Raw genomic sequence first — 72,089 nt, 5'->3', positions numbered from 1 at the left:
TAGGTTATACGATTGTACAATAATGATATTGTGAAAACTTATTTATAATGGATCTTTGCAATTACTAGTAATAATTTAACGCTAAACATGTGATAGAATTTAATATAATCTGTTCATTCACTTGTTTAGAGATATTTTCTGAATTTGAGAGAAATTGAAACAACATCTTTGTAAATTAAGGTTTTTGTTAAGAGTGTTGAAGAAGACAGGTTTTATTTAAAAAAAAAGTATGTCTTCATTTTTACCAATTGCGTATCATTTCTTTGTAGATATGAATATAATTGGAATATGAAAATGATACTCAAATATTGTGGGCTTAAAAAAAATTATGATAACAATAATAGCATAGTATATTTATTTGTCACTAGCTGTTCCCGCGACTTCGTCCGCGTGGAATTTAACATTATTTTTCTAAAATAAAAGTAGCCAAATTTGTTCCTTATTATACAGCTACGTGCTAAAAAAAGTACCGTCACAATCAGTCCAGCTAATTCAGGGATTAGCCGGAACAAACAGATATACAGACAAAAATTGTAAACAATGTTATTTTGGTGCATGTACCGTATTTATATACATATGCATGTAGTAAAAAACGGTTATTTCAATATTACAAACAGACACTACAATTTTATTTATATCTGTTTTAAGGACTGTTTTTGAACCTGTTATATATATTAGTGAAAAATATTGCCTGAAAAGATGCTTTTAATAATTATTGCTTTCATTCTTTGATCTCTATTGCCTATCGACGTATGTGTCTAGCGGTTTTACACGCCTTACTTCCAATAGTCCCTGGGTCGATTCTCGAACAATACACACATTTGTATGTTACATTGTGATTGTTTGTATTCATATGAGACTTTTCTAAGTATATTATCTTCTTAGATATAAATTTCTCGTGTCACAATGTTAGTTACCATACTCCTCCGAAACGGTATTACCGATTTTTATGAAATTTTATATGCATATTCAGTAGGTCTGAGAATCGGCTACTATCTATTTTTCATACCCCTAAGTGGTAAGGGATATCCACCCCTAAATATATATTTTTTATTTTTTAATATTATCATTATTTAGGATTGAAAGATACATACAACCCTAAGTTTTCACCCTTCTGGAATCATCCCTATTTTTTAACAGCGATTTTAATTTATATGGCAATACAACGTTTGGCGGGACAGCTAGTGTATGTATAAGATATTTTTTTAATGTTTCTATCACTCGTGGTACTGCTTAGTTTGGATCTAGATGGCGCTACGTGAATTGGTCATTATTGTTTAAGCCATACCATTCTGTTCTATATGTAAATAATAGGTAATAATTGTAAATATATGAAATATTAATATTTTATAGGAATTGTATATAATATATTAATTTTTATTATGATTCATTCACGCTATAGGAAGGATAATGCATATATGAGGTTTCTTAGTTTGAAATAATATAAATTACTGTCCAACTAGATCTTTCCTGCCTGGTAATACGGACTATATTAGTAGCTAACAATTGAAATAAATATGAATAACATATGTACGTCTATTTGTAAAAATGACGTCATCTTGTAATGTAACATTGTATTGAAGGTGTCGGTGGTCTGTCAGAGGTTCCCAAACTTTTTGTGTCGTAGACCCCTCGCCATATTTTTCGGTTTCGGTAGACCTCCATTCTTACCTGGTATTGTTTCTTTTTGTCAATTTCTAACTGTAGTAAAGTTTAGTGCTAAAAACATAAAGTAAAAACAAGATGACCCAGCGGTCATCGACGACAGCTCGTAGACCCCTTGCAGTTTGTTATAGACCTCTGGGGGTCGATATAGACTCACTGGTCTAGCGGTTTAGCACTCCGCTTTACTCGCACCGTGCAAACATTTTATATATAGTGATCTATCAACGCACAGCCCAAACCACTGGACGGATCGGGCTGTGTGAATTGTCCTGAGATATTAATATATATGTTTTTATAATAACATTTTTTTGATTATTGACTCAAGTCATCGACGGTATAACGTGCGCCACTTGACCTTTGTATCTTACGCGATTGTATTTTTAGCTAGTAAATGAATCCTAATAGAAATGTAAAGTCAATTTGTTTGTTAGGATGTACCGTCTTAGACAGCCATTTCAAAAAGCCAACTTTGTATATTCAACTTTTGACTTATACAATGTGACTGAAGTGAGATTAATGTCCTATCTAGGAAAACCAATAAATCAAACGACCTTGATAACCATCAACCTTGATAGCGGTTTAGTATCTGATGGTTGCGGGTTCAATGCCTCGCACAGTGCAGACATTCTATTCATGTTCCACAGCTTTTTTTTAACTTGTGGTAAAATCTCCACAAAGACCCTCCCCCCGCCGGAGGAAGGTGGTGTGTCGGATTTTTACCTACTAAAATCAGTGGCTCCTGTTACTAGTCGGCCACTAGGTATACAACCTGGAGGCTCCTGACCATTACCCGAAGTACATTTGGCGCCGAGAGGTTGTCCCTCAGTTCCGCGACCAAGACACTTCTCTGTAAATGCAGAGCTCTTCTACAGAACGTACTGTTGTGGTCGTATCCGCACTGGTGACACTAAGTGGTCGACTCACTTCTTGCAATGTTACACAAGTACCGCCCAAAACAGCTGCCTGGTTAGCATCTGTGTAAGTCTATAGGTCACCCGCCCCGCCTGCCCATCCAATGTTTTAATAATAGATGGATGGGTTCGACGATCCTCAGGCCAGCTTTTCTTTCCACTTTTCCCGGAGGACTCGTCGAAAATGGGATTTCTGTTTCACAATCTTCACTCTTGCCTCCGCGCACTAGTGACAAAAGGTTCGACGTTGGAGTGGTCGGCCTTTCTTTTCACTTTTCCCTGAGGACTCATCGAAGATGGGATTTCAGTTCAGCAGTCATCACTCTTGCCTACATGCGCCAGTGATATTCCGTCAGTAGGAATTCCGTCTCTAGGTCCTAGGATGGGAGCCTGCAAGCTTGTCGCCTCTGCTAATATGGTTGAATATCCTCGAATACATACATACAGCCATCGCTCGCTGCAGATAAAGACCACACCAATACAAACAATCATACTCATGAATACTAATGTTTGCACCGTGCAGAGAATCAAAACCGCAACCATAGTAAAGCGGTGTGCTAAACCGTTAAACTACCGAGGTCGTTACATATTACATGTTTCAAGTTTCAGAACAGTCTTTAGCTTTTTCGGTTCTAGTTTCGTTGTCGTTTGATGATCAATAATGTTCACTGACACCATCTTCAATTAATCAATTAACCCTGCAGTTGGTTATAGTCAAGTGGGCGTCAAAGACTCCAGACTTAATTGTACCATTCTACTGCATTACCACATCGCACGATTTCAATCTACTGCAATAACTAAAGAAATTAGAAAATCTACTTTAATGTATCAAATCTTAAGTCTATTTTACGGGAAAGTTTTTGAGGGCATGCAGTTTAGTCTTATACATAGTCACAATCACCATAGTGACTATTGGTGACACGCTTAGAGCTATTTAGCCATCAGTATTCCCAACAAAATAACTAAAGAAATTAGAAAACCTACTTTGATGTATTACATTTTAAGTCTATTTTCCGGAAAAGTTTTTGAGGGCATGCAGTTTAGTTTTATACGTAGTCACAATCATCATGGTGACACGCTTAGAGCTATTTAGCCATCAGTATTCCCAACAAAATATCTAAAGAAATTAGAAAATCTACTTTAATGTAAATATTTTAAGTCTATTTTCCGGAAAAGTTTTTGAGGGTATGCAGTTTAGTTTTATACATAGTCACAATCACCATAGTGACTATTGGTGACACGCTTAGAGCTATTTAGCCATCAGTATTCCCAACAAAATATCTAAAGAAATTAGAAAATCTACTTTAATGTATTACATTTTAAGTCTATTTTCCGGAAAAGTTTTTGAGGGTATGCAGTTTAGTCTTATACATAGTCACAATCACCATAGTGACTATTGGTGACACGCTTAGAGCTATTTAGCCATCAGTATTCCCAACAAAATATCTAAAGAAATTAGAAAATCTACTTTAATGTATTACATTTTAAGTCTATTTTCCGGAAAAGTTTTTGAGGGTATGCAGTTTAGTCTTATACATAGTCACAATCACCATAGTGACTATTGGTGACACGCTTAGAGCTATTTAGCCATCAGTATTCCCAACAAAATATCTAAAGAAATTAGAAAATCTACTTTAATGTATTACATTTTAAGTCTATTTTCCGGAAAAGTTTTTGAGGGCATGGAGTTTAATCTTATACGAAGTCACATCATCATGGTGACCATTGGTGACACTTAAACCTGTCTATTTAATTATCGCCAAAAAAGTTTGGGGAAGTTCACTAGTTGGGTCTCTTATCTACACCAATTTTTGAGTCTATGTTTTTACGTCGTGGTTTCCACAGCATTGTTCTAGAAATTATAAAGTACACATTTCGAACTGTCTATATAGTCATCAGTATTGCCAACAAAGTTTGGGGAAGTTCAGTTGGGTTTCTTACCTCCACCAATTTTTGAGTCTATATTTTTATATAGTGGTTTCCACAGCATTTTCTAGAAATTATAGTTTCTTTTTTATTATTTATTTTAGTTTAGTCACACGCTGGAACTTAATGGTCTCGGACAGTGCGGTTTCAGAGGAGCTTCTTCCCGCGTACCCTTACAATGTGGAACGAACTACCTGCCGAGGTTTCTCGAGAGACTACAGCATGGGGTTTTTCAAAAAGGGTATATTAAGGTTTCTTAAGGGTCAGCGACGCGCAAGTGACACCCATGGTGTTTCAGGCGTCCATAGGCTACGGTAACCGTTTACCATCAGATGGGCTGTATGTTTGTTTGCTACCTACGTGGTATATAAAAAAAAAACTAATTTTTGTGATACTTATCTTTAGTTAATTAAGAAAACTGTAGACTAACGTAAACACTGATTTAAGTATGTAATGTAAACATAAGTACCAACGCGATATGAGCTGACTTCTTAAACATGTACCTATGCATTTATTATTCGGGGATAAAAGTAAAAATCGATAAAGGTGATATGCTATAATCAACTCTATTTAGGAGCTTTTAGAGTCAATTTATATTGCGTTGAAAGAAATTATTTTCACACTCGAGTTCATGCGTTGTAGTTTGCAGATGCCCAATTCTTATGATTCAACACACTTCAAATTCCACTAGAAAATATTTTATATGTTTATATAGTATCAAATAAAGTTGCTTCTGATGTCTGTTCGCTTAGTCCTTTTAAACTATGCAACGGATTTTAATGCAGTTTTTAGAAATAGATAGAGTGATTCAAGAGGCAGGTTTATATGTATAATACATGTACACACGTGCGAAGCTAGACGCATAGCTGGTATTGAATAACGATAAAATGAGGAAATTATGTTCAATTTTATTGGTTGTTTCCTTCTAGCTGTGACTGCAGTTTCGCTCGCATGAAATTTATAGCCCATATGTTATTCTGATGTATAAGCTATATTACTTGTAGTTTCATCAAAATTCATACAGTATTTTTTGAGTAACAAACATCCATCCATACTCAAAAACTTACGCGTTTGTAATATTACTTGCTACTCGCCCCGGCTTCACACAAGTGTACATGTATTTCGTATATTAATCTTCCTCTAGAATCACTATATATTAAAAAAACCGCTTCATAATTCGTGAGTAATTTTAAATATTTAAGCATACATAGGAATGGACAAACAGCGATAGCGACTTTGTTTTATACTATGTAATGATTAGGATTTCTAATTTATGTAAGTTTATTAAAATAAACTTAGCTGTAAACTTAAGTATGTGAGAGGCAATAGAATAGAATCTATCCTACTATATCTCTCTACCAGATCAGACTATCTGATAGTTGTATAAATAAAGGCATAAAACAAATATACGTTCTCTAGAAATGAACTCGAGTCTGAAGAGTTCTTTGTAATTTTAATTTATTATATATATTAAGTGTAAAGTTAACTGTCCGTCCACTTATACGTTTGCTCACGTCGTGTCAAATTTTAGTAGACAGGCAGTAGCATGCTGCCTACAGATGTATTATAACGCAATTCCGTTCAACGGTCCAAGATACGGTGTAAGGCATTGGCGGGCATAGGGGTGGCCTAGAGGCCTTGCGAAACAACCTAGGCAAATTTTAAACAACCAATAAGGGCAATCGCCCAGAGCCTCGTTCTTGTAGAGGCCTCGCGGAACAACCCAAGCCAAATTTGAAACAACCAATAAGGGCAATTGCCCGGAGCCTCGTTCTTGTAGGGGCCTTGCGAAACAACCCAAGCAAATTTTAAACAACCAGTAAGGGCAATCGCCCGGAGTCTTGTTCTTGGAAGGGCTTCGCGAAACAACCCAAGCAAATTTTAAACAACCAATAAGGGCAATTGCCTGGAGCCTTTTTTGTAGAGGCCTCGCGAAACAACCCAAGCAAATTTTAAACAACCAATAAGGGCAATTGCCTGGAGCCTTTTTTGTAGAGGCCTCGCGAAACAACCCAAGCAAAATTTTAAACAACCAATAAGGGCAATTGCCTGGAGCCTTTTTTGTAGAGGCCTCGCGAAACAACCCAAGCAAATTTTAAACAACCAATAAGGGCAATTGCCTGGAGCCTTTTTTTGTAGAGGCCTCGCGAAACAACCCAAGCAAATTTTAAACAACCAATAAGAGCATCCGCCCGGAGCCTCGTTCTTGTAGAGGCCTCGCGAAACAATCCAAGCAAATTTTAAACAACCAATAAGGGCAATCGCCCGGAGCCTCGATCTTGTAGGGGCCTCGCGAAACAATCCAAGCAACTTTTAAACAACCAATAAAGGCAATCACCCGGAGCCTCGTTCTTGTAGGGGCCTCGCGGAACAACCCAAGCAAATTTTGAAACAACCAATAAGGGCAATCGCCCGGAACCTCGTTCTTGTAGGGGCCTCGCGAAACCACCCAAGCAAATTTGAAACAACCAATAAGGGCAATCGTCCGGAGCCTCGTTCTTGTAGGGGCCTCGCGAAACAACCCAAGCAAAATTTAAACAACCAATAAGTGCCTCGCAAAGATCTGCTGCCTTGAGCCTCGCAATGAGTAAGGCCTCCACTACTGTAAGGAATACACACGATACATAAAAGATATTCAGGAATAATACACAAGGAAATATAATAAAAGACATATTAGAGTTCTAGCAGATCCGCGCAACTTCTGCGTTTCATTTCCCCACCATATGCAATATTTTTCATTGCAGCTCCCCTCCTATTGGTCGTAGCGTAATGTTATATACCTTAAAGCCTTCCTCGACAAATGGACTATCCAACAGAAGAATATTTTTTCAATTTGGACCAGTAGTTCCTGAGATTAGCGCGTTCAAACAAACTCTTCAGCTTTATAATATTAGTATAGTATTAGATATATAATTTGACACTTAAAAGCCAAGTTTTAGCCAGCCAATTCGTGTACTATCTATAAATATAGATGCGTGGCAGATAAACATTGTCAAATGTCAGATGAGGGTATATGTTTCTTATGCTGTATTTCATACCACTAGTTTTTCAATTAAATATATTAAAATAGCTATAGCAATGACGTTTCAAATTCATAATAATTTTATTTGTCACTATTCTTCTTGATTATTACATCACAATAGAATTGATTGAAGAATCACATACAATGTTATTATTGTATAATCCATAATTATTATTATGTTTTTAAATTAATGATTATACAGAATTGAATTATAAATAAATTAATTACGACTATGATACATTCAAAACTAATATTACAATAAGAATAGTTTATTTGAGCGAAGGGACAATAAGTACTTTGCTTTTTTAGTTGATTAATAAAATATATCTAGCTGGCGGAGGCCTATACCAAAAGGCATACTGATTTGCGGGACGTTTTGTAAACATTAAAATCTACCCCAACTTTCGGAAAAAAGGGCTATATTATTATTATTATTATTATAAAGAAAATGTATCTACATTTTAGTTTCTTGCCAGTTTTTCTCATTTGGATCTATATACCGAACTGGACGGTAGGGAAAAAAATTATAATGTAAAAACTTGACGTTCATAAGCGGCTAAAATGTCCTACATGAATAAATGATTTTTGAATTTGAATTTATATTGGAAATCGTATACTATAAAAAAAACATTAAAAACAAATCAAACGTGGTCATTATCATTTAGATAGACAGATATTAAATATTCTAGTCTGTAAATTAATAAAATAATTATTTATATTACAATTGTAATTAAATAACTAATTAACCCATTTGTTTATTTTTATATTTATGTATCCATTAATAAATGTATATCAAACTGGATACGGAAAATGGCTCGACTTTAATGTATTTTGTGTATTTATTTGTATCTTTACATAGTATAAAGTCGCTGTCTGTTTGCTTAGATATATCTTTCAAATTGCTTAACGGGTTTTAATGCAGTTCAGCAATAGATAGAGTGATTCAAGAGGAAGGTTTATATGTATAATACATGCGTGTTATAGTATAGAACAAGCCGAGAATTTCAAAGATTTGAGATGAAACGCTGTCGGGACGGGTCGCTGGTTATGAATAATTAAGTTTAAAAAATATTTTCTCTGTATTAATTTAGATAATTCCATATAGTCAGTTCGGGGGCACTTTATCATAGTAAAGTTTCGCTATCGGCCGGATGTTATGGCCTTCACAATATATTCCGGAAGGTAATCAGTAAAAAAACAGCTTTTGTTATAATTCAAATCTATTTACTTACTGGAACATGTGTATATAGTTCTTAAAAAAATATCATTATTACATGCAGTATAGTGCTCAAATGACGTCACAAGAAATATATATATATGTATAATATATTTTTATATATTTATGAAACATAGGTAATAATTGGTGGTAGATAAATATTATAGTTTTTTTTCGGACTACTCTAATGCTGTTGGCCGCAGCTGGCCTTTACAGATTCACCGGACGATAGGGGGCGAGTGCAGATGGCACTCCAAACCCGCGGAAGGACTTATAGAGCGGCTGAAGGCCAACTCCTACATGACGGATACGACTTTAGTCTGAGAGCACCGCTAGGGGTTCGAACGTCCGTTCAGGCCGTCGTAATTTCGATCCCCGTTTGAATTGGACAGGGTATCGATCGGAGGGGAAATATTATGACTGTATAATTGTTTGCCACCATTTTAGTATAAAATAATTAAAAAAACTAAATATAATAATTGACTATATACTGCAGTATGATTATGTGCAGTTTGACCAACGACTAAAATAGTGTTTGACTGAGTTTAAATTAAACGATTTTGTAATTTACTTAGGCCGGATTTCACCAAAGAAACTGATTGCGTTCAGTTCGAACTAAACCCCATTAAAACGTTTAAACGTGTGCAAAGCTTCATTATAAGTTACCCACAGCATCAAATATTATTTTATAAGCGTGTAAAACTGAACGAATGAAAATCTAAACTTTATTTCGGTAAACGCGATCTATATAACGCTGGTGAATTCCATTTAAAGTCAAAGGAGATCAACGTCGTTCTTTTTTTTCGAGTTCACGCTGAACGTGTTTATACTACGATTGGTGAAATCCAGCCTTATTCTATGTATTTAACAACACTGTATAAGGGCTCGTTCAAGTATTACGGAAGCACTATGGGGCGGGGGGGGGGGTGTCTTTGCTTTGCTTATTTTGGATGATATGGGGGGTAGGGGAGTATAGATGATGATTACGTCATAGTTATTTACTTTTTTACACGAATGGCAACTCTCACATTGTCTTTGCTAAAAAACAATACATTAACTATGGGGGGGGGGTCCTTTGCTTTGCTTATTTTGGATGATAGGGGGGGGGGGAGTCTAGATGATGATTACGTCATAGTTATTTACTTTTCTATACTAATGGCAACCCTCACATTGTCTTTGCTAAAAAACAATACATTAATTGAAAAATGTTTACGTAAGCATCGGGGGAGGGGGTAAGGGCTTTGCTTACTTTTGCCGACATGGGGGGGGGGGGGGGGAAATAATTGTAATAAATCTGCTTACGTAATACTTGAACGACCACTTTAATATATATTAGTAAATTTAAGCAATTGTATAATTTAATATTTTAATTTATATATGTTTATTAAGCTCTGTAGATAATGTTTAGAATTTTTTTTTTATGTATCTTCTTTAAATCACTGTGTTATTAATATATTATGTAATTTTTACAAATAATGTTGTCTAATGTTTATTGTTGTTTATAAATAAAACGCTTTAATCGTGTATTAATGTTTTATTTTATTTGAAAGAAAGAAAGAAACAAAAATATTTTATTCAGTGCAATGTATATAATATGTTTTAACTTAACTATACTGGATAGAAGTGATAATCTTAATCTTAATTACATAGTATAAAACAAAGTCGCTGTCGCTGTCTGTCCGTCCCTATGTGTGCTTAAATCGTTAAGACTACGCAACGGATTTTGAAACTATTTTTTTTAATACATAGACTGATTCAAGAGGGAGGTTTATATGTATAATACATGTACACCCGTGCGAAGCCGGGGTGGCTGGTGGTGGTAGTAGAATTTTGTGAGTATGAATGTTTGTCACACTTTCAAGCAAAAACTACTGAACAGATTTTGATTGAAACTTTACAGTAATATAGCTTGTGTATCAGAATAAACAGGCTATATTTTTGATTCAAATTTAACGCGGATAAAACTGCGGGAACTGCTAGTACAAGACATGTTTGGTAGACAAGTCTTGAGAAGCGTCTAGTTCATTTCAGAAATAGAAATAATCTTTATTCAAATAAACTCATTACAAGCACTTTTGAATAGTCATATTTTGATTCTACCACTCATTCGGAATGCAGATTCATCACAAGAAGAATGAGCAAGAAACTTGTGTGTTGCTCTTTTTAATAGATGTTTTTTTATATAAATAATTACAGTGTAACAAGAGGCATGCGATAATCAACATAGAAATCGCTACGCACTCATTATTAGTGTAATCAGATAATATTGTCAGTGCTATGTATTTAATTTTTTTCTACAAAAACATTATTATTGTTTACGAATTCTTCAATTTTATAGTAAGCTTTTTTGCAAAGGAACTGTTTTATTTGACATTTAAATGTTTTTTCTGGCAAATTTATAACAGACTCTGGTAATTTATTGTAAAACCTTTCGCAATTGCCATAAAACGAATTACTAACTTTAGCCAAACGACATTTAGGTAAAATCAGTTTGTTATTGTTACGTAAGCTTTTATTAGTGCAATCACTAACTCTTTTGAAAGTGTCTATATTCTTTCAAAAGAGTTATTATATTTTCATATTGAAGAACATAATTTATGTAAACAAAACGTATGTTTGTCATGATGGGCTAACTGACCTGACCTCATACTCATCTTATCATCCTCCACTGGTGTCCCGTCAGCGTAAACCGTTAACGCAGGCGGGTGCACCATTCCATTATCATACATAAAAAAAATTAAGAACGAATGTCACAAAAGAGACCATTTGTGACTATTGGATAGAGCATTGCCAGTGGCTAATATAAAGACTTGAATTCAACTGCAATAGTTTTATTAACTTATAATAGAACAATTTTAATACATTAATGTAAAATAGAAAGCGCGGGATACAATTGGAAAGTCTAACGCACAGAGATGTTTGACATATAAATGACAAATTACTGACATTGACAGTTAGATGTCAATGTCAGTAAGTTGTCATTTAGTAGTAATAGAGGGCGATTACATTATACTCATAACAACCCGTATCATCAATTTGTCACTCAAATTCATTTTACGAGAGAATAGTTTAGGTCACAATTTTTTATGACCCAAAGAGGGTTGATGTCAGAAGGCAGTCCTACCTAACGTCAACCCTCTTTGGGCATAGGATCCAAATTGTTATACTTGGTATCTCTGGTTACTATTCTTATCATGATCATCCCCGGTAATTCTTAATCTTCCAGGAAGGCTTGTTTGAAATCATGACACCCCTATAACCTCAGAAATCATAGGCTTATACTTATATGTGGTCCCTATTATATAAAAAGGCCATAAAAAATGCAATACACAAATAAGTACTTATTACCAAAATATTAATACAAAATGCAAATTCACTACGTTTCTGTTTGTCATTCGTTGAATTTAATACAATATTATGCAAAAATATAATCGCCTTAATATTAAAAATGAATAAGAGCTATAACCTTACCAATTTTATTAGTGTTTTGTCACTTTCTGTCAAATTAAGAAAACTGCAAGACAATTAGGGACAAAACACTTTAAATTAGACATTTGAATAATGTTATACTTAAAAGGATACTTGTTATAAAAATAATAGTACATTTTATTATTAAAGTATACATTAAACACATTAAGAAAAATACAGGGTTGATAATAAAGAATTAGTAAGTATATATTGTATACTTATATTTTACCACCTCTACAATTAAATACTATCAGGAATTATTCTTAAGCAAAGAAAAAAAATAAAAAGAAAATGTAAACCTCTTTTACATCTTTAACATGATAGTTTTTATAAAGGGTAACAAACTAAAATTCAGTAACTCAGGTTGTTCATCAAAGTGAACCATTTTATTAATTTGGTAAATAAATTTGATAACTTTATTTCCTGAGGATTATTCTCACTTCTCCAATTTGTCCTCTTATTACTTGTCACTAGTATTAGGATCTGTATACCACCTAACAGTCACTACTAGGGGGTGGGGGATTGATGTGGACCGATCACCTCTAGATACTAGATTAAAAAAAGGTTGACTATTTTAATGTGCTTAAATGGTTAAATTTAAGTATATGTAATAGAATTTTTTTTTCTATTCTATTCTAAAAAACCCGCCGGTTTAGTGGGGCGGCACAAGGCTAAGTCGTACCTGATAGATACGCCTTCAATCTAAGGCACTTGTTTGCAATTTACTCATAATAACCTTACACTATATATAAAATATATTAATTGTACATAAGTAGGTATCAGTACCAGTGTCAGATTAAGTCAGCGAGGGAAAACCAAAATTCATTTAAAAGGACATAGTTTTATTTTGGAGTTATTATTCATTCATTCATTCATAATTTAAGAGCTAGCTCTTGTCGGTGGAGCTCTTGCCACTTTCCGCGATCTTCCATCATGCTCTTTAATTCTTGTTATTAGTTAGGAGTTATTATATCCTACTAATATTATAAACGCTAAAGCTTGTAAGTATAGATGGATGAGTGAATGTCTGTTACTCTTTCACGCAGTAACTACTGAATTTTGATGAAACTACAATATAGGTTTTACATCAGAATGACACATAACCTATAAATTTCCCGCGCTTGAAACTGCTCGCACAGCTAGTTGATTGAAATATCATATGTTATCATAAATATGACTTACATAAATAAAAATCCAATCAAATCTAATCAATAAATCTTGATTGGACTTTAGAAAAAACTATACTAATTACATGTGTTAGATTTTATATAACAAAATATTTGTTGTATTATCTTTGGACAGTTGTAAGTACGCGGGGTCTGCAACAGTACCTCTTTTTGCTACTAAGCTATTCCGGGACCGATAGCTATTATATTTAATTTACATCCTGCATTGCTGAATGAACGAACGAACGAACGAATGAATGAATATTTTAAACCCTATAAAATCTATATAAAAATACATGTATGTAATAACATCACCAACGACCGAATGAATGTATTGAACATTTTACCTATAAACGTATATAAAATTTCATATACATAATAACAATATTATAAATATAAACTTCCATACCAATAGTTAAACTATATGAAACGGTAAATATAATTTATCACTATCAGTATAAAAGTCATTGTTTTCGTTTATATGTCTCACGCTGACTTCTAAACCACACAACGTATTTTGACATAAAAATTTTATTCCCTCCAAAATGTCTGTTATACAAAATAATGTTACTGTTAAAATGTGTATTAATACAATATAATGTCTTATTAAAAATACATATATAAAAATTTAAGTGCTGACCTCCGCAGCAATTTAAGATCTTTATACGTTATCGGTGGTTATTCTTATTATTTAAGTATATATTTAACAAACTGGTTAGTATATTTATAAAAGATTTCAACAATACTTTTAAAGTACTTATTTTTTTTAATGGCAACTCAGTAAAGTAGCATAAACAACTAACTAAATTAAAACTAATATACAATTTAAGAAGTCAAGGAAAAAATGACGTACATATAAAAATACTTGTCAATTATTTTTAAAATCACGACCTTTAATTTTAATGTATTATTTCCTAATAATATCTGAATTACATAGGAAATAGCACCTAATAATATATGTAAATTAGGTCTGGATTGCTCTGTGTAATTGTAATAAATTTAAAATTGAACAGATCAATATTAATTCCAAACGGTGAGAGGAAAAAGGTCATAAATCGCATTTATTTTTGCAATAAATAATATAAGGTACTTACTCCACGATCAGTCCCTAATTTAATTACAGGATTGCTATTATGCTTTTTCTTGGGATACAATATTGAATAAAACTATAAATACGAATGGGTCCTCGAGGCGAGGGCGGATCCCGCATTGGCATCAGGAGGGGGTTACATAACGAGTCAAGAATTACACTATTTAAATATTGAAGGTATCATCATCATCATCATCATCGCAGCCCGGAAGACGTCCACTGCTGGACATAGGCCTCCCCCAAAGATTTCCACGACGATCGGTCTTGCGCTGCTCGCATCCAATGCCCTCTTGACCAGATCGTCGCTCCACCTTCCCACGCTGCGTCTTCCGGTTCGTGGTCGCCTTTCGAGGACTTTACTGCCCCATCTGTCCTACGAGCTATGTGCCCTGCCCATTGCCACTTCAGAGTCTATTGAAGGTATGTAGTTACATAAAATCTGTATGGTGACAAAATATATAAATAAAATCATTATGTTCAATTAGTGGTCCACCTAAGTCCTGGGCCTCAGGGGTGGGGGGCCCAGACACCCAGGACCCCTCCCTGGATCCGCCTTTGCCTCGAGGTCCCCTCTAGGAATGTTCCCTTAGTTTCCTTTTGCCTTATTACATCGTTATATTGTCTTTGATTTATACTCTTTGGTTGCTTATAAAGCAAAATTGACTGGCATTCACGCCAATTATAGCAAACGAAAGTGTTGGCGCTAGAAAAAAATATTTAATGTTGTTAATTATCTACATTCGTAGTTTGTTAATAACGCGTATAAATCCTAAATATTATTCGAGTAATATTTCTAATTAATTTGTAATCAGTAACATAACCGATTGGAGAAAGTATATATAACTTATAGGGCCCAATCAAATTTAATAATAAAAAAAATATAAACCAACAATTGAGAAACATAAGGACACAGTTCCGATTTGAATTCTCTGGGAACTGGGGGCTCTTTGTATCCTCGGGGCCCTGGGCTGCAGCCCAAAAAGCCATTAGGTAGATCCGCCCCTGCCTCTATTCTCCGAAATTTGAATTTAAATGAATCTGTATTATTGTAACCATTTCCAACATTTATTTCAAAAGAATATTGAGTTTCTTGTCAGTTCTTCTAAGCTCAAAATCATTCCGAACTGACGGTAGATTAGACATATCATAAGTCTGTAATAGACATGGAGGTCTAAAGATATTTTGAATTGAGTTGAATTATACGAGTATTATAGTGAATTGACTACATATATAACGCGTAATCTATAGTAATAAATATATGGATTTGTCTTCATAAAGTTCGACATGTAAAGGTACAAGGACAGGTTGGGAGGACAAATGAGTACTGTACAGTTTGCAAAGTAAATGCAGTTTATACTGAATTTATTTCGGATATAAAAAAAACTATAAGCCTGTACTTCTGTAGGTATCATTGGTGGAAATTTGACCAAATCTCTCTACATTTTTTTGGACTACTCTAATGCTGTTGACCGCAGCTGGCCTTTACAGCTTCACCGAACAATAGGGGCCGAGTGCAGATTGGCATTCCAAACCCGCGGTCGGACTTATGGAGTGGCTGAAGGTCAACTCCCGCCTTACGGATACGATTTTAGTGACCTCTAGGGGTTCGAACCTCGACTTAGGCCGTAATTTCGATCCCCGTTTGAATTGCACGGGGGATCGATCTGGGGCTTTTACGCTTTATATATGTAATTGGTACACTTAGTAATTTTAAACTTGAGAAATAACTGTAAATATTTAATAATAAATATGTTCCGGCGCGGTTGCATTAATTTGTGGCCCAAATTGCATTTTTGATACTGCAACACTGAAACGTCGGTATTTCAGCGGACCATAGACAATATGTTAACCGTTATACTTTAATATACAAAATCTGTCAACGATCACATACGCATTATCATACGCAACCATTGTAAACCACTATCAATTAAATTAAAAAAACTAGCCAGAAATCTCCGAGTTTAATTACATCATGAAGACCCTCTTCTCAATAAAAAGCGTAAACAAATACTTCTTAATTACAATATTATGCTGTGACGTCAGTGTACATCAATCTGATATCAGTCTACATAGTAAAACTGAACTGTACTATTCAGTCTTAACTTAAATATACTAACAGTTATGAGACGGCTATTGGGGCGGCAGGCCTCTTCTCCAACCCCTGTATTTTAAGTAGCCATCCAAACCATATGCAATGATGGCACACAACCCGAAGAACTGAAAAAAAAAGAAAATAATCATTTACTAGCTTTTACCCGCGGCTTCGCTCGCATTGAATATATTAAATAAGTATCGGAGATCATTACAATAGAAATAAATAAATAATATGTTTATATATGTTTATATTTATGTATATTTGAGTCCTATATATTTATTTTTGTTTATTACGTGCGCCACCTACCCTGTTCTTATTTTTATTTCTCTATCCACCTAAAGGTAGTCTGGAAGAGATTGCTTAGCGATAAGACCGCCTTTTGTATCAGTGTATATTTTCCATTTTAATTGATTTTTTGTTTTTGTTCTGCAATTGGTGCAATGAAGAGTATAAATAAATAAATAAAATAAATCAATATGATGAATATACTTTATAGCATATTTTTTTTTTGTTTTTTATAATTTTTTTAAATAAAAAGTACCCTATGTTCATTCTAATACCTACAAGAACATGTGTACAAAATATCATAATGACCGCTTTAGTAGTTTTTGCGTGAACAAACATCTCTACTTTCATATTTATAATATTAGTAAGGTTGGCTGTTTTCTTTTTTAACGGCTTTGGGTGTCTGGAATTCAAATAGTAGCGAGTTCGATTTCGGATGAATAGAATAGAAAATCATTTATTAAAATAAACTTAATTTAAGCACTTTTGAATGGTCATAACATTTTTTTTTATCTACCGCTCGTATGATATCCATATGTATCCTTTAATATAATTGTTTCTACTATCCTTACTTATTACTTACTAATATTATAAATGCGAAAGTAACTCTGTCTGTCTGTCTGTCTCGCTTTCACGTCAAAACTACTGAACCGATTTAAATTAAATTTGGTACACAGATAGTCATAATATTAATACTAGATTTAAAGACAAACTTGCTGTCCCAAGTATCGTTCAGAAAAAGTTAATAGGTCTTTTATGGGAATAGGTATAAAAATTTACAATAAGATACCAAAGGATATGTTGGAATTACCCTTAAATAAATTCAAAACATCTGTTAAATCATATTTACTGAGCAAGGCCTATTACTCACTAAACGATTACTTGAATGACGAGTGTGCATGGCAATACTTGTTCATGCACTGAATTTTCATTTAATGTTAGACATAGACAGACACCTGTCTATGTCTAACATTAAATTTGTTAATTAATGTATTTTTATATAGGTATATAAAAATACATTGTAAATAAACAGGCTTTAAAAAAAAAAGTAATTCAATTGAGTTTCTTGCCAGTTCTTCTCAATTGGATCTATATACCGAACTAGACGGTAGGGAAAAAATAAAATTATAATGTAAAAATTTGACGTTCATAAGCCGCTAAGTTGTCCTACATGAATAAATGATTTTTGAATTTGAATTTGAATTTGAGTCTAGACCCTGAGAAAGGCCAAAGGCTACTTTTGAATGCGAAAAAAGGGTTGTAAGGGTTGCTGCTACACCGACCACGACAATGTACCTGTCCCGTCTACATTACGCCACTAAGGAGCAGAACATTGTCGATTATATCCGTACCAAGAGTAACCTGACATTGAGGGTAACGCAGCTGGAGTCGAGTCACAACGCGAGTTTCAAAGCGTTTGTGGCCCTGGTCCCCACCGACTTGCTGCCCACCTTCATGAAAGAGGACTACTGGCCGAAATGTGTATCGGCGCTACAGTGGCAGATAGCCGTCTTCAGTGCCGTGATCACACAGACAATATCATTGTATTAGTTTTTAAATATTATATTATATGTATGTTAGTCTATAAGGTATTTATAATATGGGCCTAGTTGCCTCAAATAAATGAATAAATAAATAATTACTAAAATAAGAATATATTTATCACCGTATAATTTTAAGTAGTATAAATAGTTTTAAAATATAATCGTGTTGGCAATTAGCTGTAAGTTTATATTGTGTTAATTAAATAAATAAATAAAATAAATAAATGCCGCACACGGGCCCCCCGGGCCACAGGGCCACTAACGTGCTTAAGCAAAAATTTAAAAATAACTAAAAAGCAATATTTTTTTATTTCACAAATTCATCACATTTTAAAAATAAATATGATAGGTTACTTTAATGATGGCAACTCAGTTGAGAGAAATTCGAAATTTTTTTTTTATAACACAGGGGACAAATTAGCATGCGGCTCACCTGATGGTAAGTGATTACCGCCGCCCATGAGCACACAGTTACACCTTCAGAATTCCCCTAAACTCTTTCTGTAAGTTGGTAGTGCTGTCAATTTGACTGATAGCTATATGTGCGTTTTAATACAACTGTATAGGGCCCCAGTACTGAGCAGTGGGGCCCCACTTTTTGATTTGCTCCAGGTCCCTTGGTCACCTAACTACGCCACTGCTCATGAGTGATATTACGGGTACCTCAGCTTTCAATATAGTGTAGTAGGTACGACACAAACTCTTAGGTAATATTGTCTCTGATTATTCATTTATGTTATTTATATAAATTATGACGCATTAATCAGTATAGCAAATAATACAATAATATTGTATTATAATTATTTAACGGCTAATATTGTGTTTGATATACCTAAGTACAGAATACAACTGCTAGCTATGTACCATGTCAGGTTGACCTCCACGCGGTTCCACCTGGAAACCATCGTGTTACATTCCTGGTGAATTTGTCACGATGGGCTAACTGACCTGACCTTGTGTTCATCTTATCATCCTCCACTGGTGCCCCGCCAGCGTAAACCGTTAGCGCAGGCGGGTGCAACATTCCATTATCAACCCTCAAAAAAAAAATTACGTTTATTTTATACATATATATATACAGATTACTAGCTGTTCCCGCTACTTCGTCCGCGTGGAATTTTAATTTATTTTTCTAAAATTAAAATAGCCTGTTACTACTTATTACATCAGCTACCTGTCAAAAAAATTCCCATCAAAATTAGTCCAGCCATTTCAGAGATTCGTCTGAACAAACAGACAGCCAAAAGGCGGGGCACCAGTGGAGGATGATAAGATGAACATCTTAACATCCTCCTGTTAACTATCGTGTGACGCACCATTAATTAAAAATGGTAAAGTCAATAATCATGTAACCTGAAACGGAACGTCAGAGGCCAAAGCCAAAGTAATCTATGTGACATTGACAAGTGGATGACGGACGATTGAACGGAGGCAGCGGGAGTTTTGGAGCGAAAGTGTTGATATTATTATAAAAACAAATAAGAGATAGATAATTGTGAATATTGTAGGCATTGAGGTGTTTCTCTCCCTGACTAATCGGCATTACGCCTAAGTCGTCAGGATACTAGTGATTTTAAAAGTTCAGAAGCGGTACCAATCCCGCCTACAAATTCGACTGTAAGGTAATTCTGACTAGAAGTTGTGGTAAGTGAATTTACGTTAATAACACGCATACCATTAAACGCAGTTTCTCACTTGTTTTATTGAACTTTTGGATGAATTGCTTTCTACATATTAAATAGATTTAGTAGGTACACATATATGTTTGATGATCCCATTTCAGATAAATGACAATCACAGGCATAGTCCAGGTATATGTCTTGATGGTGGTTATATTCCCAAATTGAGACACTGTCATATGTATATATATTATATTGGTTGATATTTTGATATGTGTTTATTAATGAATTAATAAAGCATATTAATATAGATAGACACAGTATATTGTTGACATAAACTGATACCAGCAACATAACATGTTATATTTCATAATATTAGATATTAAAGACATTTTAGATGCTATCTCTTGATTAGCTGTGAAGCTCTCAGTGAAAATAGTACTTAACTCTGATAGTACAATTATTATATTTATTTCTTGCTGTGTTTTGAATTTTATATATATAGCAATGGCTAACAATTGGTAGTAAACTCCAATGTTAAAAAACCGAATAACTGTAAACTATTATTATTAATAGTTCCTTATTTAATCATTATTTAGTATAAAATCCAATTGAGATCTATTAGGATCCTCAAGGTTATCATAATCATATGATATTGATTATTAATGTGTTGAAAAAGCACCTAGAAATGATATCCAATTCCTCAAAGGTGTCATATTATGCTGGAATTATATATTATATGTATGCTCAGATTGAATGTATTATATGTTTGAGCAATTGGTTCACTTCTTTGATGCTTCTCTTGAAATTCATTAGAATGGCCCTTAGCAGCCATTGTTGATCAATAAAGGTCCTGTGCAGGTACCTGTAGCTATGTATATTTGTCATTTGAGACAATGTTTAGTAAGTGAGTGTTGGAATTTATAAGCACCACATTAATATGTGACATGTTAGAAAGTGATAGATTACAGGTAAGACTATTCTTACATGGTTCAGTTTTGTAATTTATGAAGTTGTCTTTTAACCTAAAGAAAAGCTTTTGGTAACTCCAGAAATGAATGTTATTGGCTCTTGATTGTATTATTGATTGTACAAGAAACCTGTTGAATTTTCTAAACAATACTTGAGCAACAAGCTTGTCTTTAAATTTACTATTAGTGTTATGAATATGAGTAAAAGTTTTTGGAAATAAGTTAATATTTGTGTACATACAGAATGTTTGGATATATATATTGAGTCGCAACAGTGAGAGTATTTGCGTTTTGATGAGTTATAACTCTCCATACAGTAAATTGCACAAAATGTCATGATTTTATAATATGAATATGTACAACATACGACAATTGTTATCACAATAATGAAAATAGACTATTGTAATATATTGCAATGTATTGCTATATTGTCCAATCTTGTGTAGTGCATAAGCTAATGAACTGAAGATTTGCTGCAAGGATCTGAGCTTAAGTTATCCATTGAGTTTTATTATTTAGTGTCATTTGTAGAATGACAGTACTAAGAAACTATAAAGTGGACAGATTCATTGTTAAATCTGTATTGGAATTGAAATGTGAACCAAGGAGGAAATCATTGTTTAAATTCAAATTGTATTATATATTTGTGAAGTACAGATAATAAAAAAAAAACAAGTAGAATATATTATTGAATATTAATATAAATAAATGTATATCAGAAGATAATAACTAATTTAAAGCATTCATGAGTTAATAATGAACTCATCTTGAAGTTAGCACATGGATTGTGTCAAACAGTGTGGTCTAGAATTGTGAAATTTGGATAATAAACTTTATAATTCAGATATTATGGCAGGAAAATGGAAATAAATGAGTGCATAGCACTCTTTTGTTGTATATAGGTATGGACAGATGGGAGAGAATTAAGTGAATACATGTAAACTGTGATATGGTGAAATAGAGAGAAAGGAAAAATTGGATACTATTTTTAAATGGTTTATGTAACTTACCTTCTATGTATTTGTAGACTACAGGATTATAAAATATTTTATGATTTGACTAATGAAGTTTCTGTATATTAATTAGTTATGATTAAATAGTCTCTGTGGGAGGCAATGTTAAGATATTCAAAGTACATAAGCTTTAAAATTATTATAGAGGAAAATTATGAGACACAGACAGACAAGATTGTTAGAAAAGAAAAGAGATATGGATATTCTAGAAAACTTTGCTGATGACCTTGGTAATGTGGTTATTAATAGGCTGCATAATTGTCCATGCATAGAAATTCGTTCCCATTCTATACAACCGTTATATATTTATGAGAATTCCTGATTGTTGGTGTTTTATGCTATGCCTTTATAAGCATGTGGTTTGTTTTATTTAATATAACTTTGTTACCAAAGAGGATGAGACTGAAGTTAGTCGGTTTTATGAAGATAGCACTTCTATACTGTGGCAAGCTTCCAATTATCTTCTGTGAATCTACTGTACTGTAGAGGACAGTGCATGGTGATTTCGGTATAGCTATGACAGGAATATATAAGTAAAAAAAAAAAAAGACGAATAGGAAAAATCCTCAATATCTTGTGAACACAAGTTAATCACTGCAAATGTAACTTAGATTGAAAGTGAGATGTTGGTATCCGTTGGGATGAACAGTGATTCACAAGCACAGTATCAGTATAATTTATAGAAGAAAAAATATATAAATAGTAATGATTCAAAAGAAAATTGTATCATATGTACAGGTATAAATACATATAGTAATGCCTATTTAACATTTAAATAGTATTGTGATTGATTGGATTGTAGGACGCCATATAATGAAATGAAAAATTTATAAGCCATATATATATATATAAGAAAATGGCAGAGACGATAGACAAAAGAAACGTAGGACAGCAGAAAAAAAAGATAAGCAGATGACATAAGAAAAAAAAAAGGAAACAGCAGGAGAAGACTGGATGCAAACTTCCATAGAGAGAGACATGGATAGTCAGTATGGACGAGCTGGTTTATGAATATGGATACTGGCGTAATTTATGAGATTTTTATATGGTTTACTGATGGATAATAAACTACTTTATGAATATATATGTAGAATGAAAAATAAATACTATATTGTAAGTTTTACATGTTATAGAGAATTATTTGTTGAGAAAATGTTTGCGAGCTGAGCCATTGTTCTTTAATTATAATGGTATTATAGTGAATACAAATTTAAGAAGCACAGGTAGTTAAAAGAAAAAGAAAAACAAAAGGACAATTGATTGTTGTTAAATGTATGAGCATTAAAGTTTTGAAAAGTGTACATGGGTATACTAGATTTAAGTTGAAAGGATCCTATTGAACCTATAACTGTTTTAAGAGACCTTTATATCCAATGCAAATAAAATGAGAGATAATATAAGTTGTGGAAGTAAGGCTATATCTGTCAATTTAATCCCAGGAATATATAAGAAAAGTTACTAGAGGATATAAATGAAAGTTAAGATATAAGAAAGTTAAATATTGTTAACAATAGATTACAGTTTACAGTTAAAAATTACTGTTGTAGATGGTTTTGCCAATTTTATTAATTTCTAGTTAACCTTTGTTAAATCTTGAGATATTGTATCTATTAAGATTTTAATTGGTTGAAAAAAAAAAAAAGTATAATCGAAGCGTATAATGCTAAATTAACGAGCATGTAAGAATTGTTGGTATACATGTTGACTCAATTGACTGGAATATGAGATTGGATGTGTTGTATTTAGACCATTGTCACTTTTGACATAACTGTTGAGTTGAAGTAAAATAAGAGTGTTAACTAAGGCTTTTAATAGTAAACTCATCAACATATAAGAATTGATGTTGTCACTTGCATAGCATACGAGAACGGATGTATTAAATAAGTGAGGGTGTTTTAATGTTGAATTGTACAAAATTACAGGTGTAGAGATATTGGAAGTTTATAATAATAACGGTGATGTTGTTTTCAAATATTTGGTTGATATTGATCAGATAAATAAGATTGAATTAAATTTAAAGCGTTGTCTTTGACGACGACGGAAGTTAAAATTTTTATAAGTAATGATCAACGCAATCAAATGCTGGGCATTTGATTCCATAGATTAGTCCGAGCACCTATATGCACTTGTATGTGTGGCTGAACGCCCTTTGGAGAAATCGGATTGACTATTGTACTAACTAAATAGTTTAAATTGAAATTAATCCTTTCAGAATTGATTTTATGTGTCTGTTGTAATTAATGGGAAATTAGAAGAGGTGCTAATTTATAGAACCCAGACACCGTATACAGACACTTTAGAAATATTATGAATAAAGCGCTCGAGGTGTACAAGATAGTTACACTGCAAGATTGTAGTAAGGACGATCACAAGGTAAAATTTGATACACCTCTATGGAAAATAGTCGGTAAATATACGCGGTGAAGAGTTGTACATGAACGAATAGATCTGAAAGATTAAGGAATGCTAGTGATACAATGATGAGTTACAATCCATGACAAGCTGAATTATGAGCAAAATGGCTAATAGAACGGGCGGTTGATATGACAATGAAAAATGATTTGCAATACTTTGATGAAATTATGAGATTAATATAATAATCATATGACTATGAATACGATTTATGGATTTTAAGGTAAATGATGGTGATTTAGATTTGATGATATACTGATGAGATGATTGCGCTGAGGTCGCGGCTGATGGTTCCGTATACGTTAGTTCACGGAGAAAATGGGGATCCGCGTGTGCTCAATGCGACGTACAACGACCGACTCGCTTTTTGTTGATGCTACTCAAGATTTGGTAGATACTAGATATATATCAACCAGATATATAATTCGAATTTGGTACATAATTAAATTGAATTAACTTATGATTAAATGTTATAAAGTCCTTTAAAGCGTTGGAGAAATAGTAAAATGGAACCAGGAAATCCAGTTCTTAAAGATATGTAATAGAATAAAAAGTAATAGTAAATATTGATGGGAGTGCATATAACCCATAGTTGAGTTGCAATGTAGAGCACTTGAGGCTGAAGTAAAAATAGCATAGTACCATAAAGAATATGACTAGTTGGAGGCCGTAACTCCTTGCGTGCGCAAGCGGTGAATGCCTCATTGAGAAAATGACCAGTTGTTAAATATTTGATGTGTTTCAGTTGGAGGCCGTAGTTCCTTGTGGCGGCAAGCAGTGGCTGAGTCTAATGAGAATCTGACCAGTTTGAGGCCGTAGCTCCTTGTGTGGGCAAGCGGTGGCTGAGTCTAATGAGAATTTGACCAGTTTGAGGCCGTAGCTCCTTGTGCGGGCAAGCGGTGGCTGAGTCTAATAAAATCCAGATCTGTTGAGACCGTAGTCATAGTGGGCAAGCGGTGGCATTTTTTTAATGTTTTGTTTTAACAGGTATTTCACTAATTAGCTAGGCAGCCGTGTTTGCAGAGATGCTGACTAGTACCTGGTGTAAAAAATTAAGTGATACAACTTAAGGCGGAAAAATATAACAAAGATTGAATTCATGATGTTGAAATGTAATGTGTAGTTGTCAGTGGCAACTTTCATATTTTAAGTATGTAAAGTATCTCAAACTAAATTTTATATGATTTTAATTTTATTATATTACCCGATGTTAACTGTTATGATAATATCGAATGAGGCCCTTCGATAACGTTGGATGGCCGAAGTGGCTACGAATACCATCGATAAAATATAAAGTGAATAGTAGGCTTACTAAACTCACGTTCGTTTGACGAAAGTTAGTAATTCGTTTTATGGAAATTGCGCAAGGTTTTACAACAAACTCCCAGAGTCTGTATTCAATTTGCCAGAAAAAGAAATCAAATGTGTCATAAAATATTTTCTTTGAAAAAAAAAAAGCTTATTATAAAATTGAAAAATTTATAAATGTCATCATTTATAAATCAGTGTTTTTTTTTAGAAAATATCTAACTTGAAATTCATAGCGCTGTCAATGTTGTCTGATTGAACGGAGATTAAGTGCGTAGCGGTTTTTATGTTGATTGCCGCACGCCTAATCCTTGTTGTTAATTAAATATAAGTAAATCAATATTTATTTACAAGAGCAACACACAGGTTTCTTGTTTGTTCTTCTTGTGATGAATCTGCGTTTCGAATAAGCGATAGATTCAAAAATCTTGACTACTCAAAAGTGCTTATATTAAGTTTGTTTGAATAAAGATTATTTCTATTTCACATTAATCTGGAACAGTGGGTTTTGGTTTATGTTAAACTGGTGTTGTAAAGAAAATTGAGATCAGTATCTACAATCATTTATAGTTCCCTAAATGTACAGGGTTCAAAGGGTGCAATAGATTACTTGACCAGTGAGCTGATGGTATTGTTAAGTAAATCATAACTGAAATTCAATGAATTATGTTACATATATTAAAATAATTCTCTGGTAAATCAAGAGTATCGTCGAAGTAAAATAGTAGTAGTAGTATTGAGGGTATTAGATCCACTTGAATAATATTGACATGTTATTTTCTATTGGTGAGGTGAAGGCAGGCAGCGATTTTGTTCTAATTTTATGTCACGAGAATAATACTTTCTCTTTATATTTTTTTCTCTATATATGTAGGTAATTAAGTTTTACCTTTTGTAATGTGATATGTTAAATTTATCCGTTAAAATATTCATGATGAGAAATGTCAAGTTCTATTTTGGAGGTATAAAAAAAAATGCAATGTTCATCGGATCGGAAACTTACATTGTGATGTTGATATGTTACAGTCTGACTCATAGAAGTCAATCACCGCCAAATAATTGTTTGTTACTCTAAAAGGTTGTTCATGTTTTTGGGTGATTTGGATTATGTAAATTAATATATGTTATGTTATATTTTGTGCATTCTGAATGCATGCCGAAACTTAGCTCTGTTAGTATTGATTTTAGATTGTAAACCTTTGACAGTATACTAAGATAGTCAATGTTATGAAAGTAATGTGTATCTTTAGTTTATTTAGTTAAGTATTTGTTATATGATCCTGTAGACACTATATCTTTTGATAAGCATGACTACGCTCATCAGTTACCTATGTGTCTGGGCCAGACACTATTGCAGGATGGCCGACTGTTAACTATCGTGTGACGCACCATTAATTAAAAATGGTAAAGTCAATAATCATGTAACCTGAAACGGAACGTCAGAGGCCAAAGCCAAAGTAATCTATGTGACATTGACAAGTGGATGACGGACGATTGAACGGAGGCAGCGGGAGTTTTGGAGCGAAAGTGTTGATATTATTATAAAAACAAATAAGAGATAGATAATTGTGAATATTGTAGGCATTGAGGTGTTTCTCTCCCTGACTAATCGGCATTACGCCTAAGTCGTCAGGATACTAGTGATTTTAAAACTCCACTGGTGCCCCGCCAGCGTAAACCGTTAGCGCAGGCGGGTGCAGCATTCCATTATCATCCCTCAAAAAAAAATACAACTATATCATGGGGGCTTGGGAAGTTCACTTAAGAACTATGGCATGTGCGCTGTAGCATGGTGCGGGACAGTTTCATTTACAAATTATGACTTAGTATTTCAGTTGTTTGTTGTTCAACAATGTTATCTGATTGAACAGAGATTAAGTGCGTAGCGGTTTCTATATTGATTGTCGCATGCCTAATCCTTGTTGTGAATTAAATATAAGTAAATCAATATTTATTTAAAAGAGCAACACACAAGTTTCTTGCTTATTCTTCTTGTGATGAGTCTGCATTCCGAATAAGCGGTAGAATCAAAAACTTGACTATTCAAAAGTGCTTATATTAAGTTTATTTGAATAAAGATTATTTCTATTTCTATTTCTATGTTTATTCGTAATTTAAGTTACTTAAGATACTATACCATGGTGCCAGTTTCATTAACGTTTCGTTTCACTCTTAAATTTTGCAGCGGTGGTCGCGGGTCGATCCTCGCACAGTGCAAACATTTGTATTCATGAGTATGATTGTTTGTGTCGGTCTGGGTGTTTTTTATATATATTATGTATGTATTTAGAAAAACAAATATCTAAGTATTTATATCAGTTGTCTAGTACCCATAAAGCTCTACTTACCGTGGGACTAGATAGCGTTGTGTTAATTGTCCAGGGTTTTTCCACACTTACGGGCCGAAACCAACGTGCGTGCGTGCGTGTCTGTGTCTGTGCATGTGCGCGTGCGCTAGCGTGGGTGCGTGCGTATGAGCGCATGTGTGAGTGTGTACTTATTATTATTATTATTAATATCCCAATTTGTTTACCAAGCATGATCAGATAAAAGACTGTCTCAGATCACAAAGAACAAATAAAATACTGATAGCAAAGAGCAATTTAATGCTCTACCAAAATAATGTATCATTTATGCCACATTTTTTTTAATTACTTTAATTAGATTTGAATGAATTTTATTAATTTCATTTATAAAATTATAAGACAACTCACCCCAACTGCATATCCAACGCTTTCACCGATCGCCGTTGCAAATATTGAGAAGCATATGTAGGCTAGTACCACTACACAGCAGTAGAAGAACTCCAGCTTTAGCCACGGCCATCGGTCATACTTCTCCACAAAGTGGAATGTGTACATGAGCAGTAGCAGCAGGGTTACGACGTTCGCAAACCAGTACAGTATGTTGAAGAATATAGCTGATAACCACACCCATGACACCTTTATGCAGATGAACCCGACTAGGTTGCATATCTGAAATTATAATATAATTATTACTGCAGTCTGTTTTACCGATGTTGCCAGGTATTTGTATTTTTTAAATAGGCTTGTGGCACTATAGGAAATTAAGACAAAATTAATAAAGTATAGGTATTAATAAATATATGGTACTTGTATAGAATGGAATAGAATAGAAAATCATTTATTCAAATAAACTTAATTTAAGCACTTTTGAATAGTCATAACAATGTTTTTTTTTTAATCTACCGCTAATTCGGAAAGCTGTAGAAAATAATTTATTCAAATAAACTTAATTTAAGCACTTTTGAATAGACATAACAATTTTTTTTTTAATCTACTGCTCATTCGGAAAGCTGTAGAAAATAATTTATTCAAATAAACTTAATTTAAGCACTTTTTTTTAAGCTACCGCTCATTCGGAAAGTTGTCATCACAAGAACGAGCAAGAAACTTGTGTTGCTCTTTTAAATAATCTATGTAAGTTCACATTATACAATTCGAAATGTGTGAACACAAACTACCAACCAGCACTAATTTATTAGGGTTAAATATAAGTACACAATAAGATTAAATCAGTCCTGGTGATAAGATAGTATAGAGGTATCGAAATAGATTTTCTTATTTTTCACTAAAATAAAGACTAACCGCCTTTTTTTATAAAATAAATATCGGTTTATAGTGTCATATAATCATAAAACAAACACCTATTTAAAGTATTTTGCTGTTTGAAATAAAAAAATTGGTTGGTTGGTAGCTTAATACTGTTAAATTACTCAAGTTAACTCGAGTTATGTTTATTACGAGTTAGCACATCTCTAATAGGGAGGCAAAAAAGTATATAGAAAATTGAACTGTATAAGAGGAAAAATTCAATTCATAAAATGTACTACATTAATAAATGATACTTAAATTTTAATTGAATTTATAATTCATGGGACAAGAATTTCAGGAGTATTATCCCTGAATTTAATTTTGTTATACCCATTACGATTAACACTGTATTTTTTTATTGTTTCCTTCTTTTCTATGGAGTTATGGGAATCATTATTACATAGTATAAAACAAAGTCGCTGTTTGTCCCTATGTATGCTTAGAGCTTTAAAACTACGCAACGGATTTTGAAGCGGTTTTTTTTAATAGATATAGTGATTCCAGAGGATGTAGGTAGGTTGGACTCCATTTTCCGCAATTGGCCTCTCATTCGGGCCGTTGTGCGAATGAGAGGCCAATGATTCCAGAGGAAGGTTTATATATATAATACATGTACACCCGTGCGAAGTCGGGGCGAGTAGCTAGTTAGGAGATAAGGCATATGAGTGAAGTGCCATCTCATTTAATTTTTTTAGATGCTGGCCAAACGACTCCTTTTACAGTTACAGTTTCAGTATACAGGCAACAGCTAACCATATATATCTAATTATATTTTGTACTAGCTGTACTCGCGACGTTGTCCGCATCGAATTTAACTTTCTCTTCTAAAATAAAAGTAGCCTAAGTTACTCCTTATTACATCAGCTACCTGCCAAGAAAAGTCCCTTCAAAATCAGTCCAGCCATTTCAGAGATTAGCCGACACAAACAGACAGACAGATAAAAATTGTAAATAATATTATTTTGGTGTATGTACCGTATTTATATTCATATGCATGTAGTAACTGTTATTTCAATATTACAAACAGACACTCCAATTTTATTTACATGTAGAGATTTTAGTGGTAACACCACAATGTTACACACAGTGGTGCCAAACAAGCTTATGGTCTGCCTGATTACCATCCTGATGATCATCATAGCCAATAAACACCAGAGGTATCAAGTGTGCTTTACCAAAATGCTAAGAAGCTCATATTAAAAACTCACCACTTGAATTAGTTTAAGTACACCAGGTAGTGTTTTGACATAGTTCTTGTCAAACCTCAGCACTTTCACTTCTGGTGGTGGAGGGGCTTGTGGACTCTGTTGGTTGCCGTAGTTGTCAAACATAGTTGTAGCTGGAACAATTGACAGCAATTTTGAAATAATAATAATAATTCTATTGTCATCACATGCATCATCCTCATATAACTTTTAGACTCATCCACACTTGGCTAAGGCCTGCATGTTTGAACATATTACCCCCGTAAAATAGGAGATATATATACAGCTAAGGCCCCCGTAAAATAGGAGATATATATACAATATATATAAATAATAATACGCGCAAAGAGTAAAAACTCAGCAAAAAAAGCTGAGAAAACAGAATATACAAATAATAATAATAATAACGAGAGACTTGGCATGTTCCGTCCTTTGTACTGATCATCAGCTTAAGCTGTGAAAAACAGATAATAATAATATTTCCTACAAAAAGGCACAATTTAATATTGTGACAACAAAATTGAAAAGAATGTTATTTTGATGTATGTATCATATTTATATTCATATGCATGTAGTGAAAAGCAGTTTAATCAATATTACAAACAGACACTCCAATTTTATTTACATGTATAGATAATAGTTAAATATAATAGGAATGGATATGAATTTCTACTAAATAAGAAGCAGGAGTCTGCATACTATTCTCAATGTAGCCAGATTGATATAGTTTCATAATTAGATTTAATTCTTTTGTAATAATGCACGTTTCTCTAGACATGTTTACTATTAAACATATTAACATAATATTATATGCATTTGCAAATTTTGTATATTTATTTTTAATATTACAGGAGCTAAAACAATACAATTACAATCTATTATATTAAAACAAACAGCATTTCTTTTTATTTGCATAGTCCGTATGTTGATCATTGGCGCGCTTCTTTCGTCAACAAAATGCATGCAGTGTGTTAAGTTACAGGCTGAGAAAATTGTCAGAATGGAGAGAAAACTATGTAGAAAATACTTGACCATTCCCGTTCTACAAATTCTTCACCACACCTACCATTACTTACCTAAATATTCAAAGCGGTGCAATCACAGGTAGCACCAATAAATTTATATTAGCCACTTTTCGTGTATAGATAGCACGTTTTTTTTCTTATCAGACTTCTTATTAAATTCTTGATGTTTGTGAATATTTAGGACATTTTTTACGTACATAAAAAACAATTATTTATGAACGAGAACGAGGAATGAGGAAAATTAATTAATTTAATTTCATATTTTTAGACTGCATTGACTTGTCATTAGTTGTTATTGTCAAGGTTGACAAGTTTTGTTTTATTCATCAAATGTCTCTGTACTGACAATGGCTGTATGGCCTAAGTCCTTTGGCTTTTCCTTAAGAATCGGACCAAAAAAATTATACATGTCACTTTCCGATGTGTCATCCAGAGTCTGAGATTCTAAGTTTCTGAACTATTCAAATGCACTGCAACTTTTAAACCAATTTACGACTTTATCATAGCAACTATCGGAGAATTATAAACATTTCAATTATGGACACATACAAGGACTTAACACAAACTTATAATTAATGAAAAGATTTGGCGATATCGCCTTGAAGAATTTTTGAATTTCATGGAAATACTACTGAAGATTAGGCTGTATGGTCTCGTACCTTTGCCTATCCACTTGTGGATAAAATATACCACTACTACTTCTAAGTTTCTGAACATAGTTAATTAGTCTGTGTTGATAACCGAGTTATATTCTTATCGGATTTAAAAATTCTGAAAATTGGATTTGATAAATAGTTATTCCCAGTGACTAAAGTTTTAATATATAATAAGCGTATATTTAATGTAGATTAGTAGTTTTCTGTGTGTTGAACTATTGACTTGATTGCTTCGCCGTGTGCTATCCTGAACGTGTGGAACCGGTTGACTTTTTTTTGTGTTTCCATTCCCACTGTTGTTCATATGTGATGGGAGATAGAGACTGGAGACCGTTTGTCTACGGCGGTTTAGCGTCGATAGTGGCAGAATTTGGTAAGTTTATATATTCCCTTGGGTGCTAGATAACCTCAAATCAACCCCTTTAAAACCCCTACAGCTCCCACTATCAGGGTTCTAAGTTCAATAATAGTCCTATCGTAATTTCAAGATAATAACTTATATTCCCAAATATCGTATATTCCCAAATGTGCCTCAGCAGAGTTTATTAGAAATGAGATAAAATTATTATTTTATATTTGGAAATATTTCCTATATAAATTATGTAATTTATAATGTAAGAGCAAAAGAACGTCAAGATAAACACATAAATAAAAAATTAAGGTATCATCTATTTATCTTGACTTTTGACACAACTAGACAACTGATATAATTACTCAGATATTTTTTTTGTAAATATATATACAACTATCTGACTACGCAAACATTGTTTTGTCATATAAGTTAAAATCGCTATAAAAAATAGGGGTTGATTCTAGAAGAGTATAAAAAAAATTGTCCAAAAATAAAAGATAAATGTTAGGGGTGGACAAACCTCATCACTTAGGGGTATGAAAAATAGATAGTAGCTGATTCTCAGACCTGATAAATATGCATATATAATTTCATAGAAATCAGTCAAGCTGTTTCGGAGGAGTATGTTAACTAATATTGTGACATGAGAATTTTTTTATAAGATATACATTTGACAAAACCTTGAAATATATCCATGGAACAAATCCTGTCCTAGAATTTAGACATATATGAAATTCTGTTTGCCCTATGGTTGACTGCCAGAAAATAACTCTAAAGTTAAGTCCGCAATGAGCAGATGTACCTTTATTTCTTTATTTGTGCATTGAAGTTTAAATAAATAAATATATTTACAACATTCTCCTGATGTATTTATGCCTATGAATTTCACCAGATCACAATATTAATAACTAATATATATATTTATTATGATGACCCCTGATGTTTGACCTTTATTTGTTATTTAATTTATATTTGTTATCTATTTATTGTTATACTTCAAACTAACATCAATAAGTTTATATTCCTATAGTTTATAAATGATGTAAGGAGTCATTCATAAATTATCTAAGACAAATTTTATGTTATTTTGACTTATTTATAAGTCCATTCTAAAACCTGTATGGACATATGGCTTGCAACTTAGGGGAAGTGCGTCAAAGTCAAATATCAACATCATTCAAAGGGCCCAAAATATTATACTAAGAACAGTATCGGGTGTCCCTTGGTACATCAACAACGAAATTCACAAGGAACTTGGTGTACTGACAGTAAAGGAGGAGATCCTCAATTGTAAAGAAAAATATAAAAAGCGACTATGTAACCACCCAAATCAACTGGCTGCTCAATTACTACAAATACTTTACCCCAAGCGACAAATAAGAAGTGACATTGTGTAATGTTTGCAGTATGCTTAAAGAGTAGATCTTCCAGCTGGGGTGGACACTCCATTCTTAGATCCCACACCCAAAAAATCTGCTCATAGTTCTGGGACTGATTGCAGCAAAAAAAATTATGACTTAGCTCGCTGGAAGCAAGGACTAATTGTATAACACACTTGTTCCCATATATGAGATGTACTTATATATATATAAATCTTCCTCTTGAATCACTCTATCTATTGCTAAACAGTACAATGTCAATGTCAATGTCAGTTGGACTCCATTTTCCGCAATTGGCCTCTCATTTGGGCTGTTGTGCGTATAACACACTTGTTCCATTAAATCATATATGATATTACCGAGACAGTAGAAGTGACAAAATTATATATATATATATATATATATATATATATATATATTCATAGTCTTTATTAATTAACTACATACAATTACACAATTTAAACTTAAAAGTATTTACTTTTAAGTTTAAATACATATATAATATTATGTATATGTTAACTTATTAGTCATTTTGCACATTAATATCTTAATCAACTTGACCTTTAGACACAAAGGCCTGCTTTTTTTATACTGTCATGGTGGCAAATAACCATATGGGCCATCTGATGGTAAATTATCATAGCCTATAGACGTTGAAGACACCACGGATCTCAAATTGATTATTTTTTGAAACGAAAATAAAACTAATAATAAGTGTATAGTGGAAGCTTCTCTGAAACCGCACTGTCCGAGACCACTTAGTTTCTAGTGCAGGGTAGGTGAACCTTTATGTATCAACGTGCCATTTTTTTCCAAAAATGTTTAATGGGGTCATTGACGTGCCATCAAATAATTTTGACTTTCTGATATAATAAATACTATCAAAACTCTCTATGAAATAAAGTAAAAAGAGGTACATTTTGGATTGTTTTCATTACACGCATAAATTAAATTATTGTAAAATTAGTGCGACTTCTGCTGCTGCAGGTTAGATGACAAATAATTTATGTCAGGCTTGTACGATGTTACTTTTAGCAAAATGCATGCTGAAAGCCCCACTGGATTCATCTGTCAAACGGTTTCTAACCGAGTTTTTAATGTCATTCATCCCTGAAAATAATGACTCGCAGGCATAGGTAGGTGAAAATATTGTTAAAATAGCATGAGCCAGCTTCTTCAAACAGTTTTATGATCGACGACGTGCCTCAAATATTGTGTCGCGTGCCGTCAATGGCACGCGTGCCATTGGTTCGCCTACCCTGTTCTAGTGTGTGGGGATGAATTCAATCTGAAATGAATACCCTCCTCCAGCATTTTCCATATGTTCTATCTTTTGCCAGAGTACATGGGTACATACCTCATTACGACTGATTTAGTCTTATTGTATATTTATATTTGACCCAAAACAATTAGTGCTGGTTGGTAGTTTGTATTCACACGTTTCGACTTGTAAATGTAAACTTATAAGGATTATTTAAAAGAGCAACACACAAGTTTCTTTCTCGTTATTCTTCTGATGAGACAGCTTTACGAACGAGCGGTAGATAAAAAAAAATTTTTGACAATCAAAAGTGCTTAAATTAAGTTTATTTGAATAAATGATTTTCTATTCTATTCTATTGTACAAACAATTCTAGGCACATTCCCAATCGACACAACAAAAACTCGTCTTCAGGTCCAGGGACAGAAGATAGACCCGAGGCATGTGGAGCTTCGGTACACGGGCATGGTGGATTGCTTCGTCAAAACCACGCGCCAAGAGGGGGTCAAAGCTCTGTATTGTGGGTGAGTTAAATATAAATTTTGCACACCTCTTATGAAGTTAATGTATTTATTTATTTGAGCGACCAACAAGACATACATATATTGTTTATGTACGGATCTCAACAACATATTGTTAACACAACGTATTATTATTATATATATATATATATATTTATTATATCTCCCTTTTTACGGGAGTAATATATTCAAACACGCGGGCCTTAGCCAAGCATGGATGAGTTATATGATGAAGATAGAAATTTTCTGACTATGCCGAATAGTGTTTAGTATGAGGCTTTTTGTAATAGGTCTATTGTAGAGGAGGGGATATGCACCGTGTCTAGGTGTGTGTTCAGTTTTGGTATAACTCCTGTGGATGACAAAACTATGGGTGTGTCTGTGTGCATTATTATTATTATTATTATATATATATATTTTTATATCTCCTTTTTACGGCTTATTTTTAAGATGAGTTATGTGATGAAGATAGAAATTTTCTGACTATTATTATTATTATTATTATTATGTTTTGTTTGTTCATCTATCTGAGAATGAAAGTCCCGTCAAAATTGGCCCCGCCGTTTCTGAGCTTAACAAGTACAAACTGACAAACAAAACATTTTTTAAATAAAATTTTTGATGTAACTACCACATATACGTTCATGCATTTAGTGAAAACCTATTAATTTAAAATTACAAACAGACACATAAATTTTATTTATTTATATAGATGCAATCAGTCAAATGTTATCTTACAATGACAGTGTCTGTGACGTAAGTTATCTGATCTGTGAATATGTATGTGTTACTCATATTCTTGGCAAAATCAATGTACGGTACGGTAGTAAAATAAAAAAAATATTAAAAATCGCAACTTTTTTTATACTACGTAGTTAGCAAACAAGCATACGGCCCATCTGATGGTAAATGGTTACCGTAGCTTATGAACGTCTGAAACACCAGGGGTGTCGCGTGTCACTTGTGTGTGCGCATTACCGACCCTTAAGAAACCTTAATATACCCTTCTTGAAAAACCCCATGATCTCTCGAGAAATCCTCGGCAAGTAGTTCATTCCATAATCTAAGTGTACGCGGGAGGAAGCTTCTCTGAAACCGCACTGTCCGAGACCACTTAGGTTCCAGCGTGTGGGGCTGAAGTCCCTGTAGATGGCGAGCGGTGCGATGGTAAATGGTAGGCGTGAATATCTTGACTATGCCATTTTGTAATAACGAATTTATTACAAAATGGCATAATCATGATATTACGTTTACGATTTTTTAATTGGTTCATCAAAATGGAAAGGATTTTATTAGATATAATATCATTATTGAATAATCTATACTCATGTTATAAAGCTGAAGAGGAAGAGTTTGTTTGTTTGAACGCGCTAATCTCAGGAACTACTCGTTTGAATTGAAAAATTATTTTTGTGTTGGATAGTCCATTTGTCAAGGAAGGCTTTAAGCTACGTAACATTACGCTACGACCAATAGGAGCGGAGCTGCATTGAAAAATATTTGTAAAAGGTGGGAAAATGAAAAGCAGACGAAATTTCTCGAGTCAGCTAGTCCTTTATATGTGTCATATTGCGGATGAATGATACTATTTTGTTGGTCGAGACGATGTATATTACAGATGGTAATAAACTGACAATATATACATAGAAATAATGATCTTATATACTAAATAACAATAGGAAAATGTAAGGTGGGGTGACACAGTTTAGACACAGCAGTGCTTAGTAGACAATATTGATTTTGTGTTATTAGACATTATTAAATGCAATTATTATTTTGATGTATCTAGGTTACTGTGTCCCATATGTCACATGACCCTTCAATCGAGTAAAATTTACATAGGCAAGAAGTTTGAAGACAGAAATACGTGTGACCTTGGTACCAAGTCAGACTTGGTACAAGATCCGCCTGTGACCGAGGCGGATTTTGAAATAGATAATCAATACAATAGTTAATTAAGTTAATGATTATGAGAAATATAGATAGAAATAATTTTTATGCAAATAAACTCAATACAAATATTATTTCTATTTCTATTCTATTATTTCTTTAAAATAGTTATTTTTTTTATTCTACCTCTCATTCGGAACGCAGACTCATCACAAGAATGAGCAAGAAACTTGATTAATGATAAACATTTTTAATTTTAACCATTTCAATTTCTCTCTGATTATTAGTTAGTTAATCAACTAAACTAAAATACCATCCTGATCATCTGGATGAATGGCGGTCCTCCACAGTGCGGTTTTCTAGAAACTTTTTGCCACGCACAACCAATTTGTGGAATCACCTTCCAGAAATGGTATTTCCGAACCGTTACGATATTGAAGCTTTCAGGAAAAGATAATTCCTCCTTAAAAGGCCGACAACGCACTTGCAATTCCCCTGGTGTTGCGGGTGCTGATGGGCAGCGGTAATCACGTACCACCAGTTGAGCCGCAAGTTCGTTTGCCCTCTATGCTATAAAAAATTAACTTTCGACCAACACTGCTATGACAGTGATAGTTGATTCCTCTGATTACCGTATTATCTGAGCATTGTTGTATCATTCATATCAACTAGCATTTTATTTCACTTGCATCCTCTCATCCTTGCATCTTCTTCTGGCGGCAGGATGTACGGACAAAATCAAAATCAATCAAAAATCATTTATTCATGTAGGCCTTTTTAGCTGCTTATGAACATCAAATGTTTTTCCCTACCGTCCAGTTTAGTATACAGATCCAATTGAGAAGAACTGGCAAGAAACTCAACTGAATTTTTTATTTTCATTTAAAGTTGCCAGTTTAATTACATTGTTTACTTTTATAGTTATTTTGTTATGAAAGTAAAACTAACATTAAATGAAAATCCCGTACATGAACAACTATTGCCATGCACGATCGTCTTACGGACTTTTAGTGAGTAAAGTTTTGTTAAAGTTAAGAGTTAGCTTTGCTCAGTAAATATGTTTTAACAGATTCAACGCTGCTTGCTTACTGTCCTACCTAATTACCGACACATGCAATATATTTCACCTCCTTAACAATAAAACACTGCTCAAGTAGCTTGGTGGCAGTGGAAACCCCTCATCAATCATTCGGTATTCGATAGGCTCTATTTTGGCGAATGTGCTCAAGAACCGTTCCATCACCGCACAACAAGACATAGAGAGCGGCTCCACCCCTACACTGTTGACATCCCAGCTGCTCGAACCAACCGTTTTGCATCATCTTTCCTTATGCGAGCAGCTAAGGAGTGGAACTCTCTACCAGCGTCTATTTTTCCTACCTCTTACAACATTGGGTCTTTAAAGTGAAGGCACTATTTGAGCTTGCGTGTAACATCTTAGACCACATCATCACTTAACATCAAGTGATATTGCGGTCAAACGCGTTCAAATTTAATAATACAAAAGAAATCGCTACTATTATCAAGGAACTGGGCTTAAGCTCAAGCTTAAGTAACTTGTTGCAGGCTATGGCCGGCGGTATTACGGCAGGCTACATACGGCACAATAAAGTTTGGCACATACTATTCAATGAAGAAGGCAATAGCTAAGCACCGCGCGGACGGCGGCACCAGGGAGTATCTGCTGACGAACACATTCTGCGCAGCGTTCTCCGGTGGACTGTCCAGCGCGATTGCCAATCCCACAGATGTATTGAAAGTTAGAATGCAGGTAAAACATTTATTATGATATAGTATGTAATCTATATAACTGAAGAATTTGTTTGTTTATTTGAACGCGCTACTCTCAGGAATTACTGGTACGAATTGAAAAATTCATTTTGTGTTGGATAGGCCATTTGTCGAAGAACGCTTTAAGCTGTATAACATTACGCTACGACCAATAGAAGCGAAGCGTCAGTGAAAAATCTTGCAAAAACGGGGAAAATTATTCATATTTGAGGGCTTCCGGTGCGTGCACAGCTAGTACGGCCTCGGTGGTCTAGTCTAGGTAATTTCTGTCTGTTTGTTCTTGCTAATCTCTGAAATGTCGGGACCGATTTTGAAGGGACGAGGGAAGATAGCTAATGTTATAAGCCTACTTTGATTTTAGAAATCTTATTTATTGGAATAAAGCAGTACAATTTACGTGGATTTACGCGTGTAACAGCTAATATAATAGTTGTTTATGTATGTAACTATAAGGATAGATGTGGTAGTTAAAGGTACAATCCGTCCAATTTTAAATTCATGACTGGGGGTGAAGTTATTGATAGGTCCGCTGCGTGGTATAGGTGACGTATACGATAGAATCATTCTGTTATATGCTTAGAGTGGCGCGGGGTGGGGCGGGGCGGGGCGGGGCGGGTGTAGTGTGACGTATACAGAGAGAATCATTATATACGGCGGACACGCGGCGCGGGCGCGCGCGCGGCGCGTAGCGGGCGACACGTGGCGCGGGCGCGCGCGCGCGGGGCGGGGCGGGGGGGCGGGGCGGGTGTAGTGTGCGGAGTGTACAGAGAGTGAGTCAGACGGGGTCGGAGCGGCGCGGCGTGGCGCGCGTGGCGGCGGACACGTGGCGGCGCGCGCGGGCTGGGGCGGGGCGGGGTGGGGCGCGCGCGCGCGCGCGCGGGCGCGCGTGGCGCGGGGTGGCGGCGGGGCGCGCGGGGCGGGGCGGGGCGGGGGGCGGGGCGGGTGTAGTGTGCGGAGTGTACAGAGAGTGACGTCAGACGGGCGCGTGGCGTCGGAGCGCGCGCGGGCGCGGGGTGGCGCGCGTGGTGTGCGGCGGAGAGTGACACGCGCGTGGCGGCGGCGGCGGGGGAGGCGCGCGCGGGCTGTGGCGCGGGGTGGGGCGGGGCGGGGCGGGTGTAGTGTGCGGAGTGTACAGAGAGTGAGTCAGACGGGGTCGGAGCGGCGCGGCGTGGCGCGCGTGGCGGCGGACACGTGGCGGCGGGAGGGCGCGCGCGGGCTGTGGCGCGGGGTGGGGCGGGGCGGGTGTAGTCGGAGAGAGTGAGTCGGCGCGGCGTGGCGCGCGCGTGGCGGCGGACACGTGGCGGCGGGAGGGCGCGCGCGGGCTGTGGCGCGGGGTGGGGCGGGGCGGGGCGGGTGTAGTGTGCGGAGTGTACAGAGAGTGAGTCAGACGGGGTCGGAGCGGCGCGGCGTGGCGCGCGTGGCGGCGGACACGTGGCGGCGGGAGGGCGCGCGCGGGCTGTGGCGCGGGGTGGGGCGGGGCGGGGCGGGGCGGTGTAGTGTGCGGAGTGTACAGAGAGTGAGTCAGACGGGGTCGGAGCGGCGCGCGCGTGGCGGGGCGCGCGTGGCGGCGGACACGGCGTGGCGGCGGGGGCGGGGCGGGTGTGTGTGCGGAGTGTACAGAGAGTGAGTCAGGCGCGCGCGGGGCGCGCGCGGGGTGGGGCGGGCGCGCGGGGCGCGGGGTGTAGTGTGCGGTGCGGAGTGTACAGAGAGTGAGTCAGACGGGGTCGGAGCGGCGCGGCGTGGCGCGCGTGGCGGCGGACACGTGGCGGCGGGAGGGCGCGCGCGGGCTGTGGCGCGGGGTGGGCCCGACGGCGCAGCGCGCGGCGGTGATCGCGGCGGTGGAGCTGCCCGCGTACGACGCGCGCGCAAGCGGCGGCTGCTGGCGCCGCTGGGGGACACGCCCGCCAACCACTTCGCCTCGAGCCTGCTGGCCAGCCTCGGCAGCGCCGTCGCCAGCACGCCGCTCGACGTCATCCGGGTACGTGCCGTGCTTAACTCTATGCGTGATACGTAGTGTACTGTATAACAATGTTGGCAGTAGTAGATAACTTTTGAAATTTAATACTAGTTTTTAAATCTGTACTAGATTTGGTGTATATCGGTATGATCCATACTAATCTGTTTTTAGTCTGTCCTTACCTTTTCACAATCAAACCGGTCAACCCATAGCTGCACAATATGCGCAGTGTGGTTACTTGAATAGGACGATGTATTGTGGCTGTCCATGCCCCACTTATTATAGGCGCGACTGCGGGCCACCGCCGCTTACAGGGCTCGGCAACAAACAACGGTAGCACCGCATCGGCCTCTTCTTAAGCAGCACCCAACCTATTTTAAGGCTGCCCTGATCCTGCAGCTTTTTCGCCGCAGCGATCGGCCACCGCACCCATATAGCTCCGAACCGGAGTGGCTTGCTTCACCAAGTTTAATGGCCAATCCGCATATCCCACGTTCTTCGCCACAGGAGCTCTATAAGAACCGAAGCGGCCGAGCTAACAATTACTACCGATGCATAGCGGGGCAGGCACAATATTGAGGCCTTTGATTGGCTAGCGTTGGCGGCACTCTTGTAGGGCCGCCCCTTTCCTTTGGGCTTGAAACCCTTCGAAGCCACCTTCGTCTAGCCCTGCTCCTTAAGACTTGGTCACTGACGACACTGGTCATTTTTCCTTAGCAGATTCCGACTGCTCGCTCCTAATGGCGGCCATCTTCTATTTCTTCTTCGACTCCCCTTTCGCCCCCGAGGAGGCAGGAGAGGTCGAAGAGGCGGCGCCTTTGCTAGTGCCCAGTGTGAGGGCAGGATCTTTCCCTGTGGGCGGCCAAACGGGTTTCAAACAAGCCGTCGGGCTTGTATTGGCTTTGTTGTGTAGCGCGACTGTCGAGTCGCGCTACTACCCTCTCCTCCGATCCTCCAATACTTTCGCCCAGGGCGTTTGAGCACCCGAGTTTCGGGTTCTCGACTTTGGAGCTCCGGGTGTAGGAAGCCCGGTGCCTATAGCTGGCGCCTCATCCATATCTCCAGCGACGGGTGCGGGGAGTCCAGCAATCACTACTGTTACTTCCGCCTTACTCAACGCAACCCGCAGCTGCAGATTCTCCTCTGTCATGTTTCTAATCTTGGTGCGCTGGACGTACGCGTTGGATTGCAGTTGAAGTTTTCCGCAACTTACCGACCTCCATTGTGGCCGTTTGTTACACCAAACGCATCTTTCTTTCAAGGATGATGGCCACTACTTTTTTCACCGATTTGACTACGGTATTCTTCTTGTTACCGGACTTACGAATCTCGTCCAGTAGCTAGTCCATGAGCTCAATCCTATCTCCGAATATGTGTCCTATCTCCCAGTAGGCGGAGATCTGGATCTGGATCCTCCTCGCTAACGCCCGGCTTTCAAAAAAGGTACCACCGTTCGACTTGTCCATGGGTGAGAATCGTATTAACTATTCTAGAATAGTGGCTCCTGCTATGACTCAGGCTCTGAGCATCCTCTCCCTTTCCTGTCACCTGTCCTTCAACGCGGCGTAATCAGACATCAATGACATCGAAGATGCTGAGAGCTCTGATGCCGCCTCCTCGTACTGTTTCCCTCCCCCTCGCGTGTATTATACCTATAAACCTTCTTGAATCACTCTATCTATTACCGAAAAGTGCATCAAAATCTGTTGCTTAATTTAAAAGATATAAGCGAACAGACAGGCGGTTATCTTCTGTTATACTATGTGTGTGGGACTGTGTGTAGGGCGCTTGGGTCGGTGCAGCCAACGATGGTGGAAATCAAAGGCGCATATGTGAATGTATAACAGTATATTATAAAAATATATTTCGTAACAAACTATGTATGGTAGCAGAGGAAGAAAGAGGAGAAAGATGCAAGAGGAATAGAGGTATAAGAAAACCATAGCAACAATGACAATCTAAATATATATAACTCAAAGGTGACTGACGTAGTGATCTATCAACGCACAGCCCAAACCACTGGACGGATCGGGCTGAAATTTGGCATGCAGGTAGATGTTATGACGTAGGCATCCGCTAAGAAAGGACTTTGATTAATTCTACCCTCAAAGGGATAAAATAGGGGATGAAAGTTTATATGAAACTTTGTCAATTTTAAACCGATCGGGCTGAGACTTTGCATGCTAGCTACTATGACGTAGGCATCCTCTAAGAAAGGATTTTGATAAATTCCACACCTAAGGGGATAAATTAACGCGAGCGAAGGCTCGGTTAAAAGCTAGTATTCGTATAAAAATATAAATATTTGTTTGTATTTCGTATAAAAATATTTAAATACGAAAATCGTGCCAGCCAGTGGACCGAATGTAAGGAGTCCTGTACACTATGTAAAGATGTTATAATTTGTTTTGCAGACAAGATTAATGAATCAAAGGCGAGTGAAGGATCACATAGCGAAATCACATGAAATTATCTACAAAGGAACCAGCGACTGCTTTTTGCAGGTAAGAATAAAATTAAGGCCTCATCACGACTAATGTAAACCATTACCTTATATCATATGTACAGACAAACAAAGAACAATAAAAAAAAATGATAAAAAGTTATACAAAAGGCGGTCTCATCACTAACAGCAATTTCTTACAGACAACCTGGTATTGACAGATACTATTTACATAGAGAAGGTAGAAGGCGCACAGTAGACAACATATTTATAATACACATACATTTTATAAGTATAAATCAATAAACTTACACACTAATACATATTATATATCTACATTATATAATATGTATTAGTGAGTAAGTTTATTTATTTATTTAATAAGTTTATTTAATAACTTTTTATAAATTTTTTTATTGTTCTTTGTTTGTCTGTGCGCAATAAAGAATTATTATTATTATTATTATCATAAAAAATGCTGTAGGTACACAGTACAACTTGACGACCTCGGTGGTCTAGCGGTTTAGCACATTCATTTACTTTCTATTGTCACGAGTTCGATTCCTCGCATTCTACTCACATTTACATTCATATTATTATTACCTCTATATATATTCTTCTATTCTATTCATACGCCACCTACCACTTTCGTTGTTTTTTCTGTACCTAAAGGTTGTCTGGAAGAGACTGCCGGTTTGCGATAAGACCGCCTTTTGAAAAAAAAAAGATATGCATATAGTATATCTCTTTTTTGTATAATTCTTGTGTAAAATGTTTGGTGCAATAAAGACTTTATAAATAAAATGATTATTTGTATCTGTCTGGGTGTTTTTATATATATTATGTGTGTATTTACAAAAAAAAACTAAGTATTAATATCAGTTATCTAGTACCCTTAACATAGACCTTTACTAGACTATCGAGCCTATCAAATGTCTGACTTTAATCATGGATAGCAAAATCATTTCATATCTTTATAACTCTTTACATCTCGCTTGCAGACAGTGCGCAACGAAGGTTTCCTGGCGCTATACAAGGGGTTCATCCCGACGTGGCTGCGGATGGGGCCGTGGAATATCATCTTCTTCATCACGTATGAACAGCTGAAACAGTTCTACTGAGGACATCGCACGCCCAGCGTCGCCTCGCCACGACTGCACTAGTCTGGTGAATGAGATTGCAAGGTATTTCATCGTTATATATCAAAATTACGTGTCACGTTTTTTTTTTGTGTATGATAATGGAATGGTACACCCGCCTGCGCTAACGGTTTACGCTGGCGGGGCACCAGTGGAGGATGATAAGATGAGCATGAAGTCAGGTCAGTTAGCCCATCGTGACAAATTCACCAAGAATTCATCACGATGGTTTCCAGGGAGAACCACGTGGAGGTCGACCTAACATGGTACATTGCTAGCAATAGGAGTTACTAGCTCCCATTGCTAACAATCCCCTTCCCCCCACGTGTCACGTTTGTCCGCGATGAACTCCTCTACTGAACCGATTGCAAATTTGATTTGCACATTGTGTGCAATTTGATCCAACTTGAAAGATAGGATAGCTTACATCTCAATTTATAGTCGCAATATTATTTTATTCAAGAACCTTAGCCACAGCAACGCGTGGCCGGGTCTGCTACTATATATATAAAGATATATATTAATATCTGACCCTAATAAATTGGTGCTTGTTGGTGGTTTGTATTCTCACACATTTCGACTTAAAAATGTAAAGTTACAATGATTATTTAAAAGAGCAACACGCAAGTTTTTTTTAGATTTTTATGAAATTTTATTAGCATATTTAGGTCTGAGAATCAGCTACTATCTATTTGTCATTCATTATTCCTAACATATATATCATATCATAACCATAACCCTAACATTTTTTTTTATGTATAGGACAAAATTTTTATATTTTGTTTTTTATAAAGTGCCGTTAAAAATATATATTATAGTATAATCAAACGCTGTTTTTTAACACACTTTTAAACAAAATCAACCATATAACTGTGATCTATACTGTTGCTTTCTAGCCGTTTTACTTTTTTCAGTTTTAGGTTAGTTCGAAATTTATAAACAAAAAATTGCAAATGTTGCGGCTATGGAATATAACTTCACTATTTGCGTTTATAACGCAAGCTTGTTTTCTGACCTGCTTTATGTACATGAATTTAGATTCACTTTACGAGCAAGTATGTTGATGAAATAATGTAAATGTATTGTAAAGATGAACGAAATAGAATTAATCTTTATTCAAATAAACTCATTACAAGCATTTTTGAATAGTCATATTTTGATTCTACCACTCATTCGGAATGCAGGTCATCACAAGAAGAATGAGCAAGAAACTTGTGTGTTGCTATTTTTAATAGATGTTTTTTTTTATATAATAATTACAGTATAACAAGTAAGAGGCACGCGACAATCAACATAGAAATCGCTACGCACTCATTATTAGTGTAATCAGATAATATTTGTCAGTGCTATGGATTTAAAGTTTTTCTATTAAAACATTATTGTCGTTAACGAATTCTTCAATTTTATAGTAAGCTTTTTTGCAAAGGAAATGTTTTATATAACATTTAAATGTTTTTTCAGGCAGATTTATAACAGACTCTGGTATTTTCTTGTAAAACCTTACGCAATTACCATAAAACGAATTACTAACTTTAGTTAAACGACATTTAGATAAAATCAGTTTGTTATTGATACGTAAGCTTTTATTAGTGTAATCACTGACTATTTTGAAATTGTCTATATTCTTAATGTGTGAATGTACTTAGTAAGTAATATATAAGTATAAACAGATTATACACTAAAATCTGCATATCGTTTCTCTAAGCTTTATAGTATATATTATCTGTGTTTCAGAATTACAACAGAATCACCGTTAGATGTCGCACCGTTAGAAGCTGAAGACTTTGACTAAACTATTTTATATATATATATACATAAAATATTTTGCCGTGATCATCAACAATCAAAACTACATTCAAGAAAGTATTTGCAATATACTAGCGTGGGACAGCCAGCTCGTGTATTCGTGAATGAGTCCACTTTAAGGTAGATTTATATTGGCTGATGTGTCGTAGTATGACGCGTCAGAACGGTATCGGTTAAGAATATTTAGTACTAGCTGTTCCCGCGACGAATTTACCTTTATTTTTCAAAAATAAGTGGCCTAAGTTACTCCTTATTACATCAGCTACCTGCCAAAAAAAGTCCCGTTTAAATCGGTCCAGCCATTTCAGAGATTAGCCGGAACAAATAGACAGACAGACAGACAAAAATTGTAAAAAATGTTATTTTGGTGTATGTACCATATTTATATTCATATGCATGTAGTAAAAAACGGTTATTTCAATATTACAAACAGACACTCCAGTTTTATTTATATGTATAGATGATGTGTCCTGTCGTGACGTGATGACTAGTTTTCACATTCATGTCTTGTCTGGTCTTTATACCACAGTCTGTCTGTCTGTCTGTTTGTTCCGGCTAATCTCTGCAATGGCTGGATCACGTTTGACGGGACTTTTATTCGCAGGTAGCTGATGCAACAAGGAGTAACTTGGCTACTTTTATTTTAGAATAAAAAATTTAAATTCCACACGTACGAAGTCGCAGGTGCAACTAGTACTCTTATAAATTCACTTTTATTCACACATTTTTATTTCTTTTCGGACTACTCTAATGTTATTGGCCGCAGCTGGCCTTTACAGCTTCACCGGACCATCATTAGTATTGTATACGTTTGAAGCATTTATTCCCGCTCGGTTAATATGTTGATTGTTATATATATAAGATTAATTTTAATGAAGGCTGTATAGCATTGTTTCCTATTCCTGTTATCAATATTATGAATGTGACATGTTGTTTTAAATTGTTATTTTGGTTATATAGGTTTTGTAGTACGTATATATCCAATCCTAAGGCCCAATCCTTAAACACCTTATGTATAGACTAGACTAGAATAGAAAATACTTTATTCAATTTTTTTTTTTATTTATTTATAATGGGGTTGCGCTTGGTCTTACCCCATCTGATGGTAAATGATGGCAAGAACTAGGATGTAGCTCGCTTACCCAGAAGATATCTATTATCACCATAGACTTGAAGAATCCGGGGTTGTATTTCTCCGGGATAAAAAAAAATATATAAATTGAGATGCAAGCTGTCCTATCTTTCAAGTTGGATCAAATTGCACACAATGTGCAAATCAAATTTGTAATCGGTTTAGTCGTTTAGGAGTCCATCGCGGATAAACAACGTGACACGTAATCTTATATATAAAATTCTCGTGTCACAATGTTAGTTACCATACTCCTCCGAAACGGCTTGACCGATTTTTATGAAATTTTATATATTCAGTAGGTCTGAGAATCGGCTACTATTTTTTTATAGCCCTAAGTGATAAGGGTTGTCCACTCCTAACATTTGTTATTATTATATTTTTATTTATCGGAAAAAAAAAATATTTTTTTATAATGTGGCATTAAAAATACATACAACCCTAAATTTTCACCCTTGTCTTTTTCATCAACCCCTTATATGGCAAAATAACGGTCAGCTAGTTTTTATATATAAAGATATTAATAAGGTCTGTTAAAGGTTATTATTGTTATATTGTTTTATTTGTTATTTGTATTGGTTTGGGCGTTTGCTATGTAATGTATAATATTTCTGTGTTAGCTTCATATTGATGTAATTTGTACATATTTTGACATGTCACACATCATAGTACGTAATGGTTATACTTAATTTTGTAAACAAGGTTGACATACATACTTTATCACTAGATGGCGCGGTGTGATATGTACAGGGATATTTATTTATTTATAATCACGCTGCTACTATATTTGAAGAAGTTAATTAGGTTTACTAGAGGGGAACAAAACAGGGACGACGTGGGGACGAAATAGGGACGACGTGGGGACAAAATAGGGACGACGTGGGGACAAAATAGGGATGACGTGGGGACAAAACAGGGACGACGTGGGGACAAAATAGGGACGACGTGGGGACAAAACAGGGACGACGTGGGGACAAAACAGGGACGACGTGGGGACAAAACAGGGACGACATGGAGACAAAATAGGGACGACGTGGGGACAAAACAGGGACGATATGGGGAAAAAATAGGGACGACGTGGGGACAAAACAGGGATGACGTGAGGACGAAAAAAGGACGACGTGGGGACAAAACAAGGACACTATTAAATAGAATGTCTACAAACGGGTTTTAATTATTAAAATGATTTCGTCAGTTTCTGTCTAGTTGAGAAAATAATTTGACAGCTCCAGTGGTCTAGCGGTTTAGCACAATGGAAACCTTATTGTCGCGGGTTGTCATCGTACGATACAAATATTTTGGTGGTAAATGAATGCTCTCGACGTTTCGACTAGGTTACGCTGGATGTGGTCGCGAGCTGAGTACTATATGAGTACCATATGTTGCGATTTTTCATTACAATTAGATATTGCTAGTTGAACAAACTGCCGGCACTTATCAAAATTGCATTCGGTGTTACTTCAGTCAGGTCCTGACCACGGCTATTGCAACCTAGTCTAATGCATCTAGAATAGAATAGAAAATCATTTATTCAAATAAACTTACATTGAAGAACTTTTGAATAGTCATCATTTTTTTAATCTACCGCTCATTCGGAGAGCTGTCAGATATTTTTTATTTATCATAAAATTATTCGGATTATAACCGATTTCTATATTAATTAAATTTATTCCTATTCGTACGTATGTCCTCTTAAACTACAGAACAGTACCTCTCCGTGGCTGTATCTAGTTATAAGTAGAGAAATTTGTACATATTTACCAGTTGGGGGTAAGTCATAAATTTGTCACATGTAAATGGGGCAGGGTCGCCAGAGTGAGAATATTCATAAGGGGGTGAGAATATACATAAGGGGGTGAGAATATTCATAGGGGGGTGAGAATATCCATAAGTTTCGTGACGTCACATTGAAAATCTAATATATAAGCGTTGAAACTCGAAATTTGAATTATTAACGAAAATACTTCAGTATTCAAAATACATAACTTCACAGTAGGAAGATGTGAGTCTTATATATGTGACAAACTGTGACAAGGATGGGAGAGGGGTTGAGTATCGCGAAATTTGTGTTACGTATTGTATGTATGCCCGCTTAGAGTACTGTTTATTGGGTTAACGCTTATGTATACATTATTTAAGTTAAGTGTAAAGTCAGTCTACATCCCAACTCCGCGTCGAATGTACGCGTCACTAATAAACTAAAAAATAAACTTACTAATGTACAATAAATAGTACAAATATTACACCTGTATACTCACTACCTACATACTACATTATCTGCTTCTTCCTTATCCCATTTATTTGTGGTCGGCGTAATGTTTTTCGCTTCCATTCATCCCTGTTCGCAGTCATCGCGTTATTTACTTCCTTTCTTATCATATCATCTTTCACACAGTCCATCCATCTCTTTTTCGGCCTTCCTACTGCTACTACTACCTACATATTACAATAAACAATATATTATGTGGCGACACCTCATCACATCATATATAATGCTAAAGTGATGAGGTGATTACCACCGCGCTACATTCTCCTTCTTTTAACTCTATTCTCTTACCGCTCTCATTTTCTTGTTCCCCCGCCCCTCCTTCGTCTCTCTCTTAAACTCTAATCTTTATACTAGATGGGAATTCAACAACAGAGTCCTAATTATAGAGGTAAAAGTGGAAAATATTTTAGTATTAAAATCTCATTTAACCATTTTACCGTTTGAAAATTCTTATTAACAGAAGTAATTCAATGAAAAAGTGCCGGGACTACATTGCAACTCTCAATAATAGAGGTTTCCTACTTATCCAGGTTTCAGTGTATAACAAACTTTGATTATTGTAGAATTTGATAATGTAATACGCTCCTACGATTTTTTTGTTTCAATAAGTAAATTATTGTTTAAACGTGTTGGTAATTTTATTTAATACTAGCTTTTGTCCGCGGCTTCTCTCGTGTTAATTTATCCTTAACCCTTTATATATTTAGGGGTGGAATTTATCAAAGTCCTTTCTTAGAGGATGCCTACGTCATAGTAACTTTATACTTTATACATGCAAAGTCTAAGCCCGATCGGTTTAAAATTGACAGTTTCATACAAACTTTCATCCCCTGTTTTATCCCCTTAGGGGTAGAATTAATCAAAATCCTTTCTTAACGGATGCCTACGTCATAACATCTACCTGCATGCCAAATTTCAGCCCGATCCGTCCAGTGGTTTCGGCTGTGGGTTGATAGATCACTATGTCCGTCACCTTAGAGATTTTACTTTAGTTAAATACAAATAGTTTGTTCTTTTCAATCATGTTTAGATTTTTAAGCACAAATAATTTGTATGGTATGTTCTTGTACAACTTCAGAATGTAATGAATAAATGAATGTAGATTCTTGTATTATATGGTATTTGTTACATTAAAAAATATATGTGGTTTAATGAATCAAGAATTCAAATCCCATTCAACCTAGTTCGGAGTCCTATTAATAGAGATAATTCAATGAAAAAGTACCGGGACTACATTGCAACTCTCAATAATGGAGGTTTCCTACTTATCCAGGTTTTTTTTATGGATGATAATGGAATGGTGCACCCGCCTAACGGTTTACGCTGGCTGGGCACCAGTGGGGGATGATAAGATGAGCTTGAGGTCAGGTCAGTTAGCACATCGTGACAAATTCAACAGGAATTTATCACGATGGTTTCCAGGTAGAACCGCGTGGAGGTCAACCTGACTCATCAGTCCACATTACTAACAATTCCCTTGCTCCCACTTATCCAGGTTTCACTGTATTACAAACTGATGTAACTTTGATTGTTGTAGAATTTGATAATGTAATGCGCTCCTACATTGACTTATTTGTATTAAGTTTTGAGCATAGCTCTTCATATAGTCACGAGGACTGTAAGATTTACGTGTGTTTCAGTAGAGTTTCTGGTTGATAAAAGTTAATATTCATGCGCTATGTGATAATATGAACTTGTGAAATGTAAATATTTGTCTACTGAAATGTTCGTATGTTCTATATAGATTGCACTAAGTTATAAATGTACGCAGACGTGTAGTTACAAAGACTTGTAGCCAAATTATACAAATAAATGGACTATACACTTTCACGTTGTTTTTATTTTATATTAATACTAGCTGTTCACGGGACTTCGTCCGCATGGAATTAACTTTATTTTTCTGAAATAAAAATATCCTTATTATATCAGCTACCTGACAAAAAATGTCCCGTCAGAATCGGTCCAGCCATTTCAGAGATTAGCCGGAACAAACAGATAGACAGACAAAAATTGTAAAAAATATTATTTTGGTGTATGTACCGTATTTATATTCATATGCATGTAGTAAAAAACGGTAATTTAAATATTACAAACAGACACTCCAATTTTATTTATATGTATAGATGTATAGATAATCTGGTCTGTAGATAGAGAATAATAGTTCAAAGAAAGGTTGTATGTTTGTAACATTGTCTATTATCTATAGAGATATCAAAAAACGTCATCAGTCCGTCAAATTCAATACATCGAAATAAGCACAGTCTTTCCAATATTAAATGTGAAATTGTTTAGAGATATATTTTTTATTATAAGTTTTATTTGGGATGGATTCAAATGTGGTGGAGTGCGAGGTTGCTGAGCGGGAATCGTGCGGGTGCAGGGGAGGCCCAACCCTGGACATACTGAGGGATGTACAGAGGGCGTACGAGGAGAGGATGCAGCTCATAGAGAGGGTTGGAGGAAGCAATAAATTACAGGTCACACAACTATATAATCCTATGCAATATTTTAAATTAAATCAAGTTTTAGTAATAATAATAATAATCTTTATTTGTCTCAAACAAACTTTTTACACAATACAACTATTGCCCATAGAATAATATAATTTAAAAACTAATGAATGAGACAAAACGGTCTATAACTCAGTGGGGCAGTGATTCCACCCTCTCTGCTATTCTGTTATAGCCTTTATCAGTAAAATACAATGTGAGATCGACGACGACGATAGCATATTAAGTTTTTTTATTTTTACTTTGTTAGTTGTATTTTAACTACAACTAACAAAGTTAAAATAAAAATTGACAATAACAAACTTAAATGTATGTGTTTTTGCTCCCGTCCAGTTTGTAGTAATTGAGAACTTTCTAGAAACTCCAATGATTTTTTTTAAAACCATGTATGTATTTATAAAAAAAAATATCTATGTATTTGTATCAGCTATCTAGTACCCATAACACAAGCTTTAGCTAGCTTAACTGGGGTCTAGATGGCGCTGTGTGAATTGTCCTGAGATTATTTCCAAAAAACAGCAATATTCATAATATTAATATTAAAGACAAACTTGCTGTCCCCAAGTATCGTTTAGAAAAAGTTAATAGGTCTTTTATGGGAATAGGTATAAAAATTTACAATAAGATACCAAAGGATATGTTGGAATTACCCTTAAATAAATTCAAAACATCTGTTAAATCATATTTACTATTACTCACTAAACGATTACTTCAACGACGAGCGTGCATGGCAATAGTTTCCATGTTCGGGATTTTCATTTAATGTTAGACATAGACACCTATATAAATAAATACTATGCATTGTAAATAAACTGGCTTTAAAAAAAAAAGTAATTCAATTGAGTTTCTTGCCAGTTCTTCTCAATTGGATCTATATACCGAACTGGACGGTAGGGAAAAAATAAAATTATAATGTAAAAATTTGAAAGCGGCTAAAATGTCCTACATGAATAAATGATTTTTTAATTTGAATTTGAATTATTATTATTATTGTGTACCGATATACATAGAATGAAAATCCCGTGCATGAACAACTACTGCCATGGACGTTTGTCATTTTATTATACGCACTAAGCTGTTATAGCTTGGTAAATATGATTTCACAAATTTTTTACATTTATTTAAAGGTAATTCCAGTATATCTTTTGGTAAATCTTATTGTAAATTTTTATACCTCTTCCCGTAAATGTCGGTTGAGACGATGTATATTGCAGATGATATGGACTGACAAAATGTATATAAAAATATTCATCTATATACTAAATAACAATAGGAAAGGTGAGGTGGGGTCACACAGTTTAGACACGGCAGTGCTTAGTACACAATATTTAATTTGTCTTATATCACAATGTTCAAAATCTACCCTGTACCATCGTAAGCACAGATTATTATATTAGAGTCCGTTAGTACTGAACAGACCGTACAGCGGCCTTGACGCGCGCGCGCATTGTGTTGTGAATTAAAATAAATTAGAACTGTGTTAAACCTACTGTGAAACCTACTGTGAAACTGGAAAGCTAGCGAAGATACCTTCGAGACCCTGAAGCCCAAGAAATCCGCAGAACCATACAGGTACGTGACAGACGCTTCCACCACATTTATTTTTCCCTATATAGATACATAGTACTTTCCCTAACATTTTGGTAGCAGAGAGTAAATTCCCTAACACACAATGTTAGCCATTATTAATTACAATTATTATGTTAAATATAGCTAGGTAAGGTTGCCAAGCCCAAATTTAAAAGACCAGGATTGAAAGTCCAAAACCAGGACTATCCAGTTTAAAAACAAAATGCAGTAATAGTGTTTTTATATATTTATTCTTTCTTCTTTTGATGTTGCAATAGTTATATTAACATATATTAAAATCCAAGTAATTAATATAATCAGGTTTTTAATAAAAAGTATTTGATAAAATTATACTGTTGAAAAACAGTAATTAAGAGGCGCGCAGATTTTAAAAATCCAGGACGCTGACACATAACTATTCAGGACTTCCCAGGACACTTCAAAAACTGGGACATGTCCTGGGAAAACGGTTGGGAACTCTATATCTAGGTAACTATATCCTATAATCTACACTGTAAATGTTCAAGGAAATGAATTATCTATCTATTTAAATTCAAATTCAAATTCAAAATATCTTTATTCATGTAGGTCTATTACAGACTCTTATGATATGTCAAATCTACCGTCAGTTCGGAATGATATCGAGATGAGAAGAACTGACAAGAAACTCAGCTCGTATTTTTTTCAAATAATAGTGGAACATGTTTATAATAATCTATCTATTTGTATGTATCTATCTATTTGTCTGTCTATTGTATGTAGATGCAAGTGGACGTGCTCCGGTCGTGGGTGAGCGATGTCGTTGGACAGAACACGCTGCTGGTGCGCGCCGTCGAACAATTAGAAACAGAGGCTATAAATCTGCTCGTTGAACGTCGCAGGCATTCTGAGGTAACATATATTTTACTATATAACCCGGCAAACGATGTCTAGCCATATATAAAATAGGGGTTGATGATAAAAGGGTGAAATAGTAGGGTACCCGCGTATTTTTATAAAAAAAAATATTAGGGTATAAAAAATATATAACAACCTATAATCAGATATACCGAGTATACGTATACGATTTCGTCAAAATCTGTTCAGCCGTTTCGGAAAAGAACCTATGGCAACTAACACGAGAATTTTATATAATTTTATGTACAACTCTGTTTTGTTCGGACTACTCCAATGCTGTTGGCCGTAGCTGGCCGTTTTATCTTCACCGGACGATAGGATAGGAGCTAGTGCGGATGGCACTCCAAACCCGCGGAAGGACTTATGGAGTGCCTGAAGCACAACTCGACTAGATATGAGATTAGTCTGAGGTCAATTTCGATCCCTGTTTAAATTGGTCAGAGGATCGATGGTTAAGTAACTCGGTTTTATGTGTTTTAATTGTACCAAATGGATTATGACATGTTCTACTACTCTCTTACTAATTCCTCCACTTGTATTAAACATAATTTCAATCTAAAAACTTCCTCTACTATTATATATCTAATTTAAATCAATTCAATCAACGTTTCGGACTAGCCTAATGCTGTTGGCCGCAGCTGGCCTTTACAGCTTCACCGGACGATAGTAGATGAGTGCAGATGTCACTCCAAACCAAAGTGATACTCATGAACGGGTACTGCTGTGTCTACTGGTCTGTTCGGGTTACGACACTGATTAGACTACTTACTTTTGCCATAGCATATGCTAGTGGTCGCTCTATGATCCCAAATGTGAATTTAAAAATGAATATGTGTTATTGTAAACGTGTACAACATTAATTTGAAAAGAATACGAGCTGAGTTTCTTGTCAGTTCTTCTCATCTCGATATCATTCCATACTGACGGTAGATTTGATATATCATAAGAGTCTGTAATAGACCTATATGAATAAAGATATTTTGAATTGAAAAGGAAGGTTCGCTTGAAGGACTCCTGTCCGGAGGACACGACTTTAACCTTTAGGGTTCAAACATCATACCCTACAATTATATAATAATAATTAAATAAAAATAAAAGAATATTTATACGTTAGTTTACTTCTTAATATTGTACGTAGAAGTTGTCTATTTATAGTTGAACAACATCTGGAATGATCGACTTTATTTCGTGCACAGTGCATTCGATCTAAAATTATCAATACCTACACGTTATTTATGAGGCATATCCTGTTGAACAGATACTATTTTAATTTTATTTACTGAAACAAATGCAACATGAGTTCGTCTGTATTTGTATGCAACATGTCTTGGAAATGAGACGATATTTTTCTATCTAATAATATAAATATACTTGTATTAATATAATATCTGTTCGCGCCTACAAAGTTCACACCAGCCAATTACGTCTAGGTTGACATCTGGAGCTTCTTAAGGTTATACAGAGAAACTCTTTTCTGTTGAATGTAAGATTTATTGCTTCACGTACAATTTGGTTAACTTATAGAATGTATAAAAATGCGTATAACTGTATGGATGGATGCGAACGTAATGGCTGTCTAGTACAAACTGTTTCAATGACATTGCTCTTCAATTTCAAAGTAATAATTTGTCTACCCTTTATTTATACGTACCCTTTTGAATAATTAAACAGTATTTAAAAATATAAATTTCTGGATGCAACTTTGTAGGCGCGAACAATATTATCTTTTTTTTTACTAGCAGCCCCGGGCACGCGTTACAATGGCTAAGGTTCTTGAATAAAATAAAATTGCGACTATAAATTGAGATGCTATAAATTGTACACAATGTGCAAATCAAATTTGCAATGTGTTCAGTAGTTTAGGAGTCCATCACGGACAAACAACGTGACACGTAATTTTTATATGTAGTAATGTACCATATCGAATGACCTCCACGTGGTCCTGGAAGCCATCGTGATATTCATGGTGAATTTGCCACGATGGGCTAACTAACCTGACCTTATGATTATCTTATCATCCTCCACTAGTGTCCCGCCAGCGTAAACCGTCAGCGCAAGCAGGTGCATCATCCATAAAGAAAAAAAAAATATATTTATGTTTTATTCATATTTTATCACCGTCTAAACCTTCCCTGGACTTCCACGAATATTTTAAGACTACAATTAGCCAAATCGGTTCAGCCGTTCTCGAGTTTTAACGAGACTAACGAACAGCAATTCATGTTTATTTATATAGATACTAGCTGTCCCAGCAAACGTTGTTTTGCTTAAAATAAAAATAAAAAATTAGGAGTGGACTACCCCTAACATTTAGGGGGATGAAAAAGATGTTGGCCGATTCTCAGATCTACTCAATACGCCCATAAAATTTCATGAGAATCGCTCAAGCCGTTTCGGAGGAGTATGGGAACGAAAACTCTGACACGAGAATTTTATATATGAGATGTTAAATTTATGCGTCACATTGCCTTCTTCTTATCTTTATTAGTCCAGAAGAAATTGCGTAGCGATAAGATTATTGCACAGGCTAGAGGCTGACTGCGCATACGTTGGAATCGTGAGGTCCTGGGTTTACCAGCAGGCACATTAGGTTAATGGGGTCTATGGGACACAGTCACCTAGATACATCAAAATAATAATTGCATTTAATAATGTCTAGTAAGACAAATTCAATATTGTGTACTAAGCACTGCTGTGTCTAAACTGTGTCACCCCACCTTACATTTTCCTATTATTATTTAGTATATAAGATCATTATTTCTATGTACATATGGTCAGTTTATTATCATCTGTAATATACATCGTCTCGACCAACAACACGGTATCATTCACCTGCAACAGGGCCCCTATGACCATAGTAATAAAGCGCTATTTTGTTAGAAGTCATTTTTGAACATGACTCTTTAGAGATGTTCATAGAGATACGTACCTTAAAAAAAATCATGCAAAAATAATTTTAAAAAGTCGTTATGTGATGAGGAGTTCAATTTCTAAAGAACAAGCTTAGCTAGACATTTATAAAAAAATATTAACAAAAATGAACAAATTGACCATAGTCAGTAAGCATTTGTTAAGACTGATTTTCAGGTAAGAGTAGAGTAGCTATCGGTTATCGTTTGGTATTGGAGTAAGGACTAGATTAGACTAGGGGTCCCCAAAACATCGCGGGGCCTAGGAACGTGCCCAGTGGGGAAGTTAGTCCTGGTTACCAGGTGCTACAATGCTACACAAATTAAGTTGTTCATACACGCGATTTGGCCTTTGAATAGTGAGTATTAGCTTTGAAGTTGGTAATAAAACACAGATGGTAAGCGAGTTGCGCGCGGAGATAGCGGCTTTGTGGAGACGAATCACTCGGAAGGATTCCGACCTTCGGGGGCTCGTGGAGGTGCTGCGGCGGCTCCGAGAGTTCGACTACTGCACCCTGGACGGAATACACTTCTTTGAAGTCACCGAATCAGATATATTTGGCACTGTTGATTGGTAAGTGTGATTAATGCTATTTAACCGGGCGTTGCTTTAACTACTATGAATTACTTGCTGATCAGCGGAACTTCGTCTGTTGATTGGTCTGTCTGTTTGTTCCGGGTAATCTCTGAAATGGCAGGACCGATTTTGACGGGACTGTTTTTGGCAGGTAGCTGATGTAATAAGGAGTAACTTAAGCTACTTTTATTTTAGAAAATTATAGTTAAATTCCACGTGAACGAAGTCGCGGGAACAGCTAGTTCTACATAAAATGGCTGTTCAAAATTGCTTCAAATTAAACTTTTTCTCTGGCGGAACCCATCGAAACATAAATCCATTGAAATCATCTTTATTCAAATAAGTTTATCAAGTTATATCATATATATGTATAAAATTCTCGGGTCACAATGTTAGTTACCATACTCCTCCGAAACGGCTAGACCGATTTTAATGAAATTTTATATGCATATTTAGCAGGTCTGAGAATCAGCTACCATCTATTTTTCATAGCCCATAGTGATAAGGGCTTTTTTTGATACTATTTTTGTTTTATTATGTGTCATTAAAATATACATACAATCCTAAATTTTCTGTTCTATCACCAACCCCCATTTTTTACCAATAGCGATTTTTGCACTACGTTGCGGTGTCAGCTAGTAATTATATAATAAAATCATGCTAGATTCCGTAGTTGTATATGTGTCTATCCATTATTATTATAAACATAATACATAAGAAATTACATAATTAATTTGTTTTTATGTTTATTGTCGTTATGTTACAGGCGAAGGAAGAAACTGGAACAAGGCGACACAAAACGTAATTCTAACAATATTAACGTTAAAGATAAAATATCTTTAATATGAAATATGATTGCATTTGAAATTTATATATTTTTGTATTTATTTTTATTTATTTTCAATATACATTTTTTTTAAATTGCATTTTTATTTATTTCTAACGATAATTTCAATTGGTATGGTTTATTAATAATAGCCACAGAATGATAACCTCGGAATGAGACAAGAATATACATTTTCAGAAGTTATATAGGTTTTTTTTAAATAAAATATATTTTTTTATTTATTTATTAATTTTTTATTGCACCAAATTAGTAATACAAGAATCACTATAATTACTAAGGTTTCTTAAGAGTCGGTAATGCGCACGTGACACTCCTGGTGTTTCAGACGTTCATAAGCTATGTTAACCGTTTACCATCAGATGGGCCGTATGCTTGATTGTCACCTACGTAGTAAAAGAATCACAATTAACAAAGTAATAAGCTACAAAAGCCGGACTTGTATTTACATAAAGTAATCTCTCCCAAACAACCTTTCTTAAAGTAGAAATTTAGCAGATATTAATTATTAATTATGTTATAAAATCTTATAAAGTGATGTCATAATCCATACGTACACCTAGCAGTAACATAAACTACAGCATGGGGTTTTTCAAGAAGAGTATATTAAGGTTTCTTAAGGGTCGGCAACGCGCATGTGACACCCCTGGTGTTTCAGGCGTCCATAGGCTACGATAACCACTTACTATCAGATAGGCCTGCTTGTTTCTCACCTACGTTTTAAAAAAATCACACTTAACAGAGTAATAATAAAGCTACAAAAACCGGACTTGTACATAATGCAATCTCTTTCAAACAACCTTTCTTAGAAAAAATTAGTATTAAATATTAATTCTGCTGTAAAATATTATAAAGACGTGTCATAATCCATAGGTACAAATATAGATTACAGCATGGGGTTTTTCAGGAAGGGTATATTAAGGTTTCTTAAGGGTCGGCAACCCGCACGTGACACCCCTGGTGTTTCAGGCGTCCATAGGCTACGGTAACCGTTTACCATCAGATCGGTCGTATGTTTGCCGACGTTGTAGTATAAAAAATATAGGTACTTCTATTTTATTGTATAATTTCTAAATGTAATTGTGCTCTGAATGTTTGATTGTAGCAAGACAAGAAGTGGAAAGTGAGCGCCGATTGGAGCGAACTTCTGATACTAAATGATTCCCTACAAAAAGAAAACACAGCTAAAGACAGGTATTCTATATTGTTAATCAAATAAAATCAAAATATCTTTATTCATGTAGATCTATTACAGACTCTTATGATATGTCAAATCTACCATCAGTTCGGAATGCTTTCGAGTTGAGAACTGACAAGAAACTCAGCTCGTATTCTTTTCAAATAAGGTTGTACATGTTTACAGTAATACAGATTCATTTTTAAATGATCTAACATCATTTTTCAATTTAAAGTTTGGGAGAATAGAGATAATTATTATAATATTAAAACGACATCTGTACAAGAGTATTTTCAGTATATTCTGTTCTTATTCAAAATTTAAAAAATTCATTCATGTAGGTCTATTACAGACTTTTATGATATGTCAAATCTACAGTCAGTTCGGAATGATTTCGAGATGAGAAGAACTGACAAGAAACTCAGCTCGTATTCTTTTCAAATAAGGTTGTACATGTTTACAGTAATACAGATTCATTTTTAAATGATCTAACATCATTTTTCAATTTAAAGTTTGGGAGAATAGAGATAATTATTATAATATTAAAACGACATCTGTACAAGAGTATTTTCGGTATATTCTATTCTTGTTCAAAATTTAAAAAATTCATTCATGTAGGTCTATTACAGACTCTTATGATATATCAAATCTACAGTCAGTTCGGAATGATTTCGAGACGAGAAGAACTGACATGAAACTCAGCTCGTATTCTTTTCAAATTAATATTATATATGTTTACAATCCCATAATTGTAATAATACAGATTAATTTTAAATTTAAACTTGAGAATTTTTCTAACTTCAATTCAAACTTTATCTCACAAACATTCTTCCATTATTCTATCCATTCATACTTACAAAGTTTCGCGTTTATGATATATGTAATATTATGTTATTTGTGATATTAGAAAGATCAACGTTCATTCAATTATAATGGGACTTATCTTAAAAGAGCAACATGTAAGTTTCTTGCTGGTTCTTCTTATGGTGAAACAGCTTTCCGAATGAGCGGTAGATTAAAAAAATAAATAATGACTACTCAAAAGTGCTTAAAATTAAGTTTATTTGAATAAAATATTTTCTGTTCCTTGGTAAGTTGCTTGGTCAAATCGGCGAGATATGGCATCTCTGTACATTTACTACCATATATGAGTATATCAAAATGAGTGTTCTGAGTAATTGTTCGGATTATTACCAGCTGCTGAATTTCACCATACCACCCGCCAGAAACTAAAATAACATCCTGATCATCTGAATGAATGGTGGTCCTCCACAGTGCGGTTTTCTAGAAACTTTTTGCCACGCTCAACCACATTGCGGAATCACCTACCAGCAATGGTATTTCCGAACCGATATGATATTGAAACCTTCAAGAAAAGAACTTATTCCTTGTAAAAAGGCAACGCATGCAATTTACCTGGTATTGTGGGTACTAATTGGCGGCAGTAATCGATTACCATTAGGTGAGCTGCAAGCTCGTTTGTCCCCTGAAATAAAATTCTTACATTGTTCAAAATCTACCCGGTATCATCGTAAGCACAGATTATTATATTAGAGTCCGTTAGTTTGTGTTCCCGCGCTTTGCCTTCCCCTCCCTCACCTAGTAACAAACGGACTGTACAGCGGCCTTGACGCGCGCGCGCATTGTGTTGTGAATTAAAATAAATTAGAACTGTGTTAACCTACTGTGAAACCTACTATGAAACCTACTGTGAAGCTGGAAAGCTAGCGAAGATACCTTCGAGACCCTGAAGCCCAAGAAATCCGCAGAACCATAAAGGTAAATGACTGACGCTTCCCTAACACTTTTGGTAGCAGAGTAGTTTCCCAAACATACATGATCAGTTCATCACGTTGGTTCTTTACATAGGGAGATACAAAGACTAAACAAGGATATCCAGCAGTATGAACGTACCATCATCAACCTGAGGAATAAGGTGTCGTTAAGAGAAAGCAGTGAAACGTATGTATTACCTTAGCTTTAAATATAATAGAAAAACAGATTCACACAGACCACCAAAATCGTGTACTCTTTATTGTCTATTTCTGCATTATATTTTATCGAATTAGGATTAATTTTGCGGAAATCTATTTCATTTTTTAAAACATTTTTATTATATTGTATCCGCTACCATTAGTATGTGTGAGATTACAAATATTCAATGCGGAAACCTGACCACCGCTACTGCTCTAGAAGCGTTACGACCTGCTCTAATGGTGATTAAACTCAGACCGTTGTAGGTTGTAGGTTGGACTCCATTTACCGCAATTGGCCTCTCATTCGGGCCGTTGTGCGTGTAGAACTCAGACCGTTATTAAGTCTACTATTGGGATACGTGTTTCGCCTCTAAACGACGCATCAAGCATTAAATAGAGCTTCGATATAGATTGGAAGTGTGTTGACTTCTCGGGGACTAAACTACGACTGATTGTTATATATAAAACTAACTGTCCCGGCAAACGTTGTTTTGCCATATAAATTAATAACGCTATAAAAAATAGGGGTTGATGATAGAAGGGTGAAAATTTAGGATTGTATGTATTTTTGTATGTTGTATCATAACAAAATAGAAACTAAAAATTTTGTCTAAACAAAAAAAATTTTGGGGTGGACTACCCCTAACATGTGGATGAAAAATAGATGTTGGCCGGTTCTCAGACCTACTCAATACGCTCATAAAATTTCATGAGAATCGGTCAAGCCGTTTCGGAGGAGTATGGGAACGAAAACTGTGACACGAGAACTTTATATATAAGACTAGCTACTCACCCCGGCTTTGCACTTCGTCTTCGTATTCTTCGAATTTAAGTTTATTTTTCTAAAATAAAAGTAGCCTAAGTTACTCCTTATTATATCACCTGTCAAAAAAGTAACGTCAAAATCGGCCCAGCAATTTCAGAGATTAACCGGAATAAACAGACAGACAAAAATCGTAAAAAATGATAGTTTTGTGTATATACCGTATACTCATATGTATGCAGTAAAAAACGGTTATTTCAATATTACAAACAGACACTCCAATTTTATTTATATGAATAGATTTTAATCGAGAAGTACCTATATAAAAATTGTTTCAGGGAGATATTGAAAAAAGACGCTGAAGTTATGGCCGGATTGTGTTGTACGGGGAATGAGGTGAGAATCATGTGAATATATTATATTGTTGAACAGACTTTACAGTTATATCTACTCTATATACATTGGTCCAAACACTAATAAATTTAATTTATAAAAAGATATTTTACCTTAGCTATTATAAAACGGTACACGATATAGATTTACTCGTGTTAATGGATTTGTTCATAGTGCGGTGATTGGGAGCCTGTAATGGATTATAACTCTCAACTGGACGAGGAAGCGCCGATGTACCAGGATCGTATAAAAAAGATGTCGGCTAAATTGAAGGTCCAGTTATATAATCTTATTAAAATACCAAAGGATTTATCTTCTAAATATATATAACTCAAAGGTGACTGACATAGTGATCTATCAACGCACAGCCCAAACCACTAGTCGGATTGGGCTGAAATTTGGCATGCAGGTAGATGTTGTGACGTAGGCATCCGCTAAGAAAGGATTTTGATTAATTCTACCCGCAAGGGGATAAAATAGGGGATGAAAGTTTGTATGAAACTTTGTCAATTTTAAACCAATCGGGCTGAGACTTTGCATACATAAAGCTACTATGACGTAGGCATGCCCTAAGTAAGTATTTTGATAAAATCCACCCCTAAGGGTATAAAATAGGGGATGAAAGTTTGTATAAATCTTCTTAGATTTTCGAATGATTGAACTGAAATTAAAGATTGTAGCTAGCTACTATGATGAAGACGTTCGCTTAAATAGGAAATTTTAAAATTCAACCCAACTAAATGTATTAATTTGAACCTATCAGTACCTAATGGAACGAATAATTTAAGACGAATAAAATAATTTTTAGTTCTTTAGGCTACTTTTATATTAGAAAAATATAGTTATATTCCACGCGGACGAAGTCGCGGGATTAGCTAGTTAAGATATAAGTAAAGTTATTTAATCAACAGCCTAAAAATAAGTGTCAAGATTCTAGGTTTAAAAATACTATAATTCCATACAACCTTTCATCTCACGTTTCAACCCTTTAACCAAAATTCATTTAAATCGGTTTAGTAGTTTTGGCTTGAAATAACCGTTTTTTACTACGTGCATATGAATATAAATACGGTACATACACCAAAATATTTTTTTTTGCAATTTTTGTCGGTCTATCTATCTGTTAGTTTGTTCCGACTAATCTCTGAAATGGCTGGACCGATTTTGACGGGATTTTTATTGGCAGGTAGCTAATGTAATAAGGATTAACTTAGGCTGCTTTTATTTTAGAAAAACAAAATTAAATTTCACGCGGACGAAATCGCGAGTACAGTTGGTAAATAAATAAATCAGTAAGGATTTCCACAGTCCAGCAGCGACAGCATACGTACGTTAAGAAAAATGAATGTTGCGTTCAAAAAGGAAATGGATTCGATGCGAGGCGTGTGTACGGCGCTGCACGACCAGTGCCTCGCAGCCAGCACCGAGCTGCAGTTCAAGGATGAGCTCATCAAAGAGATGAGGCGGCAGCTCAGGAAGGCCAAAGCCAAGGTGAGCGAACTGTGATATAGTGATGTAAATCAGCACGTTCGATAGTAGATTGTGCCAGTGTACGTTTTATCTAACGACACATAGGTCACACAGTTGTTAATATATATAGTGTTAGTAATTAGTGTAAGCTAGAGTAAATCAGGATGAATAAACAGTTAAATTTAAATTCAAATTCAAAAATCATTTTATTCATGTCCCTGACGGGTCTAGGTAGCGACATTTTAGCGCAGCTTACAGGTGAACGACAATAGCCCAATCAACCAATAAATAAATAGAGTAAATCAGGATGAATAAACAGTTAAATTTAAATTCAAATTCAAAAATCATTTTATTCATGTAGGACATTTTAGCCGCTTATGAACGTTAAGTTTTTACATTATAATTTTTTTCCCTACCGTCCAGTTCGGTATATAGATCCAATTGAGAAGAACTGGCAAGAAACTCAATTGAATTACTTTTTTTTAAAAGCCAGTTTATTTACAATGCATAGGTATTTATATAGGTGTCTATGTCTAACATTAAATGAAAATCCTGAACATGAAAACTATTGATAATATACAAGTTCCACCGTACTGTGTATGTTTACTCTCACCACCGCTCTTGTCATCACCAACCAGTGAAACTCACGTCTTCACACATGAATCCTTACTGATAGGAGAGACAGAAGGGGATTGTTAGTAATGTGGACTGATGACCCCATTGCTACCAATGTACCACGTCAGGTTGACCTCCACGCAGTTCCCCCTGGAAACCATCGTGATAAATTCCTGGTGAATTAGTCACTATGGACTAACTAACCTGACCTCATGCTCATCTTATCATCCGCCACTGGTGTCCCGCCAGCGTAAACCGTTAACTCCGGCGGGTGCATCATTCCATTATCATACATAAAAAAAATCTTTACTGATATTATACATGGATGTTTGTAACGTTTTCACGCAAAAACTACTGAACCGATCATCATGAAATTTCGTACACATGTTCTTGGAGGTATTAGAACATATGAAATTTTGTATTAAAAAAAAAAGAAATCATTTTTTACAAAAAAACAAGAACATAAAATATCAACATGTTGCTACTTCAGCGCCGTCAGCAGCCGTTAATGAATGTATGCGAGTGAACCCGCTGATAAAAACTAGTATGATATATATATATATATATATATATTTCAACATATTTGCTCGTAAAGTGGATCTAATTTTCATAGGTCAGCTCATAAAACACACGGGCGTTATAAACGCAAATAGTGAAGTCATATTCCAAAACCGCAATATATTTTTATTTCAAATTTCGAACTGACCGTAACGCGGCGCTGCCGCGCTGGCCAGTATGCAGCGCGCTGTTTTAAAAAAGTAAAATGGCGGGAAAGCAGCAGTGTCTATTGCAGTTTTATGGTTGAGTTAAAAAAAACACTTTTGGTGTTGAAAAAGGTCGTGCGATATTCGTATTTAACACACTCGAAGATATATAGCGCCATCTGTGAATGTGGTACTGATATTGGAGACTTGAACCATATTTTCCTTTCCTTAAATTAGGTTTATTTGAAAAAAGAATTATCTATTTCTATTTAAAAATTATGCATAAAAATACAATAAAAAATACATTCCACTAAGCTTTATCGAAATCCGTTCAGTAGTTTTTACGTGAAAGAGTTACAAACATACTCTCAAACTTTCGCGTTTATAATATTACTAGCTTTTACCCGCGGTTTCGCTTGCGTTTATTTATCCCCTTAGGGGTGGAATTTATCAAAATCCTTTCTTAGGGGATGCCTACGTCATAGTAGCTTTTTATGCATGCAAAGTCTCAGCCTGATCGGTTTAAAATTGGCAAAGTTTCATACATACAAACTTTCATCCCCTATTTTATCCCCTTGGGGGTAGAATTAATCAAAATTCTTTTTTATCGAACGCCTACGTCTTAACATCTATCTGTCCAAATGTCAATCCGTCCAGTGGTTTGGGCTGTGCGTTGATAGATCACTATGTCAGTCACCTTTGAGTTATATATATTTAGATTTAGATAGAAACATTCTAGAATTGATATTGTTAAAATTCTTTCTAGATAAAAGAAATATCAGGGCTGCACTCATTGGAATCTCAAAATGACTACTTGAGCGGTGATAATGATTTCGGGCAGAGTTCGGCCCTGTCCGCGTATGAATCCGTGGTTATAGAGTGTGTCAGTCACCAGCCCGGCCACTCTCACTCGGCTGCCGGTGGCTTGAAGTTCGATGGATCTGGAGACGATGTGTCGGTACAACCAGATTAATTTGTGAGTTACTAATGTCTGCTATGAAATATACGGTTTAAATAGTATTTTTAATTTTATTACATTCCCTAACTGCGTCCTTGAGTTACTACGCTAGTACAGTTAGTAGGTATAGTTCTCTCTCTGTATTTATAGCGCCATCTATTATCGAATTGTAGTATAATTATTGTCTATGATGTTTCCTACTCTGTGGAGTCGATAGCCTGTATTGTAAAATGGCGGGAACGGCCAAATTAAATGTGAAACGCAAATTAGCTTTTTATTTAAATTAATATCTAAATACAGTACACGAATAGTCTCTTCAGAGTTTTGTAGTCTGTTTTTACAACAAACTACCAGAGTCTATTCTAAATCTGCCTGAAAAAGGATTCAAATGTTCTATAAAACACTTTCCATGTAAAAATGCTTATTATAAAATTGAAGAGTTTGTAAGGGATACCTAATAATGGTTTTGTAATAAAAACTTAAAATTCATAGCGCTGCCAATATTATCTGATTGCACTAAGTATGAGTGCGTAGCGGTTTCTATATTGATTATCGCATGCCTCTCACTTGTTATTGTGTAATTATGTATTATGTTTATTTATTATATTATTTATTATTTATTTATTAAAAAAAAACATTTATTATTTATTTAAAAAAAGTTTATTTGTGTGTTGCTCACACAAGTTTCTTGCTCATTCTTCTTGTGATGACTCTGCATTCCGAATGAGTGGTAGGATAACAAAAGTGCTTGTATTGAGTTTATTTGAATAAAGATTATTTCTATTCTATTCTTCAGAATAGGGGTAATTAGTGAGTTACTTAAAATAGTGAGTCTGCTTGACAAATTTCATATGAAAATTTTTACACCTTTGTTACCTGTTACCTGCCAAAGGAACCACGATCTAGGTTTCGGGAATCGTTCTTACCTGTGTTGGGGACACACATACAAGAACTTTCACATTTACTAATAAGACGTATGTTTGGCTGTCGTGGGCTCTTGGGCTAGTTGCTTGACATAAATGTTATTCATTATATAATAATAGGTAAAATATTTATTTCACATATTTTGTACAAATAATTTATGAAGTTTTCGACTTCTGAGGTCTTCTGCTCTCGCCATACACAGGGAATTCATCCCCACACGCTGGAACCTAAGTGGTCTCTGACAGTGCGGTTTCAGAGGAGCTTCCTCCCGCGTACACATAGATTGTAGAATGAACTACCTGTCGAGGTTTTCTCGAGAGACTACAGCATGGGGTTTTTCAAGAAGGGTATATTAGGTTTCTTAAGGGTCGGCAACGCGCATGTGACACCCCTGGTGTTTCAGGCGTCCATAGGCTACGGTAACCGTTTACCATCAGATGGGCCGTATGCCTGTTTGCCATCTACGTGGTATAAAAAAAACAATGGTCAACAAGTTAACGGTCTATTTGACGGCTTTTGTAACATGTAAAGACTAATATTTTAAAGTGTCCCAGGTTATTTGGCAGATTATAATTCATGGGGAATAAGGCATTTTAAAGTGTCCCAGGTTATTTAGCAGATTATAATTTATGGGGAAAAAGGCATTTTAAAGTGTCCCAGGTTATTTGGCAGATTATAATTTATAGGGAAAAAGGCATTTTAAAGTGTCCCAGGTTATTTGGCAGATTATAATTTATAGGGAAAAAGGCATTTTAAAGTGTCCCAGGTTAATTGGCAGATTATAATTTATGGGAAAAAAGGCATTTAAAAGTGTCCCAGGATATTTGGCGGATTATAATTTTTGAGAAGAATGAAAGAAGGTATGAAGAAATTTATCATAAAACATCAGTTTACTTAAGATAAAGTTGTGCTCAAAGTAAGTTTTATTTTATATTTTCCTTGTTTTTATTGCTTTGTAATTCCTGCCGTGTTTGGACCAATGTTTTAATATGTATACTGATAGCAGTATGGCGTCCGCTTAATCAGAGCCAGGATCGCCGAATAAATCGCAGCCTAAACAGCAAAGACCAGCGCGCAGAGGTAGAGCCAGACCCCCAACAACCGGGGAATACGGCTAGGTTGGATAGATTGAATATGACCAACTTTGTAATATGTATATTACAAAATTGACAACATTTTCATTTAACAATTTTTTTTTAGCAGTAGATAGAACATGTCTTTTAAATGTGACTCGAAACGTTTTTTTCACGCTATCATATGTGCCGTGATACGATGGACAAAGATGTCATGCCTCGCATCCTGTAACTTTTTTTTTAAACTCAGGACAATTCACACAGCGCCATCTAGACCTAAGTTAAGCCAGCTAAAGCTTGTATTATGACCGATGGTCGCGGATTCGATTCCTCGCACGGCACAAACATTTGTATTCATGAGTCTGATTGTTTGTATCGGTCTGTGTTTTCTTGTACATATAATATGTATGTATTTCCGAAAAAATATTTATGTATTTGTATCAGTTGTGTGTGTTGTCATCAATTGAGAAACCAAAATGGAAAAGCTAGCTGCTAAACAACCGAGGCTGGTCTATCGCCGTAGGCTCTAGCCAGTACTCATAACACAAGCTTTAGCTAGCTTAATTTGGCTAGATGGCGCTGTGTGAATTATCTTGAAAAATAAATTATTACGGTAACATGTTTATTATTAACTAGCTGTACCCGCGACTTCGTCCGCGTGGAATTTAAATTTATTTTTCTAAAATAAAAGTAGCCTAAGTTACACCCTATTACATAAGTTACCTGCCAAACAACTCCCGTCAAAATTGATCCAGCCATTTCAGAGATTACCCGGAACACACAGACAGGCAGACATACAAAAATTGTAAAAAAATCTAAGAAAGTATTTATATTCATATGAATGTAGTAAAAATTAGTTATTTCAATATTACAAACAGACACTCCGATTTTATTTATATGTATAGATATTATTGTCATAGGCAGATATAGCAGCGTTGGCGGCAATATCATTGGAAGGCAATGATAGGATGGTGAATGATGGTGCGACGGTGAACTGCAGTCACCGTTCAGACAGCAGTATCGACGTGGCAATTATTGAACGTGTGTGTGATATTCTTCATTAATTTAATAATTATATATTTTACTAAACAGCCAGCAAGGTGGACCGACGATCAGGTCAAGATCGCTGGAAGGCACTGGATGCGAACAGCGCAGGACCGATCGTCGTGGAGATCTTTGGGGGAGGCCTATGTCCAGCAGTGGACGTCTTCCGGGCTGCGATGATGATGATGACTTACCAGCCTTGACTTCGCATAAAAAACACCCACATTTTTTTTATACTACTATGGTGGCAAACAAGCATACGGCTCATCTGATGGTAAATGGTTACCGTAGCCTATGGACGCCTGAAGCACCAGGGGTGTCACGTGCGCGTTGCCGACCCTTAAGAAACCTTAATATACCCTTCTTGGTAAAAACCCCATGCTGTAGTCTCGTAAGAAAACCTCGGCAGTAAATTCATTCCACAACGTAAGTGTACATGTATTATACATATAAAAGTTTCTCTTGAATCTATCTACTGCTAAAACTGTGTTAAAAGTATATACATATATTTCTATAATACAGTCTATCTCCGCGCCGATACTGGTCCCAGACTCGGTGCAGTTGGATCAGTCCATATCAAGGCAGTCGGATGCTGAGTCAGCCGGTGCTGCAACCAAGCGTAGGGTGTCTGGTGCACCGGAGAGAGCGAGCAGCATCCGAGAGGATGACGAGTGTTTCAATCGACTGACGAAGAGCGAGGGGTTTGTTATTACTAATACATATATCTTTATTTTACCTGAAAAGTGGAAAATTATGGAAAAATGGCTGATTTTTGAATCAACCTCATCACCAGAATCTGGCATGTAAAATGTATGCATCTTATTTATTACTAGATGTGCCTGTGGTTTCATTTGCCTGAAGTTTAAATCCTATATGTTATTCTGATGTATAAACGACGACCTCGGTGATCTAGCGGTCTAGCACACTGCTTTACGTCCGATGGTCGCCGGTTCGATTCCTCGCACGGCACAAACATTTGTATTCATTAAGTATAATTGTTTGTATCGGTCTGGGTGTTTATCATTATCCACAAGTGTTGGAACAACTCTTACAAACTTTCAATGCGTGTCATGTAAAAAATGTACATGTTGAATACTGATAATTTTTCTATTTAACCGACGATATATGATGGTAGTATGTCACCACCGATTTATTAGTTAATGTATAGATAAGTCTGTGAAATTGCATTCAAATTCAAATTCAAATTCAAAAATTATTTATTCATGTAGGACATTTTAGCCCCTTATAAACCTCAAGTTTTTACATTATAATTTTTTTCCCTACCGTCCAGTTCGGTATATAGATCCAATTGAGAAGAACTGGCAAGAAACTCAATTGAATTTTTTTTTTAATCCAGTTTATTTACACTGCATAGGTATATATATAGGTGTCTATGTTTAACATTAAATGAAAATCCCGAACATGAAAACTATTGCCATGCACGCTCGTCGTTCAAGTAATCGTTTAGTGAGTAATAGTAAATATGATTTAACAGATGGTTTGAATTTATTTAAGGGTAATTCCAATATATCCTTTGG

At 35.5% G+C, this 72,089-nt stretch overlaps 3 protein-coding genes across 3 annotated transcripts; 2 read left to right on the top strand and 1 right to left on the bottom strand.

Moving 5' to 3' along the window:
- Positions 1-16,437: 16,437 nt before the first annotated feature.
- On the bottom strand, positions 16,438-31,838 carry LOC131852337 (plasmolipin). The gene is made up of 4 exons (XM_059203003.1): positions 31,607-31,838; positions 30,534-30,664; positions 28,426-28,686; positions 16,438-16,681 (listed from the first exon to the last, which is right to left on the bottom strand). The coding sequence occupies exons 2-4, from the start codon at positions 30,654-30,656 to the stop codon at positions 16,595-16,597; spliced, it is 471 nt and encodes a 156-aa protein (XP_059058986.1). The 5' UTR covers positions 30,657-30,664; positions 31,607-31,838; the 3' UTR covers positions 16,438-16,594.
- A 461-nt stretch (positions 31,839-32,299) lies between these two features.
- On the top strand, positions 32,300-46,747 carry LOC131852339 (mitochondrial uncoupling protein Bmcp). The gene is given in 8 exon segments (XM_059203004.1): positions 32,300-32,584; positions 35,580-35,727; positions 39,181-39,385; positions 41,124-41,264; positions 41,267-41,383; positions 43,777-43,866; positions 44,807-44,989; positions 46,679-46,747. Coding segments are annotated over 7 exon segments (885 nt in total). The 5' UTR covers positions 32,300-32,520; the 3' UTR covers positions 44,927-44,989; positions 46,679-46,747.
- A 5,634-nt stretch (positions 46,748-52,381) lies between these two features.
- LOC131852342 (uncharacterized) lies at positions 52,382-67,552 on the top strand. Its single transcript, XM_059203008.1, has 8 exons — positions 52,382-52,625; positions 54,990-55,118; positions 60,560-60,648; positions 62,501-62,593; positions 63,709-63,766; positions 63,938-64,036; positions 65,072-65,254; positions 67,319-67,552. The coding sequence occupies exons 1-8, from the start codon at positions 52,473-52,475 to the stop codon at positions 67,523-67,525; spliced, it is 1,011 nt and encodes a 336-aa protein (XP_059058991.1). The 5' UTR covers positions 52,382-52,472; the 3' UTR covers positions 67,526-67,552.
- The last annotated feature ends 4,537 nt before the right edge of the window (positions 67,553-72,089 follow it).

The sequence above is a fragment of the Achroia grisella genome, unplaced genomic scaffold, assembly GCF_030625045.1.
Source record: "Achroia grisella isolate CSIRO2021 unplaced genomic scaffold, CSIRO_AGI_Agris_v1 utg842, whole genome shotgun sequence".
NCBI classification, from domain to species: domain Eukaryota; kingdom Metazoa; phylum Arthropoda; class Insecta; order Lepidoptera; family Pyralidae; genus Achroia; species Achroia grisella.
This window is presented reverse-complemented; position numbering and strand designations above follow the sequence as displayed.

Excerpts from the sequence above, each read along its gene's own strand:
- LOC131852342 (XM_059203008.1), top strand. The coding sequence starts at position 52,473 with ATGGATTCAAATGTGGTGGAGTGCGAGGTTGCTGAGCGGGAATCGTGC. Across the intron at positions 63,767-63,937 it reads TGTGTTGTACGGGGAATGAG|TGCGGTGATTGGGAGCCTGT; the intron begins GTGAGAATCATG and ends ATTTGTTCATAG. Across the intron at positions 64,037-65,071 it reads AGATGTCGGCTAAATTGAAG|TCCAGCAGCGACAGCATACG; the intron begins GTCCAGTTATAT and ends GGATTTCCACAG.
- LOC131852337 (XM_059203003.1), bottom strand. The coding sequence starts at position 30,656 with ATGTTTGACAACTACGGCAACCAACAGAGTCCACAAGCCCCTCCACCA. Across the intron at positions 28,687-30,533 it reads TACTTAAACTAATTCAAGTG|ATATGCAACCTAGTCGGGTT; the intron begins GTGAGTTTTTAA and ends TTATAATTTCAG. Across the intron at positions 16,682-28,425 it reads GCGTTGGATATGCAGTTGGG|TTCTTCGGGTTGTGTGCCAT; the intron begins GTGAGTTGTCTT and ends TTTTTTTTTCAG.